The sequence below is a fragment of the Salmo salar genome, unplaced genomic scaffold (genome assembly GCF_965601325.2).
Source record: "Salmo salar unplaced genomic scaffold, fSalSal1 ptg000358l, whole genome shotgun sequence".
In the NCBI taxonomy this organism is placed as follows: domain Eukaryota; kingdom Metazoa; phylum Chordata; class Actinopteri; order Salmoniformes; family Salmonidae; genus Salmo; species Salmo salar.
In genome coordinates this window covers 116,445-175,885 of record NW_027675359.1, presented here as the reverse complement: position 1 = coordinate 175,885, position 59,441 = coordinate 116,445, and the positions used below count along the sequence as shown (strand labels likewise).

Below are 59,441 nucleotides of genomic sequence, written 5' to 3'. Positions count from 1 at the left end.
GGGGGGGCCTTCCTCTGACACCGCCTGGTAAAGAGGTCCTGTATGGCAGGAATCTTGGCCCCAGTGATGTACTGGGCTGTACGCACTACCCTCTGTAGTGCCTTGCGGTCGGAGGCAGAGCAGTTGCCATACCAGGCAGGGATGCAACCAGTCAGGATGCTCTCGATGGTGCAGCTGTAGAAGCTTTTGAGGATCTGAGGACCCATGCTAAATCTTTTCAGTCTCCTGAGGAGGAATAGGTTTTGTCGTGCCCTCTTCACGATTATCTTGGTGTGCTTGGACCATGATAGTTTGTTAGTGATGTGGACACCAAGGAACTTGAAGCTCTCAACCTGCTCCACTACAGCCCCGTCGATGAGAATGGGGGCGTGCTCAGTCTTCCTTTTCCTGTAGTCCACAATCATCTCCTTTGTCTTGATCATGTTGAGGGAGAGGTTGTTTTCCTTGCACCACACGGCCAGGTCTCTGACCTCCTCCCTATAGGCTGTCTCATCGTTGTTGGTGATCAGGCCTACCACTATTGTGGCATCGGCAAACTTAATGATGGTGTTGGAGTCGTGCCTGGCCGTGCAGTCATGAGTGAACAGGGAGTACAGGAGGAGACTGAGCAGCACCCCAGAGGGGCCCCTGTGTTGAGGATCAGCGTGGCGGGTGTGTTGTTACCTACCCTTAAAAAACCTCTCTGGGCTACGCAACAGCCAGTGTAATCCCGTGGCGCGATATTCAAATACCTTAGAAATGCTATTACTTCAATTTCTCAAACATATGACTATTTTACACCATTTTAAAGACAAGACTCTCGTTAATCTAACCACACTGTCCGATTTCAAAAAGGCTTTACAAAGAAAGCAAAACATTAGATTATGTCAGCAGAGTACCCAGCCAGAAATAATCAGACACCCATTTTTCAAGCTAGCATATAATGTCACATAAACCCTAAACCATAAATTTTGTTTGTGCGTTCAAGACACTATCCGAAGGTTAAATAAGGGTGACGCACCCGATGCGTTTCGTGACAAAACATTTCTAAATATTCCATTACCGTACTTCGAAGCATGTCAACCGCTGTTTAAAATCAATTTTGATGCCATTTTTCTCGTAAAAAAGCGATAATATTCCGACCGGGAAACCGTGTTTTAGTTCAAAGACAGAGAAAATAAAAACATGGGGTCGCCTCGTGCACGCGCCTCAGTCTCATTGTCCTCTGATAGACCACTTACCAAAGGCGCTAATGTTTTTCAGCCAGGGGCTGCAAAGACATCATTCAGCTTTTTCCCGAGTTCTGAGAGCCTATGGGAGCCGTAGGAAGTGTCACGTTACAGCAAAGATCCTAAGTTTTCAATAAAGAGAGTCAAGAAGCCCAAGGAATGGTCAGAGAGGGCACTTCCTGTACAGAATCTTCTCAGGTTTTTGCCTGCCATATGAGTTCTGTTATACTCACAGACACCATTCAAACAGTTTTAGAAACTTTAGGGTGTTTTCTATCCAAAGCCAATTATATGCATATTCTAGTTTCTGGGCAGCAGTAATAACCAGATTAAATCAGGGACGTTTTTTATCCGGCCGTGTAAATACTGCCCCCTACCCCTAACAGGTTAAAAAACATGAGCTGGCGCACACCCAGAAAAATAGTTTGTGAGGAGGTGCTGACTAACGGCGAATAAACTATAAACTATCAAAATAAAGTCGCACACTCCATGTATAAACTCCCAGCAATTGAATGGGTATTTACCAACGTTTCAGCATCATTGTGCCTTCCTCAGGGTGATGTCATGAATACTTGAACCAGGTTATATAGACAAACAGTGCAATTAGTGCAACCAATGACAATAGTGAGGGGTGTGTCATAATGATGAAGTTAATTAAAATGAATTAGTGAAATTGTTAAAAAATATATGACATATTAAATATATTACTGTATTGTTATCATATAGAAACATCATGGAATATTGTACATCATATTAAATATATTACTGTATTGTTATCATATAGAAACATCATGGAATATTGTACATCATATTAAATATATTACTCTATTGTTATCATATAGAAACATCATGGAATATTGTACATCATATTAGCATCAACATACATTATTGTTTCATTCAATTTCACATAATAAGGATATTTAATATTTTCAAGTTCAGAAGTCAGAACTCATCACCTGCTATGTAAAAGAGACAGAAGAATGCACAATGGTCAATGCTATCTGGGATCCTTGGGACATCCCTATCCTAAACCCTAACCTTATCCCCTACCTTAACCATTTTAAATGTCAACTTCAACGGGCTAGGGACGTCCCAAGGATGTATCTCTACCTGAAAATACATGATCTAAGTGATTGATAGTTGGTATTCAGCAGTCATAAAGCCTTATTTACTTTAATGAACTACTAAAATAGTGATTTAGTCAGACAGCATAGACAGCAGCTCTACACATTATTGACTGACTGATCCATTCATCCTTCCATCCCTCCTCAGCCTTCCTCTCCTCTGAAGACCCAGTGAGGGTGGAGCTCAGTCAGAGAGCTGTTGAGGGACTGGTTAGGAAGAACACTTCTACAGCCAGAGAGGTGAGAGGTCACACATGGTTTAGATGGTAAATATTTATGTCCCCTTAGTGGTTCATCACGTCAGCAAAAGGGAATATGTTCCATCTATGTTTATTTACATTAGTGCAAATTGTCCACTGATATTGGTGTAATTTCTCACCCCTTTTGGCTGTATGAAAGTTAATTTCCCCTCAGACACACACATTTGTTCTTTTATATAATGAAGGTAATTTGTGTCAAATGTACTTTTCCCCACTCATTCACCCCATCTCTTTACATTGCTTATGGATATTCAGTGGCCTGACTGCATCCAGACTATCAAAGGCCCATCCTGGTAGATCTGAACCTAATGCAGCTTGGAGTGATCAGATGACAGAAGTCACATTTAGGTGCCAGGTGTAACTGAGGCCATAGATGCTCCATATACATTACATTGAGTGTTTTATATAATATGACTAAATGTGTTTCTGTGTTGCAGGGACAGTCAATAAATGGAACAGCAAGGCCACAGAACATGACATAATCAGAGCTGTGGGAGACCACCTCAAGCCCCTGGTAGAGCCGGGGGTGGTGTTTACCACTCCACCACGCCTTCAGCAGGCTGGAAAAGTGGGATTGATACAGTTTTTCATACTAAGGTGGACCAATAGTTTGTTGATTGGTCAGTCATTGGGTTAATTTGTTTTACAATGTGTTCAAATCAAGCTTTATTTATACAGACTTGTCAGACATGGACGCAACACAATGGCTTCACAGGAAAAAACTATGAAAATAAACATCTAGTACACAAATATGAGGATAAAAAACAGAAGACTAACAACTGAAAGACTAATGAGCATTGGAAGGAAATGCCATTGATTAAAATATCAACAATATGATGCAATATCCAACCCAAAATATAACTTGTTTTTTAGGAGGGGCTCTGAAAGACACTATGGGGGTGTCCACTGGAAGTTGACTAGTAACAACAACTGGGACCTAAAAGACACCCACCATGAGACCCACTAAATCTGCCCAAGAAGAGGCAAACAAAAGAAAAACCCACACCAAACTTAAAGACAGGAAGCAAACCAAAAAGGTGGAGCAACTAAAGGTGTTGACTCTCCACATGTATCAAGACAACTGGAGCACTGGGCCAGACACTCTTAAATAGAACCTGGACCAGCTCAGGTGAAACACCTTCCCACTAACGAGATGGACAAGCCGTGTAACACATACTGACTAACGAGGTGACACCAATCAGTGCGTCCTACGTGCTAACGAGCTAGACGGGCTAACGAGCTAGACGCGCAAACGAGCTAGACGCGCAAACGAGCTATACGTGCTAACGAGCTATACGTGCTAACGAGCGAGACGTGCTAACGAGCTAGACGAGCTAACGAGCTATACGTGCTAACGAGCGAGACGTGCTAACGAGCTAGACGTGCTAACGAGCTAGACGTGCTAACGAGCTAGACGGGCTAACGAGCTAGACGTACTAAAGTCCAACCTCAAAACATAAATGGAAAAACCAAAGCCTGTAACACCTTAAGACAACAAATATATCCTATATTTTTGTTGGAAAAGTTTGAGCACCACCAACAGAAAACAACTTCCATTTCACATTATAATCAACTACAATGCTTCACCTTCACCAATATAAACATGGTGTCTACTGGATGTCAACAATTAAAAACAAGAAAAAAACACGTATTTCTAAATAATAATATACAATAGGATTATTTGTTTCTCCTTTTTCTTTCTATAGAATCCTAAATCCCACTAGCTTCTAGAACACTCGTCTTCCTAAAACTCACTAGCTTCTAGAACTCTCGTCTTCCTAAAACTCACTAGCTTCTAGAACTCTCGTCTTCCTAAAACTCACTAGCTTCTAGAACTCTCGTCTTCCTAAAACTCACTAGCTTCTAGAACTCTCGTCTTCCTAAAACTCACTAGCTTCTAGAACTCTAGTCTTCCTAAAACCCACTAGCTTCTAGAACTCTCGTCTCCTTGGAACGAGCCCAAACAAAACTCATCTCCAATACGGCTCAAATACGGAAAAACGTGCAGTCAAAATACATTGTGATCCATGGTAACGCACTAGCTAAACACAAAACTTTTTAACTGCCCACCCTTGAGACAATCAGCAACCAAGTTGTCCTCACCACAGACATGTCTGATTTCAAGAGGAAACTCCTGCAATATCCGTAGTAACATTCCACCTCATTGCAGAGCTTCTCTCTCTTTTCAGTGTTCACTAGATAGGCATGTTGTTGGATCGGGGCCCAGTCCCCAATGTAATGTTCTAGTACATTTGGGTTGGCACATCTGAGAATGAACCCTGATATTTTAAAAGCAGGGCAACAATGTCAATATAATTGTACCAAAAATTGTCAGTTGGTTGCATGAATAAATATCATCAATAAATCGATTACTAAATCTGATCATGAAATGTAAATATGAAATATTTGTTTGCATAGTCATATTTTCAACGTCTTATCAATGACATGTTGCTAGGTGAGATATCCCCAATGTCAAAACACAGTTTTAACGTGTCCTAATCAATAACCAATAAGCAGAAACAGTTGGGATATATTGAAAACCTAAACATAACATGTGCTATATACACAAACATCTGCCACAATAATCATATTACTTAAACAAGCACCTTATAAACTGCACAAGCACCAAAAACACTGTTGTTTTGACAAGTAGCAATAAATCACTGATATCGATTAGGGGGGAAATCAGGTTGTTCGTGCTGTTGAAACTAACACAACTAAAAAAACACATGGAAATGGGAGATATATTTTACCTCACTGGTTAGAGGACAACCTGCAGAAGACAGTCAGCTACATTTTGGAGTGATGCATTTAAATGTAGGGGTCGCTAAACAAAGGAACACAACACTTATTTGTCATAACTCATCGATATCATGTTAAAATCATTTGTGTGACAGGAGGGCGATGAAGTTGCACGTCCTGTTAAAACGAACAGCTCAAAAAGCACACGGAATCTGGGAATAATGTGTACATCCCTGGTTAGAGGACAACTTGTAGAAAGCAGCTAGCTACATTTTGAAGTGTTGCATTTTGATTCAAGTGCGTCACCAACGTGGTAAGTGTAACACAGCTCTTTTTTTGTTAGTCACTTTTTGTTAAATCACATAAATAGTACTCTTCCATTTCAGAGTCTGGATTTTCCCCCTGAAACTAAAATCAATAGAACAAATATAATATAATATTTAGGCAAATATTTAGGGTTCTACATTGTGACATCATTAAAATACTCCTACTGCAATGTTCAAACATTCTACATTGTGACATCATTAAAATACTCCTACTACAATGTTAAAACATTCTACATTGTGACATAATTTCATTGATATCATGAAACAACTCCTTCATGTATTTTCTGATGTTTAATCAGAGATCTGTTATCAGAGTATCTCTTCCCACATTGATCACAGCTAGGAGATTTCTCTCCTGTGTGTGTTCTCTGATGTGATACTAGGCTGGTTAGCCAAGAAAATCTTGTCCCACATTGACTACAGCTATATTGTTTCTCTCCTGTGTGTGTTCTCTGGTGTATAGTGAGATAGCTAGACGTAGAAAAACTCTTCCCACATTGAGTACAGCTATAAGGTTTCTCTCCTGTGTGTGTTCTCTGGTGTATAGTGAGATAGCTAGACGTAGAAAAACTCTTCCCACATTGAGTACAGCTATATGGTTTCTCTCCTGTATGAGTTCTCTGGTGTTTAGTGAGATAGCTAGACGTAGAAAAACTCTTCCCACATTGAGTACAGCTATATGGTTTCTCTCCTGTGTGTGTTCTCTGGTGTATAGTGAGATCGCTAGACGTAGAAAAACTCTTCCCACATTGAGTACAGCTATAAGGTTTCTCTCCTGTGTGTGTTCTCTGGTGTAATATCAGGCCGTCTGACCAAGTAAAACTATTCCCACATTGATTACAGCTATAAGGTTTCTCTCCTGTGTGTGTTTTCTGGTGCTTCTTCATATTGTGTGAAGTTGAGAATATTTTTCCACAATCTGAACAGTGGAAAGATTTCTCTCCTGTGTGTGTTCTCTGGTGTAATATCAGGCCGTCTGACCGAGTAAAACTCTTCCCACATTGATTACAGCTATAAGGTTTCTCTCCTGTGTGTACTCGCTGGTGTTTAGTCAGATGGCAAGATGAAATATAAGTCTTCCCACATTGATCACAGCTATAAGGTTTCTCTCCTGTGTGTGTTCTCTGGTGTATTATCAGGCTGTCTGGCCGAGTAAAACTCTTCCCACATTGATTACAGCTATAAGGTTTCTCTCCTGTGTGTACTCGCTGGTGTCTACTCAGATGGCAAGATGAAATATAAGTCTTCCCACATTGATCACAGCTATAAGGTTTCTCTCCTGTGTGTGTTCTCTGGTGTGATAACAGGTTGCTTGACTGAGTAAAACTCTTACCAGATTGATCACAGCTGTACGGTTTCTCTCCAGTGTGAATTCTCAGGTGTACTTTTAGTGCTTTTAAACTTGAGTAACTCTTCCCACAATCAAAACAGTGGTGAGATTTCTCTCCTGTGTGTGTTCGCTGGTGTATTTTAAGTTCTGATGAAGATTTGCAATGTTTTCCACAGTCAGAGCAGCAGATAGATTTCTTCCCTGTGGGTCTCTGCTGGTGTTTCTTGAGGTGATAGAATCTGGACAGACTTCTCTGACTCGTCAGCATCATGATGTTGAGGCTCCCCAGAGGATCCATGATAGTCACGTCTCTCTCCTGTGTGAACAAGTCAGACAGATAGTTAAAGGCTCACAACAGCAGAAATCCACTGAAAAAGGTGATGCCAACAGCGTAGCCATGATACTGTACAACAATTGACGTCTGTAATGAATGTTAAAATGACTTGACAATTGTCTTAAGACAGTCAAGTGAGCAACAATAGTCATATTTAGTCTTGTTTTCACATTAGTAGTAACTAGAAATAAGTAAAAGGTGTTGAATTCCTAAGCAGTGTGCCAGGCGACTTTTGTTCTCAAATATAGGCACCTTTCTGTGTTTGCTAAAATTGCGACAAGGGCGATGCGCACACAATTTGATTGCAGAAACACCTCCCTGCTAATGCAGAAACCGCTAGTTATGGATGTAGTATATCTGCCTGGAGCAAAAATGGTGAGCAAGTGGCCTAAGCTGTGCCATTAGAGATTCTGGGTTCGAGTCCAAGCTCTGTTGCAGCCGGCCGCGACCGGGAGGCCCATGGGGCGACGCACAATTGGCCCAGCGTCGTCCGGGTTAGGGGAGGGTTTGGCCGGCAGGGATATCCTTGTCTCATCGCGCACTAGCGACTCATGTGTCGGGCCGGGCGCAGTGCACACTGACCAGGTCGCCAGGTGTACGGTGTTTCCTCCGACACATTGGTGCTGCTGGCTTCCGGGTTGGATGGGCATTGTGTCAAGAAGTAGCGCGGCTAGGTTGGGTTGTGTTTCGGAGGACGCATGGCTCTCGACCTTCGCCTCTCCAGAGTCCGTATGGGAGTTGCAGCAATGAGACAAGACTATGTACCAATTGGGGAGAAAAAAGGGGTGAAAAAAAAAATATATTTAACAAATGGTGAGCAAAGATTAGTTTTCACAATGTATTCTGAATATTACAGCACTAGATCAGGAGTGTTACTCAAGGAAACTCACATTAAGCTCTGTGTCTATTCACTAATTCACCACCGTGGGGGAAACTCAGGGGAGTTCTCATAGGCTGACAGCAAAAATAGCCTCCATTTCCAGGTTGATTATGATTATTATTATTATCATTTGACACTACTTTGGATTATAATTGTAAGGCTCGTTTGAATGTCCTGATTTAATATAATATTTGTGTTATTGTCAAATGTACTACTTTATATTTAAAAACGACTTCAACCAGTAAAATGCTCATTGGCTAGTTTTCCATCAGCCTGACATCAGCCTGACAATGAGGTTTTGTCCACTAAGTGTATGCCAAAATGGTCTATAATCTCACCTAACAATAACATAGACCTACTGTAGGACCCATAACTTCACCTAACAACAACATAGACCTAGGACTATAAATCATTTAATATTTTAGGTGAAACAAGGAGACTAAAATGTCTTTGTCATGACAATTCATAACCTGATCACCAGATAATTTTGTGAATAATCCCACTAGGCTACTCTGTAATGTGTTGTCATTCTAAATGTCCTGAATAAAGGAAAATAGCTCTGTGTGTTGTACAATAGCCTATCCATCAAGGAACAGTTCTCTACACATTATGAGCTAAGTATCTCCGTTTCCAAACGGACTAATGAGACCCTACTGTAAATCAAGTAGACAATAACACATTATAAATATCGATTTGTTTGGGATGTTGGATCCAACGTGGAGCACGGCATAACTGTCTTTACCGGTGTAATGAATGAAGAACTACGTTTGACTGGCATGCAGAAAATGATTTCCTGGATCAGCTGATGATAGTTGAACATGTGACTGTAACTAAACAGCTACAGTATTAAGTATTATGTGTAATTATTGAAGAACCGCATTAATGACAGTATCCATTTGGGAGTTGTCAATAAAGTTAAGGTGACTCTCGGTAAGAACCATTGGATTTAGTAAACTGAAATGATTTAGGATTTCTGTGCCCATGAAAACTGTTTTCCCAGCGTAACATAAGGAGACACTAAATGTTACGTAGTTAGAGAGCATTTCGGAGATCTGAATATACAAAACAACTGTCCGACAGCAAGATCCAGTATTTAAGTTAAAGTTCATCATATGACAAGCATAACGTTATGACTATAACTACTGTTCCCTGAAGGAGGGAAACTAGGTACAACATACTATTAAATCCACACGTTATGACTATAACTACTGTTCCCTGAAGGAGGGAAACTAGGTACAACATACTATTAAATCCACACGTTATGACTATAACTACTGTTCCCTGAAGGAGGGAAACTAGGTACAACATACTATTAAATCCACTGGCTTACTGGTGTTCTTCCATGCCGTCCATGGGAGGGGTGCGTCACTTGAGTGGGTTGAGTCACTGACGTTGTCTTCCTGTCTGGGTTGGCGCCCCCCCTTGGGCTGTGCCGTGGCGGAGATCTTTGTGGGCTATACTCGGCCTTGTCCCGGGATGGTATGTTGGTGGTTGGAGATATCCCTCCAGTGGTGTGGAGGCTGCGCTTTGGCAAAGTGGGTGGGGTAATATCCTACCTGTTTGGCCCTGTCCGGGGGTTTCATCAGATGGGGCCACAGTGTCTCCTGACCCCTCCTGTCTCAGCCTCCAGTATTTATGCTGCAGTAGTTTATGTGTCGGGGGGCTAGGGTCAGTCTGTCACATCTGGAGTATTTCTCTTGTCTTTTCCGGTGTCCTGTGTGAATTTAAATATGCTCTCTCTAATTCTCAGAGGACCTGAGCCCTAGGACCATGCCTCAGGACTACCTGGCTTGATGACTCCTTGCTGTCCCCAGTTCACCTGGCCGTGCTGCTGCTCCAGTTCAAACTATTCTGCCTGCAGCTATGGAACCCTGACCTGTTCACCGGAGGTGCTACCTGTCAAAGACCTGTTGTTTTCAACACTCTAGAGAGCAGGAGCGGTAGAGATACTCTCAAAGATCGGCTATGAAAAAGCCAACTGACACTTACTCTTGTGTTACTGACTTGTTGCACCCTCAACAACTACTATGATTATTATTATTTGACCATGCTGGTCATTTATGAACATTTGAACATCTTGGCCATGTGCTGTTATAATCTCCACCCGGCACAGCCAGAAGAGGACTGGCCACCCCTCATAGCCTGGTTCCTCTCTAGGTTTCTTCCTAGGTTTTGGCCTTTCTCTGGAGTTTTTGCTAGCCACCGTGCTTCTACACCTGCATTGCTTGCTGTTTGAGGTTTTAGGCTGGGTTTCTGTAGAGCACTTTGTGATATCAGCTGATGTAAGAAATACATTTGATTTGATTTGTGACTATAATTACTGTTCCCTGAAGGAGGGAAACTAGGTACAACATACTATTAAATCCACACCTCGCTGGAAGCCCCGCATTCCACAGGTGATGAGCGTGAGACTCGGATATATTCCTTAACCTGTTAGGGCTAGGGGGCAGTATTGACACGGCTGGATAAAAAACATACCCGATTTAATCTGGTTACCACTCCTACCCAGTAACTAGAATATGCATATACTTATTACATATGGATAGAAAACACCCTAAATTTTCTAAAACTGTTTGAATGGTGTCTGTGAGTATAACAGAACTCAAATGGCAGGTCAAAACCTGAGAGATTCCTTTACAGGAAGTGGCCTGTCTGACCATTTCTTGAACTTCTTTTCCATCTCTATCATTTACTAAGGATCTCTGCTCTAACGTGACACTTCCCACGTCGTCCATAGGCGCTCAGAGCCCGGGAAAAAACAGAATGTCGTCATTCCAGCCCCAGGCTGAAACACATTATCGCCTTTCTCAAGTGGCCGATCAAGGGACACTGGGCTTATGCGCCTGACCCGACCGCCCCCGCCTTTGGGATTTTTTCCTCTGTTTGCCGAAAAGGAGATTCCCTGTCGGAATATTATCGCTTTTCTACGAGAAAAATGTCGTAAAAATTGATTTTAAACAGCGGTTGACATGCTTCGAAGTACGGTAATGGAATATTTAGAATTTTATTGTCACGAATTGCGCCATGCGCGCGACACTTCTTTACTATTTCGGATAGTGTCTGGAACGCACGAACAAAACGCCGCTATTCGGATATAACGATGGATTATTTTGGACCAAGCCAACATTTGTTATTGAAGTAGCAGTCCTGGGTGTGCATTCTGACGAAGACAACAAAAGGTAATCAAACTTTTATAATAGTAAATATGATTATGGTGAGTGCTAAACTTGCCGGGTGTCTAAATAGCGAGCCCGTGATGCCTGGGCTATGTACTTAGAATATTGCAAAATGTGCTTTCACCAAAAAGCTATTTTAAAATCTGACATATCGAGTGCATAGAGGAGGTCTGTATCTATAATTATTAAAATAATTGTTATGCTTTTTGTGAACGTTTATCGTGAGTAATTTAGTAAAATGTTAGCGAATTCCCCGGAAGTTTGCGGGGGGTATGCTAGTTCTGAACGTCACATGCTAATGTAAAAAGCTGGTTTTTGATATAAATATGAACTTGATTGAACAAAACATGCATGTATTGTATAACATAATGTCCTAGGGTTGTCATCTGATGACGATCATCAAAGGTGAGTGCTGCATTTAGCTGTCTTCTGGGTTTTGGTGACATTATATGCTGGCTTGAAAAATGGGTGTCTGATTATTTCTGGCTTGGTACTCTGCTGACATAATCTAATGTTTTGCTTTCGTTGTAAAGCCTTTTTGAAATCGGACAGTGTGGTTAGATAAAGGAGAGTCTTATCTTTAAAAAGCTGTGAAATAGTCATATGTTTGAAAAATTGAAGTTTTTGTATTTTTGAGGAATTTGTAATTCGCGCCACGCCTATCATTGGATATTGGAGCAGGTGTTCCGCTAGCGGAACGTCTAGATGTAAGAGGTTAATAAAATAAAAATTATTCTCGACCAGGTTGAAATACTATCAGACATCCCCAAATGGGCACATTTATTGACCTACATTTGTGTACAGGCCAGGTAGATTAATCCTACTTCTATATGTGTAATCAGGTGCCCGTCCTTACTCAACATTGACAGGAGTTTCAAACAAAAGACAATGAATAAATTGACAAAACTGCGGGGTAAGGTCTGGGTGGTCTGCCAGGGGTCGTTTCATTTAGTATCCGATTGGGTCGGCATGGGGAATGATTGTATTTTCCCATAGTATGTTGTACCGAAGTTGACCGACTGAAAGGGAGTGTAACTTTGATTATAATTACTCTTCCATGAAGGAGGGAAACGAGGTGCAACACGTGTTTGGCGCTGCCCTTTCCTGGGTCGGTGAAGAGCGGTATTAAATTTAAGGAATAAATCCGAGCCTCACGGTCATCACCTGTGGAAGGCGGGGCTTCCAGAGAGGCACGGATTTAATAGTATGTTGTACCTAGTTTTCCTCCTTCAGGGAACAGTAGTTATAGTCATAACATGTGGATTTAATAGTATGTTGTACCTAGTTTTCCTCCTTCAGGGAACAGTAGTTATAGTCATAACATGTGGATTTAATAGTATGTTGTACCTAGTTTTCCTCCTTCAGGGAACAGTAGTTATAGTCATAACATGAGGATTTAATAGTATGTTGTACCTAGTTTTCCTCCTTCAGGGAACAGTAGTTATAGTCATAACGTGTGGATTTAATAGTATGTTGTACCTAGTTTTCCTCCTGCAGGGAACAGTAGTTATAGTCATAACATGAGGATTTAATAGTATGTTGTACCTAGTTTCCCTCCTTCAGGGAACAGTAGTTATAGTCATAACATGTGGATTTAATAGTATGTTGTACCTAGTTTCCCTCCTTCAGGGAACAGTAGTTATAGTCATAACGTGTGGATTTAATAGTATGTTGTACCTAGTTTCCCTCCTTCAGGGAACAGTAGTTATAGTCATAACGTTAAGCTTGTCATATGATGAACTTTAACTTAAATACTGGATCTTGCTGTCGGACAGTTTTTTTGTATTCAGATCGCTGAAATGCTCTCTACCTACGTAACATTTAGTGTCTCCTTATGTTACGCTGGGAAAACAGTTTTCATGGGCACAGAAATCCTAAATCATTTCAGTTTACTAAATCCAATGGTTCTAACCGAGAGTCACCTTAACTTTATTGACAACTCCCAAATGGATACTGTCATTAATGCGGTTCTTAAATAATTATGCATAATACTTAATACTGTAGCTGTTTAGTTACAGTCACATGTTCAACTATCATCAGCTGATCCAGGAAATCATTTTCTGCATGCCAGTCAAATGTAGTTCTTCATTCATTACACCGGTAAAGACAGTTATGCCGTGCTCCACGTTGGATCCAACATCCCAAACAAATCGATATTTATAATGTGTTGTCTACTTGATTTACAGTAGGGTCTCGTTAGTCCGTTTGGAAACGGAGATACTTAGCTCATAATGTGTAGAGATCTGTTCCTTGATGGATAGGCTATTGTACAACACACAGAGCTATTTTCCTTTATTCAGGACATTTAGAATGACAACACATTACAGAGTAGCCTAGTGGGATTATTCACAAAATTATCTGGTGATCAGGTTATGAATTGTCATGACAAAGACATTTTAGTCTCCTTGTTTCACCTGAAATATTAAATATATAGTCCTAGGTCTATGTTGTTGTTAGGTGAAGTTATGGGTCCTACAGTAGGTCTATGTTATTGTTAGGTGATGTTATGGGCAAATTTGGCAAATACTTAGTGTACAACCCTCTGTCAGGCTGATGCCAAAGAGCATTTTACAGGTTTAAGTGTTTATGTATAAAGCAGTTGATTTGCTACAACAACACAAACAGGACATTCAAACAAGCGTTACAATTATAATCCAAAAGTAATGTGAAATGCACTCATAAACAACCTGTAAATGGAGGCTATTTTTGCAGTCAGCCTATGAGAACTCCCCCGAGTTTTCCCCCACGGTGGTGAGTTAGTGAATAGACACAGAGCTTAATGTGAGTTTCCTTCAGTAGCACACCTGATAGTGCGCTGTAATATTCAGAATGCCTTGTGAAAAACTAAAATCGTCGCTCACCATTTTTTCTCCAGGCAGAGAGAAAAAACTACATCCATAACTAGTGGTTTCCTCATTACCAGATATACTACATCCATAACTAGTGGTTTCCTCATCACCAGATATACTACATCCATAACTAGTGGTTTCCTCATTACCAGATATACTACATCCATAACTAGTGGTTTCCTCATTACCAGATATACTACATCCATAACTATCGGTTTCCTCATCAGCAGGCAGGTGTTTCTGCAAGTGTTTTTGCAAATTGTGTGTGCATCGCCCTCGTGCCGCAATTTTAGCAAACACAGAAAGGGGCCAACATTTGACACCAAAAGTCGTCTGGCACACTGCTTAGGATTTCAACAACTTTAATAACTTATTTCTAGCCTACAAACATCATGTTACTACTAATGTGAAAACAAGACAAAAAAATATGACTATTCTTGCTCATTTTAGGACAATTGTCAAATAATTGTAACATTCATTACTGACTTAAATTGTTGTACAACATCATGGCTACGCTGTTGGCATCACCTTTTACAGTGGATTACCGCTTTTGTGGGCCTTTAACCATCTGTCTGACTTTGTTGTTCACACAGGAGAGATACTTCACTATCTTGGATCCTCTGGGGAGCCTCAACAACATCATGATGCTGAAGAGGCAGAGAAGAGTCTCTCCACATCAGAACACCTCAAGAAACACCTGCAGAGACGAAGATCTCTCACATGGAAATCTTACTGCAAATCTTCATCGGAACTTAAAATACACCAGCGAGTACACACAGGAGAGAAATCTCACCACTGTTTTGATTGTGGGAAGAGTTACTTAAGATCAAAATCGGCCAAACCCTCCCCTAACCCGGACAACGGTGGGCCAATTGTGTGTCGCCCCATGGGCCTCCCGGTTTCGGCCGGCTGCAACAGAGCTTGGACTCGAACCCAGAATCTCTAATGGCACAGCTTAGGCCACTTGCTCACCATTTTTGCTCCAGGCAGATATACTACATCCATAACTAGCGGTTTCTGCATTAGCAGGGAGGTGTTTCTGCAATCAAATTGTGTGTGCATCGCCCTTGTCGCAATTTTAGCAAACACAGAAAAAGGTGCTTATATTTGAGAACAAAAGTGGCCTGGCACACTGCTTAGGAGTTCAACACCTTTTACTTATTTCTAGTTACTACTAATGTGAGGGTTAGGGTTAGGGTTAGGGTTAGGGTTAGGGTTAGGGTTAGGGTTAGGGTTAGGGTTAGGGTTAGGGTTAGGGTTAGGGTTAGGGTTAGGGTTAGGGTTAGGGTTAGGGTTAGGGTTACATCACACAGCTAAACTATGTAGAATATTGGCCTGTTGGAAACTACAACTCCCTACTACATCACACAGTTCAGGCTGGATCTGATGCATCTCTACAGAAACTACAACGTCACACAGTTCAGTCTGGATTGGATTTATCTCTAGAGAAACTACAACTCCCTACTACATCACACAGTTCAGGCTGGGTCTGATTTATCTCTAGAGAAACTACAACTCCCTACAGCATCACACAGTTCAGGCTGGGTCTGATTTATTTCTAGAGAAACTACAACTCCCTACTCCATCACACAGTTCAGTCTGGATCTGATTTATCTCTAGAGAAACTACAACTCCCTACTACATTACACAGTTCAGGCTGGATCTGATTTATCTCTAGAGAAACTACAACTCCCTACTACGTCACACAGTTCAGGCTGGATCGGATTTATCCCTAGAGAAACTACAACTCCCTACTACATCACACAGTTCAGGCTGGATCTGATTTATCTCTAGAGAAACTACAACTCCCTACAGCATCACACAGTTCAGTCTGGATCTGATTTATCTCTAGAGAAACTACAACTCCCTACTCCATCACACAGTTCAGTCTGGATCTGATTTATCTCTAGAGAAACTACAACTCCCTACTACGTCACACAGTTCAGTCTGGATCTGATTTATTTCTAGAGAAACTACAACTCCCTACAGCATCACACAGTTCAGGCTGGATCTGATTTATCTCTAGAGAAACTACAACTCTCTACTACATCAGACAGTTCAGTCTGGATCTGATTTATCTCTCGAGAAACTACAACTCCCTACTACATCACACAGTTCAGTCTGGATCTGATTTATCTCTAGAGAAACTACAACTCCCTACTACATCACACAGTTCAGTCTGGATCTGATTTATCTCTAGAGAAACTACAACTCCCTACAGCATCACACAGTTCAGGCTGGATCTGATTTATCTCTAGAGAAACTACAACTCTCTACTACATCAGACAGTTCAATCTGGATCTGATTTATCTCTCGAGAAACTACAACTCCCTACTACATCACACAGTTCAGTCTGGCTCTGATTTATTTCTAGAGAAACTACAACTCCCTACAGCATCACACAGTTCAGTCTGGATCTGATTCATCTCTAGAGAAACTACAACTCCCTACTACATCACACAGTTCAGGCTGGGTCTGATTTATCTCTAGAGAAACTACAACTCCCTACTACATCACACAGTTCAGTCTGGATCTGATGCATCTCTAGAGAAACTACAACTCCCTACTACATCACACAGTTCAGTCTGGATCTGATTTATCTCTAGAGAAACTACAACTCTCTACTACATCACACAGTTCAGTCTGGCTCTGATTTATTTCTAGAGAAACTACAACTCCCTACAACGTCACACAGTTCAGTCTGGGTCTGATTTATCTCTACAGAAACTACAACTCCCTACAGCATCACACAGTTCAGGCTGGGTCTGATTTATCTCAAGAGCAATGTTGTGAGGGAAAAATCTATGTTAACCTCTTTAAGTTGATATGACTTCGAATGTGTTGAAGGATCTCTTTAAGGTTGAGAAGTTTATGTGTATGTTTGTGTGGGTCTGCAACCACACACCCTCTGGGAAAGACAGGCCAAAGGCGCTTGGCCCAATTCAGGGAACCGTTGATCTACTTCAGAGGAACTGTGTCTAGAGTGATTTCCTGTTGTTTTGACACCTCACTGGAAAACTAGAATAACTAGCTGTTGCTACAGAACGAGACAACCAATTCACAGTTAGTCTGTGTCTCGTTCTCCACACACGTACACATACCAAGATCACGTGTTTTCTATATGCACAAGATAGTTTGACTATATAAGGCTTCTGAACTCCTTGTGTCATCGAGCTCTCGGCCTTCCACCTCAGAGTGTAGGGCTGACCAGCTACTTTATTGCAATTCTTATCAAATAAAGGTTGATTGTTTGAAGAAATGACAAAGTCTCTCCTGATTGGTTAGAATTTTCACCAGAATGTGCAGTAACAATGATAGACCAGACTCATAGTACAGAATGAATGACTGCCCAGTTCAACATCAGTTCACCGTCTCACCTCATACTGTATTGGAGCAGCAGCAGCTGACTGCCCAGTTCAACATCAGTTCACCGTCTCACCTCATACTGTATTGGAGCAGCAGCAGCTGACTGCCCAGTTCAACATCAGTTCACCGTCTCACCTCATACTGTATTGGAGCAGCAGCAGCTGACTGCCCAGTTCAACATCAGTTCACTGTCTCACCTCATACTGTATTTGAGCAGCAGCAGCTGACTGCCCAGTTCAACATCAGTTCACCGTCTCACCTCATACTGTATTGGAGCAGCAGCAGCTGACTGCCCAGTTCAACATCAGTTCACTGTCTCACCTCATACTGTATTGGAGCAGCAGCAGCTGACTGCCCAGTTCATCATCAGTTCACCGTCTCACCTCATACTATATTGGAGCAGCAGCAGCTGACTGCCCAGTTCAACATCAGTTCACCGTCTCACCTCATATTGTATTGGAGCAGCAGCAGCTGACTGCCCAGTTCAACATCAGTTCACTGTCTCACCTCATACTGTATTGGAGCAGCAGCAGCTGACTGCCCAGTTCAACATCAGTTCACCGTCTCACCTCATACTGTATTGGAGCAGCAGCAGCTGACTTGATCGTTGATGCTAATCATCATGTTTGAATCTGAGAGTAAATAGAGCCGACTACACTCTAAAAATGAAGGGTTCAACTGGAGTTGTTCTCAGATCCCCTAAGAACCGTAGGGTTCTTGGTCAATGAAAAACAGCCCCAAAAGGTTCTTCAAAGAACTTGTTAGAAGGTGGGTTCATCGAGGAACCTCCGTTGTTGCTGGACTTCTTCCGGGAACTTCGCAATTACAACTGAAAACGATGGTGACAAGTTTGGATGCGACAACAGTTAAAAAGGTTAAGTTGTGTTGATGTTTGGCTCTGAATATGTCTCGAAATAATGTATTATAATAATATAACATACTAATAATGAATAACGAAGACAATGATGGTTTTCTGTGAATATCTTCCATAACGTTACTATAGTTAATGAACGTAAATATTAGAAAGCCGGGTTTGACCGTCGGCGTTGTATGAGCTACAGTACAGTACCGTTAGCTAGCTAGCTAACGTTATGTCCTAACTAGGCACAACTAGGTTTGGATTATTTCCTCAACTATATTCTTTCCCATATATTGTATATCGTTTCCATAAAGCCAACATGACTTTACACTCATTAACGTAAGTTTCCAATCTAGAGCAGTTTCACTTTTGTGATAACGAAGCTAACGTTAGCTAGTTCATTAACTAACTAACTAACTAACTAACTAAGGACGGAGGGAAATGAATATCTTAGATGGTAGCTGTAGATGGGATTCAAATGCATAATGGTATTAATACAGTGTCTAGACTACCTCTTTTGTATAAATGCCCTTCAGAATCCAAACACAGTATTGCCACGCAGCAAAATGTTGCGTATAATCTTTCAAGTCAGCCTGATAAAATATTGAACAATTTGTGTACAAAGATATCTTGAAATGTGATATTAGGGCTGTATGGCAGTACTGTTACTGTATGGCAGTACTGTATTGGCTAGTGCTTTCTCCAATATGTTCTTCTATTTTACATTACATTGTATGTTGATGCCATTTATCTTTAAATATTGATGTAGTACATTTACAATTACGTAATTTAGCAGACGATCTTATCCAGAGCGACTTACAAATTACAAAGTATATATATATATATATATATATATATATATATATATATATATATATATATTAATGCTTGTAAGACTATTCTTTGACACATTTTCTCTTCCTTTGAAATTCTTATAGGACAGAACATGGACACAATGCAATTGGGATTAAGAAGAAGGTACAGATATGATGTAGGACAGCTGCATTTGAAGTGTACATTTAACCTACATAGCAGTCAATACAAACTGAAATCTATTAGCGTACAAATGTGTGCAAATTATCTTTTCAGATCTTCTCAGAAATGAATCAAGTCCATGGAATGGATATAGACAAAAAGATAATTCAAGGACTATCAGAGGTAGAGAGGCGAGGCAGGGGTGAGGACATCATCCTGCTATTTTGACAGTCCCTGAAGGACAATACAGAAGAGGTATCTGCTCTTATTCCTTCACTTTCTCTAATGTATTTTGTAATAAAATTAGCAAGTGTAGTAAGATCATTGCTTTACTTTACTAGGACTGGAGACCACAGCAGTGATTCTGCTCTTGCCCTACCTCTTCAATGAGGACCCGAGTGGCCTTTATGTCCGTGACAAGGTATGTCTATGCACCAATCATCTGTTTCTTCATAAACATAGGTGTGCATGCTTATATAAAACTACAGCTGAACATTTGTTATGTTCTTTGTTAATTGTTTGTGTATTAATCTTTTCTTACTTTTGTTGACACAGATTTCACCGCTCTTCACTCCTTTACTGCACATCGGTGGAAATCCATTTCACCATGAGAGTGAAATCCCGCTGGCCTTTGACGGGGAGAACATCCAGGCCCTCGAGGACGTCCCCATGGGACTTGGAGCTCTGCTACGGCTGGATGTTTTATTTTATGTTAAATTTCCCCAAAATGTCAGAAGAACACTTATGTTGTTAAGTTACTGTGTTCTGGGGATAAGAGAAGTTGGGGTGAAGTTAACAGGGCCGGTCATAAAGATGGAAAACTTCCTAACATAACTAAGTGGATACAATATACACACTAAAGCTGAAAAATCTGTTTTTAGCATCAAGTCTACAATATTGTTAGTTTACCTATGATTCATTTTTAATGTTATTTTTATTGTACATCATTATTATTTATATATTTTAAATGTCATGAAAAGCACTATACAAAGTAAATGTATTATTTATTAGGGTCTGACATGTCTGCAGAAATGTTGCAATTTGTTTATGTGTTTTGTAAATATGAATTCACATTTGTGGTGCCACTAAATAAACAATGAATTATTTAAATCAATATTGTCAATATTGTTGTTATTAAAATATGTTTTTTATAATGCAGGGAGGGTGGACCGAGAGTTAAAAAAATGAACCCCAAAATGTTCTTTGAGGAACTTATAGGGGTTCCCCCACAGTTTAATGTTCAATTTGAAGAACCCCTAAACTCCAGGAACCTTTACGGGACGCTTCTTCAACATCAACAGCTAGTCAGACACCTTGGTTCACTCTAACTTTATGGAAAAAGGTTTATTCAATAAATCTAGCAACTCCTCTCATACTGGGAACAACCCTACGCCTTAAGGGCAGTTTATTTCAATTAAGGTACCCGGACGTTTTATAGTTTCATCCTTAGGGCAACTTACCCTAAAGTCGACACACTCCCATCAGTTTCTGAGACAATTGCCCAGACTTTGTAGACTGTTTAATAATGCTTAAACCTCATCTTTATCAAATAATCGATTAAAGATACCAACTCAAAACCTACGTTCATCTACATATGGGTTGTTTAAATTGTACCTAATTATATTCCCAGTATTACTTCATCAAATCTCTAGTAATCATTATACACACATACAATTCATCATATTTTCATAGAATCCATATAAAACGTAAGAAATTCTCAGGTAGTCACGACAACCATTCCATTTGCTTTTTCAGGGACTCTCCATAGCAACGAAGCATCTCTCCAAACATCCTCCCAGCAGAACCAAAAATAAACTTTAGTTTCCCAGACAATGACCATGGGATCCTCAACGGTTCTCTAACCTCCCAGAGACCACGGCAAAATCAAGTCTCCCAGGAACTATAGACCTTCCGCTGCTTTCTAAAATATCATCCCGCTTATTATCCACATTTCAATCATCTGATTCAGCATATTTCTATGATACTATGCAAACATCAAATTAAGACTCATTTCCACAACTCTCATATCACAGTCACACAACTCTCATATCACAGTCACACAACTCTCATATCACAGTCACACAATGCTATTCCCAAACATACCTAATCAATTAGTTGTTTTTCAACAATATTTTAACCTGCAGGAATATTTTCACATTTATCTAATGGTTAGTTCCTAGGATAATGAAACTCATACATTTACATCTTTCAATACTTCTAAAATGGGGTACAGGTTTAAAATAATTCCAGGTGCACCGTACCATCTTATACTATATCACAAATGGTCTTAACTAGTAAACACAGATTCTAGTTTTCATCCAGTTCACAGATAGCTGACTCAGCCTCAGAGCCTTCTGACTGGGCCCTGTTTACACCTCCACACAGGAATATCAAATTTATTTCAAATCAAATTTATTTTTATATAGCCCTTCGTACATCAGCTGATATTCTCAAAGTGCTGTACAGAAACCCAGCCTAAAACCCCAAACAGCAAGCAAAGCATGTGAAAGAAGCACGGTGGCTAGGAAAAACTTCCTAGGAAAAACTCCCTAGAAAGGCCAAAAACCTAGGAAGAAACCTAGAGAGGAACCAGGCTATGAGGGGTGGCCAGTCCTCTTCTGGCTGTGCAGGGTGGATATTAAAACAGAACATGGTCAAAATGTTAAAATGTTAAAATGTTCATAAATGACCAGCATGGTCAAATAATAATAATCATAGTAGTTGTCGAGGGTGCAACAAGCACGTCCGGTGAACAGGTCAGGGTTCCATAGCCGCAGGCAGAACAGTTGAAACTGGAGCAGCAGCACGGCCAGGTGGACTGGGGACAGCAAGGAGTCATCATACCAGGTAGTCCTGAGGCATGGTCCTAGGGCTCAGGTCCTCCGAGAGAAAGACAGAAAGAGAGAAAGAGAGAATTAGAGAGAGCATATTTAAATACACACAGGACACCGGATAAGACAAGAGAAATACTCCAGATGTAACAGACTGACCCTAGCCCCCCGACACATAAACTACTGCAGCATAAATACTGGAGGCTGAGACAGGAGGGATCAGAAGACACTGTGGCCCCATCCGATGATACCCCCGGACAGGGCCAAACAGGCAGGATATAACCCCACCCACTTTGCCAAAGCACAGCCCCCACACCACTAGAGGGATGTCTCCAACCACCAACTTACCATCCTAAGACAAGGCCGAGTATAGCCCACAACGATCTCCGCCATGGCACAACCCAAGGGGGGGGGGGGGGGGCGCCAACCCAGACAGGAAGACCACGTCAGTGACTCAACCCACTCAAGTGACGCACCCCTCCCATGGACGGCATGGAAGAACACCAGTAGGCCAGTGACTCAGCCTCTGTAAAAGGGTTAGAGGCAGAGAATCCCAGTGGAAAGAGGGGAACCGGCAAGGCAGAGACAGCAAGGGCGGTTCGTTGCTCCAGCCTTTCCGTTCACCTTCACACTCCTGGGCCAGACTATACTTAATCATAGGACCTACTGAAGAGATAAGTCTTCAGTAAAGACTTAAAGGTTGAGACTGAGTCTGCGTCTCTCACATTGGTAGGCAGACCATTCCATAAAAATGGAGCTCTATAGGAGAAAGCCCTACCTCCAGCCGTTTGCTTAGAAATTCTAGGGACAATTAGGAGGCCTGCGTCTTGTGACCGTAGCGTACGTGTAGGTATGTACGGCAGGACCAAATCGGAAAGATAGGTAGGAGCAAGCCCATGTAATGCTTTGTAGGTTAGCAGTAAAACCTTGAAATCAGCCCTTGCCTTAACAGGAAGCCAGTGTAGGGAGGCTAACACTGGAGTAATATGATCAAATTTTTTGGTTCTAGTCAGGATTCTAGCAGCCGTATTTAGCACTAACTGAAGTTTATTTAGTGCTTTATCCGGGTAGCCGGAAAGTAGAGCATTGCAGTAGTCCAGCCTAGAAGTAACAAAAGCATGGATTAATTTTTCTGCGTCATTTTTGGACAGAAAATTTCTGATTTTTGCAATGTTACGTAGATGGAAAAAAGCTGTCCTTGAAACAGTCTTGATATGTTCTTCAAAAGAGAGATCAGGGTCCAGAGTAACGCCGAGGTCCTTCACAGTTTTATTTGAGACGACTGTACAACCATCCAGATTAATTGTCAGATTCAACAGAAGATCTCTTTGTTTCTTGGGACCTAGAACAAGCATCTCTGTTTTGTCCGAGTTTAAAAGTAGAAAGTTTGCAGCCATCCACTTCTTTATGTCTGAAACACAGGCTTCTAGCGAGGGCAATTTTGGGGCTTCACCATGTTTCATTGAAATGTACAGCTGTGTGTCGTCTGCATAGCAGTGAAATTTAACATTATGTTTTCGAATGACATCCCCAAGAGGTAAAATATATAGTGAAAACAATAGTGGTCCTAAAACGGAACCTTGAGGAACACCGAAATTTACAATTGATTTGTCAGAGGACAGACCATTCACAGAGACAAACTGATATCTTTCCGACAGATAAGATCTAAACCAGGCCAGAACTTGTCCATGTAGACCAATTTGGGTTTCCAATCTCTCCAAAAGAATGTGGTGATCGATGGTATCAAAAGCGGCACTAAGATCTAGGAGCACGAGGACAGAATACACACTCAGAGCCTTCTGACTGGGCCCTGTTTACACCTCCACACAGGAATACACACTCAGAGCCTTCTGACTGGGCCCTGTTTACACCTCTACACAGCAATACACACTCAGAGCCTCCTGACTGGGCCCTGTTTACACCTCCAAACAGGAATACACACTCAGAGCCTCCTGACTGGGCCCTGTTTACACCTCCACACAGGAATACACACTCAGAGCCTCCTGACTGGGCCCTGTTTACACCTCCACACAGGAATACACACTCAGAGACTCCTGACTGGGCCCTGTTTACACCTCCACACAGGAATACACACTCAGAGCCTCCTGACTGGGCCCTGTTTACACCTCCACACAGGAATACACACTCAGAGCCTCCTGACTGGGCCCTGTTTACACCTCCACACAGGAATACACACTCAGAGCCTCCTGACTGGGCCCTGTTTACACATCCACACAGGAACACACACTCAGAGCCTACGAGGCTTTTCTAAAAACTACACTTTGCGTGTTTCACTCACCTCTTTTTTTAAACTACGTTGGAGATGTGGTATCCACTATATATACTATACTGATGGTATCCACTATATATACTATACTGATGGTATCCACTATATACACTATACTGATGGTATCCACTATATATACTATACTGATGGTATCCACTATATATACTATACTGATGGTATCCACTATATATACTATACTGATGGTATCCACTATATATACTATATTGATGGTATCCACTATATATACTATACTGATGGTATCCACTATATATACTATACTGATGGTATCCGCTATATATACTATACTGATGGTATCCACTATATATACTATACTGATGGTATCCACTATATATACTATACTGATGGTATCCACTATATATACTATACTGATGGTATCCACTCGGCTCGCTGCCTCTCAGATCAAAGGTTGGTCCATTTGCTCTGTTCCCGAAGTGTGGTCTCCCTGAGATCCCAAGTTAGAGGGATCCCTGGCGCACCATTTACCCAGGTCGTCAGGAGCGGTCACCAAGTGAAGATTCACATCCCCATCGCCAAATGTGGTGGTTAATATCAAATGAGAGAAACTTATCACACAAGTCAGAGTTATTCTTAAACTAAATCTTTATTCACTTATAAGGGAGCAGGTCAATACAACACACATATAAAGTCAATCAATTGGGTGCCCTATGATAATGATGGCTGGTCGAACAATCACCCCCAGATGATTCGTTGAGAGCCCCGAGACAAAAGTACAAAGGTCTTTTACAGCCAAGATACACCCCTTTTAACCTACATGACGAACAATAGATGTTTAGAACGGGTCACAAGGTTAACATTTGTATGAAAGATATTTATAATTCTCAGCAGACAGTATCTGCTGTAAAAACAGTACTCTTTGTGTAGAGACCAGGGTCTGGCCCTGAGGTCATCTCTCCCTGGTACCATATAGAACAGAAACATTAACTCATGCTCTGGAATGCAGTCTCTTTAGGTTTTATCACCCAAAAGACATTGTAAATCTCCTGTCAGTGTTTCTCCCAGAGGCCCATCCTCAGTAGAACACACAGACACAATAGTTCTAAGAACCCTCTATTCTGTTGCATAAAACAACCATTTGATGCAATAAAAGTATTATAACATAATCTTGCAGTTTTGCTCTCAGTGTCCACAAAAGAAAAACCCACACCAAACTTAAAGACAGGAAGTAAACCAAAAAGGTGGAGCAACTAAAGGTGTTGACTCTCCACATGTATCAAGACAACTGGAGCACTGGGCCAGACACTCTTAAATAGAACCTGGACCAGCTCAGGTGAAACACCTTCCCACTAACGAGATGGACAAGCCAGCACAGGTGTAACACATACTGACTAACGAGGTGACACCAATCAGTGCGTCCTACGTGCTAACGAGCTAGATGTGCTAACGAGCTAGACGTGCTAACGAGCTAGACGGGCTAACGAGCGAGACGGGCTAACGAGCTAGACGTGCTAACGAGCTAGACGTGCTACATTCCAAACCTCAAAACAAAAATGGAAAAACCAAAGACGGTAACAACTTAAGAGAATGCTTACCAACAACAGAAAAAAACTTCCAATTCACATTATAATCAACTACAATGCTTCACCAATATAAACATGGTGTCCACTGGCTGTCAACAATTCAAGACAATATATATACACTTCTAGAACTCTAGTCTTCCTAAAACTCACTAGCTTCTAGAACTCTCGTCTTCCTAAAACTCACTAGCTTCTAGAACTCTCGTCCCCTTGGAACGAGCCCAAACAAAACACATCTCCAATAAGGAAAAACATGCAGTCAAAATAAATTGTGATCCATGGCAACACACTGGCTAAACACAAAACACTCAACTTTTTAACTGCCCACCCTTGAGACAATCAGAAACCAAGTTGTCCTCACCACGGACATGTCTGATTTCAAGAGGAAACTCCTGCAATATCCATAGTAACTTTCCACCTCACTGCAGAGCTTGTCTCTCTTTTCAGGGTTCATTAGATAGGCATGTTGTTGGAACGGGGCCCAGTCCCCAATGTCATGCTCTAGTACATTTGGGTTTGCACATCTGAGAATGAACCCTGATATTCTAAAAGCAGGGTAACAATGTCAATATAATAGTCAGTTGGTTACATAAATAATTATTACTAAATGTTACATGAAATGTAAATATGAAATATTTGGTTGCATAGTCTTATTTTCAACAGCTTTTCAATTACATGTTGCTAGGTGGGATATCCCCAATGTGCGAAAGGAGGAAGATGAGTTTACACGTCCTGTTAAAACGAACAGCTCAAAAACCACACGGAATCTGGGAATAATGTGTACATCCCTGGTTAGAGGACAATTTGTAGAAAACAGCTCGCTACATTTTGAAGTGTTGCATTTTGATTCAAGTGGGTCACTAACATGGTAAGTGTAACACAACTCTTTTTTTGTTAGTCACTTTTTGTTAAATCTCATAAATAGTAACTCTTCCATTTCAGAGCCTGGATTTTCCCCCTGAGGCTAATATCCATATCATGCTGAAATCAATAGAACAGGGGACAAACGTTTAGGGTTCTACATTGTGACATCACTAAAATACTCCTACTACAATGTTAAAACATTCCGCATTGTGAGATTTCATTTCATTGATATCATGAAACAACTCATTCATGAATTTTCTGATGTTTGATCAGAGGTCTTTTATCAGAGTATCTCTTGTCACATTGACCACAGCTATAAAGCTTCTCTCCTGTGTGTCTCCGCTGGTGTATAGTCAGATATCTAGATGTAGTAAAACTCTTCCCACATTGACCACAGCTATAAAGTTTCTCTCCTGTGTGTGTTCTCTGGTGTTGAGTCAGAGTGCTAGATGTAGTAAAACTCTTCCCACATTGACCACAGCTATATGGTTTCTCTCCTGTGTGTGTTCTCTGGTGCACTGTCAGCCCTCCAGATTGACCAAAACACTTCCCACATTGATCACAGCTATAAGATTTCTCTCCTGTGTGTGTTCTCTGGTGTGCAGTCAGATTTCCAGACAAACCAAAACTCTTCCCACATTGATTACAGCTAAAAGGTTTCTCTCCTGTGTGTGTTCTCTGGTGTGCAGTCATATTTCCAGATAGACCAAAACTCTTCCCACATTGATTACAGCTACAAGGTTTCTCTCCTGTGTGTGTTCTCTGATGAATTTTAATGCCTGATGGGGAGGTGAATCTCTTCCCACAGTCAGAGCAGCAGTGAGTTTTCTTCCCTGTGGGTCTCTGCAGGTGTTTATTGAGGTGTTCTAATGTGGAGAGACTCTTCTCTGCCTCTTCAGCATCAAGAGGTTGTTGAGGCTCCCCAGAGGATCCACGATAGTCCCATATCTCTCCTGTGTGAACAACAAAGTCAGACAGATGATTAAAGGCCCACAACAGCGGTAATCCACTGTAAAAGGTGATGCCAACAGCGGAGCCATGATGTTGGACAACAATTGACGTCTGTAATGAATGTTAAAATTATTTGATATTTGCCTTAAAATGAGCAAGAATAGTCATATTTTGTCTTGTTTTCACATTCGTAGTGACATTGATGATTGTAGGCTAGAAATAAGTTATTCATGTTGTTGAACCTCTAAGCAGTGTGCCAGACGACTTTTGGTCTCCAATATAGGCCCCTTTCTGTGTTTGCTAAAATTGCGGCACTAGGGCAAGCGTCCCACCCCTGGTACACCCTATCAACAACAGGTGAAATATCAAGAGCGCCAAATTTGAAAACAATTAAATGTCATAATTCAAATTTCTCAAAAATACAACTATCTTACACCCTTTGAAAGATAAACATCTCCTTAATCTAACCACGTCGTCCGATTTACAAAAAGGCTTTACGGCGAAAGCATAAAGTTAGATTATGTTAGGAGAGTACATTGACAATAGCTGTGTGTAATGTTTTGTCAATTCAAAGACAGGGTCACCAAAACCATAAAACCAGGTAAAATGATGCACTAACCTTTTACAATCTCCATCAGATGACACTCCTAGGACATTATGTTAGACAATGCATGCATTTTTAGTTCTATCAAGTTCATATTTATATCCAAAAACAGCGTTTTACTATGGCATTGATGTTGAGGAAATCGTTTCCCTCCAATAACCGGCAGTCAAGTCAACACCACAAATTAAATAATTAAAATTAGAAAACATTGGTAAAATATTATATTGTCATTTAAAGAATTATAGATTTACATCTCTTGAACGCAATCAACTTGCCAGATTTAAAAATAACCTTACTGGGAAATCACACTTTGCAATAATCTGAGCACTGCGCCCAGAAAAATACGCGTTGCGATACAGACTGGCCGTCATGTTGGGGAGATCTAAAATCGAAAATACTATGTAAATAATCCATTACCTTTGATTCTCTTCATCAGATGTCACTTCCAGGTATCACAGGTCCATAACGAATGTAGTTTTGTTCAAAAAAGCTCATCATTTATGTCCAAAAATCTCCGTCTTGTTAGCACATGATCTAAGCCCGCCAGACTTCACTTCATGATCGAGGGGAAAAAATATATTTACGTTCGTTCAAACATGTCAAACATTGTATAGCATAAATCATTAGGGCCTTTTTTAACCAGAACATGAATAATATTCAAGGTGGACGAATGCATTCTCTTTTATAACGTATTGGAATGAGGGTACCCAACATGAACTCGCGCGCCAGGTGTCTAATGGGCCATCATCGTTCCATGGCTCTTGTTCGGTCAGATCTCCCTCCAGAAGACTCAAAACACTTTGTAAAGGCTGGTGACATCTAGTGGAAGCAATAGGAAGTGCCAAAATATTCCTCAGCCCCTGTGTTTTTCAATGGCATAGGTTTAAAGGTAATACAACACATCAGGTATCCACTTCCTGTCAGAAAATGTCTCAGGGTTTTGCCTGCCAAATGAGTTCTGTTATACTCACAGACACCATTCAAACAGTTTTAGAAACTTTAGAGTGTTTTCTATCCATATATAATAAGTATATGCATATTCTAGTTACTGGGTAGGATTAGTAACCAGATTAAATCGGGTACATTTTTTTATCCAGCCGTGTCAATACTGCCCCCTAGCCCTAACAGGTTAATGATTAGGTTGGAGTCGTGCCTGGCCATGCAGTCATGGGTGAACAAGGAGTACAGGAGGGGACTGAGCACACACCCCTGGGGAGCTCCAGTGTTGAGGACCAGCGTGGCAGATGTGTTGCTACCTACCCTCACCACCTGGCCCGTCAGGAAGTCCAGGATCCAGTTGCAGAGGGAGGTGTTTAGTCCCAGGATCCTTAGCTTAGTGATGAACTTTGAGGGTACTATGGTGTTGAACGCTGAGCTGTAGTCAATGAACAGCATTCTCACATAAGTGTTCCTTTTATCCAGGTGGGAAAGGGCAGTGTGGAGTGCAATAGAGATTGCATCATCTGTGGATCTGTTTGGGCGGTATGCAAATTGGAGTGGGTCTAGGGTTTCTGGGATAATGGTGTTGATGTGAGCCATTACCAACCTTTCAAAGCACTTCACAGCTACAGACGTGAGTGCGTGAGTCATTTAGACAGGTTGCCTTTGTGTTCTTGGGCACTGGGCACCACTATGGTGGTCTTTTTGAAACTTGTTGGTATTACAGACTCAATCAGGGACATGTTGAAAATGTCAGTGAAGACACCTGCCAGTTGGTCAGCACATGCCAGGAGCACACATCCTGGTAATCCATCTGGCCCCGCAGCCTTGTGTATGTTATTTTTTATTATTTTTTACCCCTTTTTTTCTCCCCAATTTCATGGTATCCAATTGGTAGTAGTGACAGTCTTGTCTCTTTGCTGCAACTCCCGTACGGACTCGGGAGAGGCAAAGGTCAAGAGCCATCCTCCAAAACACAACCCAACCTAGCCGCACTGCTTCTTGACACAATGCACATCCAACCGGAAGCCAGCCACACCAATGTGTCGGAGGAAACACCGTACACCTGGCGACCTGGTCAGCGTGCACTGCGCCCGGCCCGACACAGGAGTCGCTAGTGCGCGATGAGACAAGGATATCCCTGCCGGCCAAACCCTCCCTAACCCGGATGATGCTGGGCCAATTGTGCACTGCCCCATGGGCCTCCCGGTCGCTGCCGGCTGCGACAGAGCCTAGGCTCAAACCTCGAATCTCTGGTGGCACAGCTAGCACCTTAGACCACTGCGCCACCCGGGAGGCTAGCCTTGTGTATGTTGACCTGTTTAAAGGTCTTACTCACGTCGGCTACGGAGAGCATGATCACACAGTCGTCCGGAACAGCTGATGCTCTCATGCATGCCTCAGTGTTGCTTGCCTCGAAGTGAGCATAGAAGTGATTTAGCTCATCTGGTAGGCTCGTGTCACTGGGCAGCTCGCGGCTGTGCTTCCCTTTGTAGTCTGTAATAGTTTGCAAGCCCTGCCACATAAGACGAGCATCGGAGCCAGTGTAATATGATTCAATCTTAGCCCTGTATTGACACTTTGCCTGTTTGATGGTTTGTCACAGGGCATAGCAGGATTTCTTATGAGCTTCCGGGTTAGAGTCCCGCACCTTGAAAGCGGCAGCTCTACCCTTTAGCTCAGTGCGAATGTTGCCTGTAATCCATGGCTTCTGGTTGGGATATGTACATACAGTCACTGTGGGGAAGACGTCCTCGATGCACTTATTGATGAAGCCAGTGACTGATGTGGTGAACTCCTCAATGCCATCGTTAGAATCCCGGAACATATTCCAGTCTGTGCTAGAAAAACAGTCCTGTAGTTTAGCATCTGCTTCATCTGACCACTTTTTTATTGACCGAGTCACTGGTGCTTCCTGCTTTAATTTTTGCTTATAAGCAGGCATCAGGAGGACAGAGTTGTGGCCGGATTTACCAAATGGAGGGCGAGGGAGAGCTTTGTATGCGTCTCTGTCTGTGGAGTACAGGTGATCTAGAATTTTTTCCCCTCTGGTTGCACATTTAACATGTTGATATAAATTTGGTAGAACTGATTTAAGTTTCCCTGCATTAAAGTCCCCGGCCACTAGGAGCTCCACCTCTGGGTGAGTGGTTTCCTGTTTGCTTATTTCCTTATACAGCTGACTGAGTTCCAGCTTTGTGAAATCATGTGAATTCCACTTGGCTGTTGACAGAGGGAGAGAGAACAGGTAGCCTAGTAGTGTAAAGTTGAGTAAACGATTAGTCTGTCCCTTTGCCATGCTTCTTGTCTCTCAACAACATTAGGAAAAGTGCAGCCTTGCAACTAAAGAATTTGCTGGTGTTGGGGAAAGAAATTGTAGTATTTCATATACATATTCATTAATATGTATAACATATATATCATTCATTAACATTCATATATTATAGACTTTCTTCCACTGGGAGATCTGGTCATTATCTGATGTATTCAATTCTGAGTTTGCATCCCAATATTACACTTTATATACGTCATAGAATACTGAATATAACAAAACTGTTAGACATAGAAACACCGAATTTTCTGCATTAAAAAAAATCGAATAATGTTTATAAATGATTAAATTATGAAAAATAAGAATATCACTCCACCCGTGAGGCCACTAGATAATTTGACTGCAGGACAGGGCTACTACCACATCCCAGTTGAAAGCACCTTCTGACATGCATCAGTGTGCGATCTCATTCTTATGGCCACTCGTTGGAGTGGAGTAGTTTGTTCATAGCCATCCTCCTTTTTGTCCGTGCAAAATTATTTTGCTATAGTATCGATTAAATGTAAAATGAGAGGCTTTCATTGACAAACAGAAAAAAAGCTGCAGTGCTTTGTAGCAAAGAGGTGAGCGTACAACGTACAGTATGTTGTCGTGTACTTATATTGCTGTAGATCTAGGGATTGATACTGGCTGAACAGTATCATGTACCTCATCAGTGTAATTAAAGCATATACAACAGCCATTGTTAATAGGAACTGTGTCAGGGCTAACGAGTTAGCAGATTGTCTCTCAGATGGTCTCATCGGTATCATTCATTCATGTTTCTGAAACAAGTGGGCGGGCTGGCATAACGCAATGACTGATGCAAGGACAGAGGGATGGATTGCCTGGCACTGTAATGCTGTTGATGTCTCTGAACTGTCATGCTCTTAGTGCCTGATGTTACATAAGACTGGTAACGTCATTGTGGCTCTATGTCACACTGTCACAACCACTGATTGTCCTTAGTGCTTGTGATTCCAGACTGGAACCTGTGTGTTGTGTTGGGTATCACACTACAGGACAGGACATGATGTACAGGTACGTGTACAGATAAAAACACCCATCTGCCAGCAGCCATTACATTACATTTAGCATTTCACGTGTGTGTGTGTGTGTGTGTGTGTGTTTGTGTGTGTGTGTGTGTGTGTGTGTGTGTGTGTGTGTGTGTGTGTGTGTGTGTGTGTGTGTGTGTGTGTGTGTGTGTGTGTGTGTGTGTGTGTGTGTGTGTGTGTGTGTGTGTCAAATCAAATGTTATTTGTTACATACAATACAACAGTGAAATGCTTACTTACAAACTCTTTCCCAAAGATGTAGAGTTTTAGATAAAATGATAAAAAAAAGCGAGAAATAAAACACACAAGCATGAAGCTATATACAAGGAGTACCAATACCATATCAATGTGCAGGGATACGTGGTAGTTGAGGTAAATATGTACATGTACAGGAGGCTGGGGCTCCCGAGTGGCACAGCGGTCTAAGGCACTGCATCTCAGTGCAAGAGGTGTCACTACAGTCCCTGGTTTGAATCCAGGCTGTATCACATCCGGCCGTGATTGAAAGTCCCATAGAGCGGCGCACAATTGGCCCGGTGTCGTCCGGGTTTGGCCGGGTAGGCTGTCATTGTGAATAAGAATTTGTTCTTAACTGACTTGCCTAGTTAAATAAAGGTTAAATAAATATACACTGCTCAAAAATATAAAGGGAACACTTAACAATGTAACTCCAAGTCAATCACACTTCTGTGAAATCAAACTGTCCACTTAGGAAGTAACACTGATTGACAATACATTTCTTTCACATGCTGTTGTGCAAATGGAATAGACAACAGGTGGAAATTATAGGCAATTAGCAAGACACCCCCAATAAAGGAGTGGTTCTGCAGGTGGGGACCACAGACCACTTCTCAGTTCCTATGCTTCCTGGCTGATGTTTTGGTCACTTTTGAATGCTGCCGGTGCTTTCACTCTAGTGGTAGCATGAGACGGAGTCTACAACCCACACAAGTGGCTCAGGTAGTGCAGCTCATCCAGGATGGCACATCAATGCGAGCTGTGGCAAGAAGGTTTGCTGTGTCTGTCAGCGTAGTGTCCAGAGCATGGAGGCGCTACCAGGAGACAGGCCAGTACATCAGGAGATGTGGAGGAGGCCGTAGGAGGGCAACAACCCAGCAGCAGGACCGCTACCTCCGCCTTTGTGCAAGGAGGAGCAGGAGAAGCACTGCCAGAGCCCTGCAAAATGACCTCCAGCAGGCCACAAATGTGCGTGTGTCTGCTCAAACGGTCAGAAACAGACTCCATGAGGGTGGTATGAGGGCCCGACGTCCACAGGTGGGGGTTGTGCTTACAGCCCAACACCGTGCAGGACGTTTGGCATTTGCCAGAGAACACCAAGATTGGCAAATTCGCCACTGGCGCCCTGTGCTCTTTACAGATGAAAGCAGATTCACACTGAGAACGTGACAGACGTGAAAGAGTCTGGAGACGCCGTGGAGAACGTTCTGCTACCTGCAACATCCTCCAGCATGACCGGTTTGGCGGTGGGTCAGTCATGGTGTGGGGTGGCATTTCTTTGGGGGGCCGCACAGCCCTCCATGTGCTCGCCAGAGGTAGCCTGACTGCCATTAGGTACCGAGATGAGATCCTCAGACCCCTTATGAGACCATATGCTGGTGCGGTTGGCCCTGGGTTCCTCCTAATGCAAGACAATGCTAGACCTCATGTGGCTGGAGTGTGTCAGCAGTTCCTGCAAGAGGAAGGCATTGATGCTATGGACTGGCCCGCCCGTTCCCCAGACCTGAATCGAATTGGGCACATCTGGGACATCATGTCTCACTCCATCCACCAACGCCACGTTGCACCACAGACTGTCCAGGAGTTGGTGGATGCTTTAGTCCAGGTCTGGGAGGAGATCCCTCAGGAGACCATCCGCCACCTCATCAGGAGCGTGCCCAGGCGTTGTAGGGAGGTCATACAGGCACGTGGAGGCCACACACACTACTGAGCCTCATTTTGACTTGTTTTAAGGACATTACATGAAAGTTGGATCAGCCTGTAGTGTGGTTTTCCACTTTAATTTTGAGTGTGACTCCAAATCCAGACCTCCATGGGTTAATAAATTGGATTTCCATTGATTATTTTTGTGTGATTCTGTTGTCAGCACATTCAACTATGTAAAGAAAAAAGTATTTAATAAGATTATTTCTTTCATTCAGATCTAGGATGTGTTGTTTAAGTGTTCCCTTTATTTTTTTGAGCAGTATATATATAAATATAATAATAAGAGTGAAAAGTAGCAGCAGTGCATATGCTGGGTGTGAGTCTGTGGTGGCGTGTGTGTGTGTGTGTGTGTGTATGTGACATCAGTATGCGTGAGTGTGTTATGTGTGTGTGTTGTGTGTGTGGATAGAGACATGTGTATGTGTATATAGCCAGTGCAGGTAGAGTCAGTACAGATAGTCTGAGAAGCTATTCAGCAGTCGAATTGCTTTCAAGATAGAAGCTATCTTGGAGCCTGTTGGTCTGAGACCCGTTGCTCCGGTAGCACAGAGAACAGTCCATGTGCTTAGGTGGCTGAAGTCTTTGGCAATTTCCTGGGCCTTCCTTAGACACCGCCTGGTATAAACGTCCAGGATGGCATGGAGTTCGGCCCCAGAGAAGTACTAGGCTGTCCGCACCACCCTCTGTAGAGCCTTGTGGTCAAGGGCGGTGCAGTTGCCATACCAGACGGCGAAGCAGCCAGTCAAGATGCTCTCATTGGTGCAGCTTTAGAACTTCTTGAGTATCTGAGGACCAAATCTGTGTGCGTGTGCGTGTGCGTGTGCGTGTGCGTGTGCGTGTGTGTGTGTGTGTGTGTGTGTGTGTGTGTGTGTGTGTGTGTGTGTGTGTGTGTGTGTCTTTTTTGTTATTGTTTTTGTTTTGTTGTTGAAACAGAGGAGAGGAGACTCCGGCAGCGACGTCAGAAAATTGCAGTACATATTGTGCTGTTCTATCACGCATGCAATAATGTCAGAGGGAAAAACAGTGTTGGTTTGTATGCAGTAACTTCTTTGTTGTTGTAATCCCAAACGGATGTGGCAGTTTCACCAATTAAGGATTCCAGCTGTAGCCCTTTCCTGCAGTCAAATGACCTAGTGGCCTCAAAAAGGAGGATGGTTATGAACAAACCACTCCTACGAGTGGAGTACTTTTGTTTCAAAGTAGATTTGTTTGACTACCAAGAAACACTCTGTGTGACACTGATGTAGTCCTCTGCAGTAAAAGGTTTTTAAAGCAGGAGAAAGAGACGAGTTGGTGCACTGTTACCAGCCTTTACTCTTCAGCTGTATGGTTGCACTTTCACGTTGCTGTACTATGCATTACTGTACTATGCATCCTCTCTATTTTCGCTGCAGCACAAATCAGGATAGCTATGTCTGTCTATACAAAGGTCTTAGTCATGAATGTTTCAAGCTATTCACGTTGATTCAATCACTGCTATTCAATACGGAATCAACAAAGGTTTACACCACACACTGATTGCCAATCAGAGGATGGTGAACTGTCCCTTTGAACCAGGTGACTCAAATGCCTGAGTCATATGTGATCATATAACATTCAAAACCTCCTGAGATCAACAAGTTATCACATAGTCTTGAATGACAACTACAGGAATTTTGTAACTCTGGACGTCATTCATTTCTTTGATATTTTATTTTGAAAGAATATTTCAAATCCATTGCTCTGAGTCATAAGAGTTCATTGTATTTCACTTGAATTCATTGTATTCACAAGTGCTGCTCCCATTGAGGAGCCTCTCTATCTATGTAAATAGTGTTGTGTATTTTTCCAGACCCTTAATAAAAAATTGTACTCTTCTGAATAGCAGGAGTCAGGCAAGTGGGCTGTGGACTTTCTTGACTTTTCTTGACGTCTTTTAGTTTGATTGACTCCACCAAGGGGCAAAGATATAATCCTGTCAACAGTTTAATTTATAGATTTGTTGCTTCAGAGTGCAATCATTTATGATGCTTACGCATTTGACCTTCACTGTCCTCAAACCTCTGTCAGACCACATACAAACAGACATCTGTTGTTAGATGTTCGTTACAAATATGAAATATTAAATCAGTGACTTTCTATATATTTCTGTGTTGGTATCAAAGCAGAGCACAGCTTGTGTGAGCAGACAAAGGTGCTCAGGCAGCAGTCTGGAGGACTGGCTGCTGGCTGCTTGTCAACAACTTTTCAATACATCTATTTATGACCTTAGTTTAACTGTTGTACCCCATCAGAATGCAAAATATAATCTAGTTTAACTCCATTGTTTGTAAACAATGTGAATGTAAACAAACACTGTATAGCCTCAAAACATGGTTAAAACTATAACTTTGATACCGTGGAAGGTCAGTCCTTGCATTCATAACTCTGTCTATAATTTTGAAAGTGGTTTCATTTCTCCAGTGCCATCCCTCATCCCTTTACTAAAACGTTGTTATGGTTCAAACTGCACATTACCATTGGCTACATCAGAGTGCTTCTGAGACAGGATGGAATAATTCACAAATGACAAGAGGAGAATCTACATAGTAAAGCACTCGTAGCAAAAATATCAATAACACCACTCTCAGTACAGATGCTATGACTCTACCTGACAGCCATGTGGTTGAAAATACAGTACATTCTTACCAGAGTGCCGTACCTTTAAAGAGATAGGGTGTGCTGTGGGGGACCATATGTTGTGTTGTCTCTCTTGTTTTGATGTGTGTTTTGTCCTATATTTATATTGTTTTTATTTTTTATTTTTAATCCCAGGCCCACGTCTCTGCAGGAGGCCTTTTGCCTTTTGGTAGGCCGTCATTGTAAATAAGAATTTGCTCTCAACTGACTTACCTAGTTAAATAAAGGTTCAATTAAAAATAAATATGGTGAGAGGACACCAAGGGACTTTGCAGATCATAATGAGGTATGGGGTCATTAAGTGGGAGGGGGTGGGGAAAAGGGTGGGTGGGGTGCTGTGACTGACCGAGAAAATGGGCGGAGGGCATGGGAAGGCAATGGGAGCAGTGCTTCCCAGGTCTGACATTGTGATGTCAGCGTAGTAATCTACCGATCAGCTGCATTCCCCAGTTGTCTCTCATTGTGGGTCATATGACCATAGAATTATGAATTAGAATATTAGAATAGTTATTTAATAGGATCTCTATACATATTATTCAGCTGGAGTGGACCGACAAACTCATTAGCTAGCTACATCGCCTCATGAGAAACAAAAGTCATTTCAGAAAATTAGTCAAATTAACCGCATGGGTGAGCTTACTTTCATTCAGAGCATAATTTAGTTACATGGAGAGTTTTTCTCCTGGAATTTCTATTTTGCATCAGGCTATGTCACTACATGCTGATTAGCTTTTAAAAGAGGATAATAAACTGTCTTTTCTCTGGGTATTGTTTTGCTATCTTGTCTGTGTAATTCAAGGACAAGTTGACTGAGTGTGATCGTGGAGGGAAGACACTGTGCTGAAAATATACATATAAATAGCAACTGTCAGGCCCATTGACTGCACTGATACAGGTGGAGACTGTTGTATTATTCATTACATGAGCTTGAAGCCACAACAGACAGTGAAGTCATATGTTTGTCCCACTCCATTAACAGTCAGCACGCCATTTTAATTTAGCCTTCTGGATTTGTAGGTATGTGGACTCCATACCACACAAATGCATTATAAGACAAGACAAACATGGACATGCTAGGGGGAATGCTTTGACGTTGCCAGATTATCCAAATCGGAAAGAAGAATGACCTTGTTATATTGCTATGAGATTGAGTGTGTGCATTTATATGACGTTCATTTATATATTGTTAACAATTATGTGGTAAGTCATTAATAGTTCACCACCCCAGTATTACAATCTAGTGATTAAAGAAGTGTTTACCTGGCTAGGTGGATCTACCGTTGACTGCAAGCTGTTGTTATTTTATTGTGATAAGTTATTATGATTGGGTGAAGCAGCCATGAATGCTCAGTGCTTACACATGAAGTGCAGTGATAGTGGAGGGGGGAGTTGACTAGGATGGTGCCTCCCTGAAGGCTGCGGCAGGGCCGTGGCAGGATGTGACCCATGCCAGGGCCCCTAAGCGATATGCTGCTACCTCATCAACTGGAGCTGGGCTGACGGTCGCCAGCGTATGCTCTCTGCTCTACAAGGGCATGGACTCTGGCGGGGGGATTAAGAGTGCACTGCCAGGGGTGGAAGAATGAGAGAGGAACAGAGTAGAGAGGGGGAGAAAGGAGAGAAAGGGGGAAGAGGAGAGAGCGAGTAGGGGAGGGAGAGAGTGCCCAAACAAGGAAGCCAGGGGAAAGAATACAAGCCACAGAGAGAGAGAGAGAGCTAGGTAAGGGTTAGTCACGTGTCAAACTCATTCCACAGAGGGCCAAGAGTCTGCAGGTTATCCCTCCACCCTTGTACTTGATAGATTAATTAAGGTCACTAATTAGTTAGGAACTCCCCTCACCTGGTTGTCTAGGTCTTTATTGAAAGGAAAAACCAAAAACCCGCAGACACTTGTGAATCGAATTTGACACCCCTAGGCTAGACGTTGTTGACTGTGGAGTTGTTGACTGTGGAGTTACTGGAAAAAGACTGACTGAGGGAGAAAAAAAGAGCTAGACAGTGCCTAATTTGTAAATCAGGAGTTGCCGGAACAAGTGAGCACGAGAGGGGGGTGACCTGCATTGCATGCATATCATCACATTTGCGTAGTGGCATAGAGCAGTAAGTAGAGGCATTTACAGAAGTTGCCCACATGGGGAAAAAAGGTTTGTGGCCTAGGGTCCAGAAAATGTTTGGCCTTTTTATAAACGCATTTAATGCAATTCTACGTCATTTTACGATTGGAGATTTTGGCACGATCTTTTTTAATGCTGCGTTCAAAACAACTGGGAACTCGGAGCTGGGCAATCTACGACTTCAGACTTCAGTGCGTTCAAGACAACTGCGAAATTGGGGAAATAACGAGCTCAGACTGGAATTTTTTTTTTTGATGGTCATCCAATTTGAAATTCCACATGGGGAACTCTGGCCTCTTCTAGAGCTCCGACTTTCTATTATCTCTCTACTCCGATAATTTGTTATGAATTACATGAGCCTGGGGAACTCTGGCCTCTTCTAGAGCTCCGACTTTCCGACCTGACGATCACTGACATCATGATTCGGCTTATTTTTTTTCGAGTTCCAAGTTGTCTTGAAAGCACAAAATGATCGAAATGACAGGCAATTTAGACACTGACAAACTGAGAATCTGAGATCAATGAAAACGACATTGAATCCATCAATAGCCTAGGCCTATTTAATTTATTTCTCAACAGACAGCAGTAACCATAACTTTGTCAAATGTATTTCAACCCTTTGCGCGGCTCTATAAGGACATTATGAATTGCAATGCTGGAGAGATGAGAGTTGCAGGCTCATGTCTATCGGAGTAGAGAGCGGGGGAGAGAGATAATAGAAAGTGAATCTCATTGTAGTGAGAGATGGGGGGGGGGATTAAAGAAGAGGCAACTCCAAAGAACTTTGATCACGTTTATTAGAATCTTTACATTGCAAAAAGTGACAATTATTTTTCATGCCAGAAGAGGTACCGGATCCGGACAAAACAAAACTGTTCCAAGACGGAGAGGTGCCAGATCCTGTTCCAGTAGGATCCGGCTAAAATTAAGCACTGGAGAGAGGGCAAGTGCTGAGCGATTAACCGAAATTTCGTATTTTTTTTCTCCGGTTATTCAACAACTAATTGACCGATGTGGGTTCAATGACTTGAATTCCATTTAGTTCGTTATTTCTGTGATCCCAACGCGCCGTTTCTCCAGAGAGAAATCAAATCATTCACGAGAGAAATCAAGTCAAGAACTATGTGGGACACTGGGCTGAAGGGAGTTGTAGTTTTCATTAACCAAATATTCAACCTAGTTCAGCGCAGAAATGTCGTAATTAACTACATTAATCACGTTTTTATCAACAGTTTTTAATTTGTTCGTTCGACATGGTGGGATATTTTTGTCTGTAAAATTAATTATGCGAGAAATGGCAGTGGAAACGCCTTTATGCTCAAATATTTATGTCATTTCCATCATATCGAAGTAAACTTGTCACGCGATGATATTGAGTGTGGCCCTCCCACTACTACTCAGGAAACCATGCAGTTTCTTAGGCAACAGATTAAGTATATTATGATGAATTTCACAGTGTTGAAAGTGCACGGTGATGAGCTTGGTGCTCCTTTCCAATAAATATCGAGGGTCTTATTCTGGTGACACGATGCTCAACTGCCCTTTTGACAAATACAAATATCATAAAGCCTTAGGAAGTGCAAAATGAACCCTAAGTCACTATGTTTGATAGGCAATGAGTTGAAAAACTACAGATCTCAGAATTCCACACTTCCTGGTTGGATTCTTCTCTGGTTTTTGCCTGCGATATGAGTTCTGTTATACTCACAGACATCATTCAAAACGTTTTAGAAACTTCAGTGTTTTCTATCCAAATCTACTAATAATATGCATATCCTATCTTCTGAGCCTGAGTAGCAGGCATTTTACTACTGGCACGCCTTTCATCCGGACGTCAAAATACTGTCCCCTACCCTAGAGAAGTTAAGACAATTGTCAAATAATCATTACATTCATTACACACGACAATTGTTGTACAACATCATGGCTACGCTGTTGGCATCACCTTTTACAGTGGATTTCCGCTGTTGTGGGCCTTTAATCATCTGTCTGACTTTGTTGTTCACACAGGAGAGAGACAGGACTATCGTGGATCCTCTGGGGAGCCTCAACAACATCATGATGCTGAAGAGGCAGAGAAGAGTCTCTCCAGATCACAACACCTCAATAAACACCTGCAAAGACCCACAGGGAAGAGAACTCTCTGCTGCTCTGACTGTGGGAAGAGATTCACCTCCTCAGCAGGCATTAAAATTCATCAGAGAATCCACACAGGAGAGAAATCTTATAGCTGTGATCAATGTGGGAAGAGTTTTACTCAGCTAAGCAACCTGATATCACACCAGAGAATACACACAGGAGAGAAATCTTATAGCTGTGATGAATGTGGGAAGAGTTTTACTTGGTCACAGAGCCTGAAATCACACCAGAGAACACACACAGGAGAGAAACCTTATAGCTGTGGTCAATGTGGGAAGAGTTTTACTCAGCAATGCAACCTGATATCACACCAGAGAACACACACAGGAGAGAAATCGTGTAGCTGTGATGAATGTGGGAAGAGTTTTACTCATTCACACAGCCTTATATCACACCAGAGAACACACACAAACTCAAATTGGGCTGTGTATAACTATTTAAATGTCTCTCGGACCAGGTGACTTTTATCAATATACACTCTAAAAAGTAAAGGTTCCTGGAGTATCCTGTAGGGGTTCTTCAAACTGGAACTGTGGGGGAACCCCTAAAAGTTATTTGAAGAACCTTTTGTGGGAACTCCTCTAAGTTCTTTGAAGAACCCCTTATCATGGTTCCTCAAAGAACCTTTTGGGGTTCATTTTTTTAACTCCCAGCAAACCAGACAGCACCATTTTTTTATTGCCTTTTTTTTTTTACAGATAGCCAGGGGCACACTCCAACACTCGAACATCATTTAAAAACAACGCATTTGTGATTAGTGAGTCTGCCAGAGTTAGAAGGGATGACCAGGGATGTTCTCTTGATAAGTGTGTGAATTTGACCTTTTTCCTGTCTTGCTAAGCATTCGAAACATAACAAGTACTTCTGGGTGTCAGGGAAAATGTATGGAGTAAAAAGTACATTATTTTCTTTAGGAAGGTAGCAAAGTAAAAGTAAAAGTTGTCAAATATAAATAGTAAAGTACAGATACCCCCCAGAAAATGACTTAAGTAGTACTTTAAAGTATTTTTACTTGAGTACTTTACACCACTGGTTATGTGTCATTATATAAGAGCATTAAATATTGCAAGTTGAGCTTCCACCTCCCATTATGGCCTGTAGAGTAAATTGCTGCTCTTAATTGAGCTAATTAGTCATGGTGATTGGTCTATAGGCATGGTTCATGATGAACAAAACAATGCAGCCTCTCTGTCCATGTTGGATTCATTAGCTTCATTCAGCCTGTTGCACACACACATACGTCTGCGTGCGAGGATTGCATGGAGAGAAAAAAAAAACGTTGAATGTGCCGTGAAGGTTAAGGGCTCTATTATTTTGTGTGCATTATATTAAACATGTGAGGCCTGTCACTTAGGCTGGTCCTGCTGGGCCATACCGATAGTTCCCATGGCACTCATCCTCGATGTTAATAAAAATAAAAAAATGGACTCTGGTTTGTGAGGTGAACTAACCTTCCTACTTGGCTTGCAGAGACAAGGTGCTGTCAATTTAACCTTTTATTTTGACTAGGCAAGTCAGTTAAGAACAAATTCTTATTTACAATGACAGCCTACCAGGGAACAGTGGGTTAACTGCCTTATTTAGGGCAGAATGACAGATTTTTTTACCTTGTCAGCTCAGGGATTCGATCCAACAACCTTTCGGTTACTGGCCCAATGCGCTAACCACTAGGCACTAGGCTACCTGACACCCCAAATAAACTGGATGTAATTAGCTTGAAGAATACTGTCAGTCCCTGGAGAACCCTTGATCTGTGTCCCTAACGTAAGATGAAGTGGGAGTGCTGCTGCCTGAGGAGCTGCAGCTGCAGTCAATATTAACTGGGCTGGGCTATTTTTACCCCATTTTGTTTTTCCACTGAATTGGTCTTTTAACCCAAATATATATGAATTCTAGTCAATGGACACAATAAGCAAAAATGTGTGAGATGTTTGAAATGATTCCCTTTGTTTTGGGCAATGATAACTAGGACTGTAAATGTAGGAGAATTGTGAATTGTTTTCACTCAGTCGCATTCACAATGTTATTTTACGCATTTCCACATTCACATTTTTTTATTGAGTTTTCTTGCTTTCTGCTCACTGCAGCCAGTGTAAAAATCCATGGTCTTGTTGCGCTGATCTGTCAGTGTTCCCTCCAATTGACTTTTTCTTGCTAGATGTCTGTCTCTCTTGATATCTTCATGCACACCAGTCAAGGGGATATTGTGTAGGAGATTGAAAGGCAAAGGTATGTAGTTGTCAGCTGAAACCAAAATCTGGTTCTGAACATTGGGTACTCTTGGACTATTCGTTTCAAAGACAAGCATAAAAATGTTACGCAATAACAAGATTTAGAAGGAACATCTTACCTCATACAAAAGGTACCTCTGAAATATGGACTATTTGATTACATACAGTCAAGTCCCAAATTATTGGCACCCTTGAGAAAGATGAGCAAAAAATACTATATAAAATATATAATACAAATACTACTAATTCTACAGTATTTGAATGCAAAAAAAGGGAAAATTATATTATTTTATACTAATGCAAGTGCTCAGAGCAAGAGATTTTGTTAAACAAGTAATACAAAATTATCAAAATGATTGGCACCCCTGTTTTTAATACTCTAGCATCCTCCCCTTGCGAGGATAACAACACAGCCTTAAACACTTTTTTAATGATGATTGGAGAACACATTGGGATGGATCTTAGACCACTCCTCCATACAGAATATTTCCAGATCCTTGATATCCTTCGTCTGCGTTTATGGACTGCCCTCTTCAATTCAAACCACAGGTTTTCAATGGGGATCAAATCCTGAGACGGCCATTCAAAATGTTGATTTTGTGGTCAATGAACCATTTCTTTGTGGATTTTGATGTGTGCTTGGGGTTATTGTCTTGCTAAAAGATCCACTTGCGGCAAAGTTTCAAGATCCCTCCCAAATGTGTTCTCCAACCTCATAAAACATTTTCGAAAAAAAAGCTCAGTGTCGTTATACCTGTATTGAAAACAGGGGATTCAGGAAAAAGATATGATCCCTTATTGATGTCACCTGTTAAATCCACTTCTATCCGTGTAGATGAAAGAGAGGAGACAGGTTAAAGAAGGTTTTTTAAGCCTTGAGACAATTGAGACATGTACTGTGTATGTGTGCCATTCAGAAGGTAAATGGGCAAGACAAAAGGACATCCAGCCAACTTGACACAACTGTGGGAAGCATTTGAGTCAACATGGGCCAGCATCCCTGTGGAATGCTTTCGACACCTTGTAGAGTCCATGCTCCAACGCATTGAGGTTGTTCTGAGGGCAAAAGGGTGCGGGGGGATCCAACAACTGAAAAAACACATTTTGCCCCAGGGATCCGTGGAAGTTTAGAGGGTGTAATACAATACAATGTAATATTATTAATCTACAATGTTTGTTATTAAACCTTGGGCAACATGAGCCTATTGGTATCCACAGTACTCCACCTATTATACATTTTCCATCTCAATACTTCAATACTATATTTTTTTTACATAAATGCACTGTAATTTAAAGTAATTGTCCAGTGAAAATCAAACTTTTAAAAGTTAATGTTCTGTTAACTCATACCCAAATAATTTTGACTATACTCGTATTTGTGGCCGAAGCATTAATTGGAGAAAAAATACTTTAAAAAAGCCACCTCAAACTTGTATCTCAAACAGACCGTTTCAAAAATGCTTTTTAAATGAGATTTAAACATAATCGGTTCAAGGACATACATCTGGTGTATTAGAAGCATTTATTGGTACCATGATTGACTTTCTATTTATTTATTTCACTATTATGGGGGATCCTGTTTTCTGCTAACAATGCCTGCAGTGGTGCGGTCGGCCGTGAACTTCCATGGCTTCAATGAGAGGTGGCAGTCTGTCACGTCTGCTCTCGCTCCTCCCCTCCGGTGTTTGACGTCGCCGGTATACTAACCGCCGGTCCTGGGATCCATCATTACGAGCACCTGCACGTTGTCATGAGGCAAACCTGGACTCCATTACCTTACTTATTACCACCCCTATATCTGGCCCTCCCTTAGGTTCCTTCCCCAGTCAGTATTGATCCTGTGTACATGCAAAGACGCTACTGTTATGTTGTCTCGTTTGTTGTTTTATTAAACGTTTCACCTGCTTCTCAACTTACAGTGTCTTCGTTACACAGTCGTTTTCTCTCTGCCTCATGACAACATGTGTAGAACTGCAGGATATTAGCGTTATAGTTGCAACAAGAAACATTTCTCTGCCCCATGACATGTGTAGAACTGCAGGATATTAGCGTTATAGTTGCAACAAGAAACATTTCTCTGCCCCATGACAACATGTGTAGAACTGCAGGATATTAGCATTATAGTTGCAACAAGAAACATTTCTCTGCCCCATGACAAAATGTGTAGAATGCAGGAAATTAGCAAGTTTTTTTCCCTCCAAGAGGCAGACCTTTAAAATGTTCATTCCCAGGGCCCGAGACTTGGTTTGTCCGGCCTTGCACACGAAATCATGGTAAAACTCCTTGTATGATATTTTTTTATCTCACTCGAGTTGTGTTCTGATTATGAGGGGGTCACTGATGAATTTGCTATCACAAAAAAGTTTGAGAACCCCTGGGCTAGTGGTTAGGGAAGGGTTAGCTAACATGCTAAGTATCCTAACCATCCTTTTTAATTTTCACATGTAGCGAGCGAAGTGTTCGTGTTGTCCAACCAACATGCATAGTAGCTGAGTCAGACAATATAGTTTTCATGTTTCATAATTATCCTATTTCTCAGTGACACTTTTTTTGCACTATGTTTGAAGGCTGTCAGCTTCTTCTCAGGAGGAGAATCACTTAGCCTTTCAACTAATTTTCAAAAGACAGGATGCCTATTTAAAAACACTTTTTCAACATTTCAAGATAGCAGTTAGTTCAGTTTGATCTTATTAAAGACAGCTGTATCATTTTTTTATTCATTTTGACATATTGTTTGGGACCACTTTTTTTGCTCTGTTTGAAGGATGTCAGCTTCTTCTCAGGAAGAGAATCCCTTAGCCTTTCAACTAATTTTGGGTTAGTTCGACTAATTTTGGGTTAGTTCTCTCAAGAAGAACTAACCCACCCGGTGTATCCAGTATAAACTAACGGTGTACCCCCGGTGTATTCAGTATAAACTAAAGTTGTACACCCGGTGTATCCAGTATAAACTAAATGGTGTCCACCCTGTGTTTCCAGTATAACTAACGTTGTACACCCGGTGTAGCCAGTATAAACTAACGGTGTACACCCGGTGTATCCAGTATAAACTAAAGTTGTACACCCGGTGTATCCAGTATAAACTAACGGTGTACACCAGGTGTATCCAGTATAAACTAACGGTGTACACCAGGTGTATCCAGTATAACCTAACGGTGTACACCCGAAGCTTCCAGTCTGTTATTCGAACTCAATCAGCATGACAGAGTGATCTCCAGCCTTGTCCTCGTCAACACTCACACCTGTTAACGAGAGAATCACTGACATGCTGGTCCTTTTGTGGCAGGGCTGAAATGCAGTGGAAATGTTTTTTTGGGGGGGATTCAGTTAATTTGCATAACCCCCTCCTACTGCAGTACATCCAGGAGGAGGTAGGATTACACTACCCATAACCCCCTCCTACTGCAGTACAAACAGGAGGAGGTAGGACTACACTACCCACAACCCCCTCCTACTGCAGTACGTACAGGAGGAGGTAGGACTACACTACCCACAACCCCCTCCTACTGCAGTACATACAGGAGGTAGGACTACACTACCCACAACCCCCTCCTACTGCAGTATCTACAGGAGGAGGTAGGACTACACTACCCACAACCCCTCCTACTGCAGTACATACAGGAGGAGGTAGGACTACACTACCCACAACCCCCTCCTACTGCAGTACATCCAGGAGGAGGTAGGATTACACTACCCACAACCCCCTCCTACTGCAGTATGTACAGGAGGAGGTAGGACTACACTACCCACAACCCCCTCCTACTGCAGTACATACAGGAGGAGGTAGGACTACACTACCCACAACCACAGTTCCCTAAAGGCAGGGTTGGGTAGGTTAGTACCCTGTTAGAGGGTTGGGTAGGTTAGTACCCCGTTAGAGGGTTGGGTAGGTTAGTACCCTGTTAGAGGGTTGGGTAGGTTAGTACCCTGTTAGAGGGTTGGGTAGGTTAGTACCCTGTTAGAGGGTTGGGTAGGTTAGTACCCTGTTAGAGGGTTGGGTAGGTTAGTACCCTGTTAGAGGGTTGGGTAGGTTAGTACCCTGTTAGGGGGTTGGGTAGGTTAGTACCCTGTTAGTTAGAGGGTTGGGTAGGTTAGTACCCCGTTAGAGGGTTGGGTAGGTTAGTACCCTGTTAGAGGGTTGGGTAGGTTAGTACCCTGTTAGAGGGTTGGGTGGGTTAGTACCCTGTTAGAGGGTTGGGTAGGTTAGTACCCCGTTAGAGGGTTGGGTAGGTTAGTACCCCGTTAGAGGGTTGGGTAGGTTAGTACCCCGTTAGAGGGTTGGGTGGGTTAGTACCCCGTTAGAGGGTTGGGTAGGTTAGTACCCCGTTAGAGGGTTGGGTAGGTTAGTACCCCGTTAGAGGGTTGGGTAGGTTAGTACCCCGTTAGAGGGTTGGGTAGGTTAGTACCCCGTTAGAGGGTTGGGTAGGTTAGTACCCCGTTAGAGGGTTGGGTAGGTTAGTACCCCGTTAGAGGGTTGGGTAGGTTAGTACCCCGTTAGAGGGTTGGGTAGGTTAGTACCCCGTTAGAGGGTTGGGTAGGTTAGTACCCCGTTAGAGGGTTGGGTAGGTTAGTACCCCGTTAGAGGGTTGGGTGGGTTAGTACCCCGTTAGAGGGTTGGGTGGGTTAGTACCCCGTTAGAGGGTTGGGTGGGTTAGTACCCCGTTAGAGGGTTGGGTAGGTTAGTACCCTGTTAGAGGGTTGGGTAGGTTAGTACCCTGTTAGGGGGTTGGGTAGGTTAGTACCCTGTTAGGGGGTTGGGTAGGTTAGTACCCTGTTAGAGGGTTGGGTAGGTTAGTACCCTGTTAGATGGTTGGGTAGGTTAGTACCCTGTTAGGGGGTTGGGTAGGTTAGTACCCCGTTAGAGGGTTGGGTAGGTTAGTACCCCGTTAGAGGGTTGGGTAGGTTAGTACCCCGTTAGAGGGTTGGGTAGGTTAGTACCCCGTTAGAGGGTTGGGTAGGTTAGTACCCCGTTAGAGGTTTGGGTAGGTTAGTACCCTGTTAGAGGGTTGGGTAGGTTAGTACCCTGTTAGGGGGTTGGGTAGGTTAGTACCCTGTTAGGGGGTTGGGTAGGTTAGTACCCTGTTAGAGGGTTGGGTAGGTTAGTACCCCGTTAGAGGGTTGGGTAGGTTAGTACCCCGTTAGAGGGTTGGGTAGGTTAGTACCCTGTTAGGGGGTTGGGTAGGTTAGTACCCCGTTAGAGGGTTGGGTAGGTTAGTACCCTGTTAGAGGGTTGGTGGGTTAGTACCCTGTTAGAGGGTTGGGTAGGTTAGTACCCCGTTAGAGGGTTGGGTAGGTTAGTACCCTGTTAGAGGGTTGGGTAGGTTAGTACCCTGTTAGAGGGTTGGGTAGGTTAGTACCCCGTTAGAGGGTTGGGTAGGTTAGTACCCTGTTAGAGGGTTGGTGGGTTAGTACCCTGTTAGAGGGTTGGGTAGGTTAGTACCCTGTTAGTTAGAGGGTTGGGTAGGTTAGTACCCTGTTAGAGGGTTGGGTAGGTTAGTACCCTGTTAGAGGGTTGGGTAGGTTAGTACCCCGTTAGAGGGTTGGGTAGGTTAGTACCCTGTTAGAGGGTTGGGTAGGTTAGTACCCTGTTAGAGGGTTGGGTAGGTTAGTACCCCGTTAGAGGGTTGGGTAGGTTAGTACCCTGTTAGAGGGTTGGGTAGGTTAGTACCCTGTTAGAGGGTTGGGTAGGTTAGTACCCCGTTAGAGGGTTGGGTAGGTTAGTACCCTGTTAGAGGGTTGGTGGGTTAGTACCCTGTTAGTTAGAGGGTTGGGTAGGTTAGTACCCTGTTAGTTAGAGGGTTGGGTAGGTTAGTACCCTGTTAGAGGGTTGGGTAGGTTAGTACCCTGTTAGAGGGTTGGGTAGGTTAGTACCCCGTTAGAGGGTTGGGTAGGTTAGTACCCTGTTAGAGGGTTGGGTAGGTTAGTACCCTGTTAGAGGGTTGGGTAGGTTAGTACCCCGTTAGAGGGTTGGGTAGGTTAGTACCCCGTTAGAGGGTTGGGTAGGTTAGTACCCTGTTAGAGGGTTGGGTAGGTTAGTACCCCGTTAGAGGGTTGGGTAGGTTAGTACCCCGTTAGAGGGTTGGGTAGGTTAGTACCCTGTTAGAGGGTTGGGTAGGTTAGTACCCTGTTAGAGGGTTGGGTGGGTTAGTACCCCGTTAGAGGGTTGGGTGGGTTAGTACCCCGTTAGAGGGTTGGGTAGGTTAGTACCCTGTTAGAGGGTTGGGTAGGTTAGTACCCCGTTAGAGGGTTGGGTAGGTTAGTACCCCGTTAGAGGGTTGGGTAGGTTAGTACCCCGTTAGAGGGTTGGGTAGGTTAGTACCCCGTTAGAGGGTTGGGTAGGTTAGTACCCTGTTAGAGGGTTGGGTAGGTTAGTACCCTGTTAGAGGGTTGGGTAGGTTAGTACCCCGTTAGAGGGTTGGGTAGGTTAGTACCCTGTTAGAGGGTTGGGTAGGTTAGTACCCTGTTAGAGGGTTGGGTAGGTTAGTACCCTGTTAGAGGGTTGGGTAGGTTAGTACCCCGTTAGAGGGTTGGGTAGGTTAGTACCCTGTTAGAGGGTTGGGTAGGTTAGTACCCTGTTAGAGGGTTGGGTAGGTTAGTACCCCGTTAGAGGGTTGGTTAGGTTAGTACCCCGTTAGAGGGTTGGGTAGGTTAGTACCCCGTTAGAGGGTTGGGTAGGTTAGTACCCTGTCCTCAGGACCTTTACCATAATCTATCAGTCTCTGTGTGTGTGTGTGTGTGTGTGTGTGTGTGTGTGTGTGTGTGTGTGTGTGTGTGTGTGTGTGTGTGTGTGTGTCAGGATGACATCATCGATGATGCGGTGGGTTTCGTGGCGGCAGCGGAGATGCTGAGGGAGATGGGGCGGGGACGATCATCGCCGTGGCAATGCACGCCATCCTGTCCGCGGACGCTCCCAGGATCCTCCAGGAGTCAGTCATTAGTCAGAGAGGAGAGGAGGTACCCCCTGTATATAACCTCATTACTACCTGGTACCCCCTGTATATAGCCTCATTACTACCTGGTACCCCCTGTATATAACCTCATTACTACCCGGTACCCCCTGTATATAGCCTCATTACTACCCGGTACCCCCTGTATATAACCTCATTACTACCTGGTACCCCCTGTATATAGCCTCATTACTACCCGGTACCCCCTGTATATAGCCTCATTACTACCTGGTACCCCCTGTATATAACCTCATTACTACCCGGTACCCCCTGTATATAGCCTCATTACTACCTGGTACCCCCTGTATATAGCCTCATTACTACCTGGTACCCCCTGTATATAGCCTCATTACTACCTGGTACCCCCTGTATATAGCCTCATTACTACCTGGTACCCCCTGTATATAGCCTCATTACTACCTGGTACCCCCTGTATATAGCCTCATTACTACCTGGTACCCCCTGTATATAGCCTCATTACTACCTGGTACCCCCTGTATATAGCCTCATTACTACCTGGTACCCCCTGTATATAGCCTCATTACTACCTGGTACCCCCTGTATATAGCCTCATTACTACCTGGTACCCCCTGTATATAGCCTCATTACTACCTGGTACCCCCTGTATATAGCCTCATTACTACCCGGTACCCCCTGTATTTAGCCTCATTACTACCTGGTACCCCCTGTATATAGCCTCATTACTACCCGGTACCCCCTGTATATAGCCTCATTACTACCTGGTACCCCCTGTATATAGCCTCATTACTACCTGGTACCCCCTGTATTTAGCCTCATTACTACCTGGTACCCCCTGTATATAGCCTCATTACTACCTGGTACCCCCTGTATATAGCCTCATTACTACCTGGTACCCCCTGTATATAGCCTCATTACTACCTGGTACCCCCTGTATATAGCCTCATTACTACCTGGTACCCCCTGTATATGTGACAGGTTACAGGAAATACTCATAGCCTGTTATACATTAAAAATTATTAGTAAGTTCATAGTATGTGAGGATCTTAAAACATCTAAGGTTAAAAATATCATGCATTCTGTATTAGTTGATAGAGATGGATAACATTCATATAATTGTGTTAAAAAGTTAAAAATCCATCAAGCGTACAAAAGGTAAGAATTGTAAAAGGAATGTGTAAACCGTTATATTGATTACTTTATTTTGTGGTGCCAAATTGAAGTGGAAAAGTGTTAATCTGTGATCTACTAAATGCTCTTTAATCTATGAGCCTGAGATCGATTGCTCTGGTCTCCAGCCAAGTTCGCGGGGAAATCGCGGTCTTTTCCTCATTACAGTAAAAGTTCTCAGTGAGGAAACAATACCGTATCACACTCGGGATTATTTCTCCCCTTTTCCAAGTACGTTATTGATGATAAAACAGAGTCATTTAAATGTAATAACTCGCTAACATGTCAAGAGTGTTTAAGCTGTGTCTTAGTAACATCTTGAGGAAGTTAGAGTTCAGTTTGCAGAGAGTAATATGAGCCCTGTTCGGTTGCAGCGAAGGCTTCGTACTGAGAGTAGCTGCCATTTTATTTCGATCGTCAATGAACATGTGCGTTGTTATTAATAAGATATTTTGCGGTGTTTTTTGTATAATGGTTTTTCAAACACTTTATTGACTGTTGATAAATTGAGTTATGGTTTACTGAGTTAAAGCTTTGTGCTTGACAGTTATATTGAAATGAGTGTATGTTTCAGTGAATTACAGCGTATACTGTTGTGACTTGAATAAGCCTTGTACCCTACAACACTAGCTCTTTCCTGTAGATCTGTTGTTTTGTAAAATGTGTTACTTTGGTAAAATGATTTGCAGTAAAAGTTCTCAGTGAGGAAACAATACCGTATCACTCTCGTGATTATTTCTCCCCTTTTTCAGGGGCCAAAGCCTCATTAGATATCGGTCGTCCAGAACAACTAGCCAAAGCCTCATTAGATATCGGTCGTCCAGGACAACTAGCCAAAGCCTCATTAGATATCGGTCGTCCAGAACAACTAGCCAAAGCCTCATTAGATATCGGTCGTCCAGGACAACTAGCCAAAGCCTCATTAGATATCGGTCGTCCAGAACAACTAGCCAAAGCCTCATTAGATATCGGTCGTCCAGAACAACTAGCCAAAGCCTCATTAGATATCGGTCGTCCAGAACAACTAGCCAAAGCCTCATTAGATATCGGTCGTCCAGAACAACTAGCCAAAGCCTCATTAGATATCGGTCGTCCAGAACAACTAGCCAAAGCCTCATTAGATATCGGTCGTCCAGAACAACTAGCCAAAGCCTCATTAGATATCGGTCGTCCAGGACAACTAGCCAAAGCCTCATTAGATATCGGTCGTCCAGGACAACTAGCCAAAGCCTCATTAGATATCGGTCGTCCAGGACAACTAGCCAAAGCCTCATTAGATATCGGTCGTCCAGGACAACTAGCCAAAGCCTCATTAGATATCGGTCGTCCAGGACAACTAGCCAAAGCCTCATTAGATATCGGTCGTCCAGGACAACTAGCCAAAGCCTCATTAGATATCGGTCGTCCAGGACAACTAGCCAAAGCCTCATTAGATATCGGTCGTCCAGGACAACTAGCCAAAGCCTCATTAGATATCGGTCGTCCAGGACAACTAGCCAAAGCCTCATTAGATATCGGTCGTCCAGGACAACTAGCCAAAGCCTCATTAGATATCGGTCGTCCAGGACAACTAGCCAAAGCCTCATTAGATATCGGTCGTCCAGGACAACTAGCCAAAGCCTCATTAGATATCGGTCGTCCAGGACAACTAGCCAAAGCCTCATTAGATATCGGTCGTCCAGGACAACTAGCCAAAGCCTCATTAGATATCGGTCGTCCAGGACAACTAGCCAAAGCCTCATTAGATATCGGTCGTCCAGGACAACTAGCCAAAGCCTCATTAGATATCGGTCGTCCAGGACAACTAGCCAAAGCCTCATTAGATATCGGTCGTCCAGGACAACTAGCCAAAGCCTCATTAGATATCGGTCGTCCAGGACAACTAGCCAAAGCCTCATTAGATATCGGTCGTCCAGGACAACTAGCCAAAGCCTCATTAGATATCGGTCGTCCAGGACAACTAGCCAAAGCCTCATTAGATATCGGTCGTCCAGGACAACTAGCCAAAGCCTCATTAGATATCGGTCGTCCAGGACAACTAGCCAAAGCCTCATTAGATATCGGTCGTCCAGGACAACTAGCCAAAGCCTCATTAGATATCGGTCGTCCAGGACAACTAGCCAAAGCCTCATTAGATATCGGTCGTCCAGGACAACTAGCCAAAGCCTCATTAGATATCGGTCGTCCAGGACAACTAGCCAAAGCCTCATTAGATATCGGTCGTCCAGGACAACTAGCCAAAGCCTCATTAGATATCGGTCGTCCAGGACAACTAGCCAAAGCCTCATTAGATATCGGTCGTCCAGGACAACTAGCCAAAGCCTCATTAGATATCGGTCGTCCAGAACAACTAGCCAAAGCCTCATTAGATATCGGTCGTCCAGGACAACTAGCCAAAGCCTCATTAGATATCGGTCGTCCAGGACAACTAGCCAAAGCCTCATTAGATATCGGTCGTCCAGGACAACTAGCCAAAGCCTCATTAGATATCGGTCGTCCAGGACAACTAGCCAAAGCCTCATTAGATATCGGTCGTCCAGGACAACTAGCCAAAGCCTCATTAGATATCGGTCGTCCAGGACAACTAGCCAAAGCCTCATTAGATATCGGTCGTCCAGGACAACTAGCCAAAGCCTCATTAGATATCGGTCGTCCAGGACAACTAGCCAAAGCCTCATTAGATATCGGTCGTCCAGGACAACTAGCCAAAGCCTCATTAGATATCGGTCGTCCAGGACAACTAGCCAAAGCCTCATTAGATATCGGTCGTCCAGGACAACTAGCCAAAGCCTCATTAGATATCGGTCGTCCAGGACAACTAGCCAAAGCCTCATTAGATATCGGTCGTCCAGGACAACTAGCCAAAGCCTCATTAGATATCGGTCGTCCAGGACAACTAGCCAAAGCCTCATTAGATATCGGTCGTCCAGGACAACTAGCCAAAGCCTCATTAGATATCGGTCGTCCAGGACAACTAGCCAAAGCCTCATTAGATATCGGTCGTCCAGGACAACTAGCCAAAGCCTCATTAGATATCGGTCGTCCAGGACAACTAGCCAAAGCCTCATTAGATATCGGTCGTCCAGGACAACTAGCCAAAGCCTCATTAGATATCGGTCGTCCAGGACAACTAGCCAAAGCCTCATTAGATATCGGTCGTCCAGAACAACTAGCCAAAGCCTCATTAGATATCGGTCGTCCAGAACAACTAGCCAAAGCCTCATTAGATATCGGTCGTCCAGAACAACTAGCCAAAGCCTCATTAGATATCGGTCGTCCAGAACAACTAGCCAAAGCCTCATTAGATATCGGTCGTCCAGGACAACTAGCCAAAGCCTCATTAGATATCGGTCGTCCAGGACAACTAGCCAAAGCCTCATTAGATATCGGTCGTCCAGGACAACTAGCCAAAGCCTCATTAGATATCGGTCGTCCAGGACAACTAGCCAAAGCCTCATTAGATATCGGTCGTCCAGGACAACTAGCCAAAGCCTCATTAGATATCGGTCGTCCAGGACAACTAGCCAAAGCCTCATTAGATATCGGTCGTCCAGGACAACTAGCCAAAGCCTCATTAGATATCGGTCGTCCAGGACAACTAGCCAAAGCCTCATTAGATATCGGTCGTCCAGGACAACTAGCCAAAGCCTCATTAGATATCGGTCGTCCAGGACAACTAGCCAAAGCCTCATTAGATATCGGTCGTCCAGGACAACTAGCCAAAGCCTCATTAGATATCGGTCGTCCAGAACAACTAGCCAAAGCCTCATTAGATATCGGTCGTCCAGGACAACTAGCCAAAGCCTCATTAGATATCGGTCGTCCAGAACAACTAGCCAAAGCCTCATTAGATATCGGTCGTCCAGAACAACTAGCCAAAGCCTCATTAGATATCGGTCGTCCAGAACAACTAGCCAAAGCCTCATTAGATATCGGTCGTCCAGAACAACTAGCCAAAGCCTCATTAGATATCGGTCGTCCAGGACAACTAGCCAAAGCCTCATTAGATATCGGTCGTCCAGAACAACTAGCCAAAGCCTCATTTAGATATCGGTCGTCCAAAGGAAGTCTGTAGACGGGAGTGTTTATGCGTCTATACAGAACAACTGGCGTAATTTCCCGGACTATTAAGCGCACCTCAATATAAGCCGCACCCACTGAATTTTAAAAAAAAAAGTATTATTTTGAACATAAATAAGTCACACATGTCTATAAGCCGCAGGTGCCTACCGGTACATTGAAACAAATTAACTTTACACAGGCTTTAACGAAACACGGCTTGTAACAAAAATAAATAGGCTTTAAACGAAACACAACTACAAAATGAGGATGTGATTTGCTCGGGTTTCCCAAAAACATGATTTGCTGGTTGGGGTAAGTTTCTCAAAAGCATGTGAAATCACAAAAAAAAAGTGTCTTGGACCCTTACTATGAAATTCAACTTACATAAATAAAATAGATTTAGTTGTAAAAAAAAAATAACTTCTCCTGTAAGGTAGTGTTATTAAAATGGAGGTGAAATGTCTTTAAAAAGTGGGTGTTAACGAAATGTCTGTGTGGCACTCTTCCCCCTCCCACTACACTTTCTCCCTCCCCTCCCAGGATGTGAAGTTAAAGAACATGGGTTCTTGGCCCAGCGTTCTCAGTCCACCCCCGCCTCCGCTGTCCGCTCCTCTAGCGACAGCTTCGAACAGGTCCGTCGCGTCGCCCGAGAGAAGGAGAGAGAGAAACAGCTAAAAGCACAGGCCAGGAGAGAGCAGGAGAAACTACGGTAAGAGGGAAGGATGGATGGAGGGAGGGAAAGGGAGGAGGAGGAGGAGAGGGAGAAGACCTCTCAGCCGAGGTAGAAACTATGGTGAGAAAAAAGGGAAGGATGGATAAAGGGAGAAGCTCATTCTAGCACCCCATCTAAGCTCATCCCCCTCTGACACTCCACTTTCTCTTCTCCAGTAGCCGTGACGACGAGGACTCTGTGGAGCAGCAGGGGAGGGGGCGTGTCCAGGAGGACACTCGCCGTCGCCAGGAGCAACTTTCGCCTCAACCCCTCCCGCCGACTCCCCACAGGCCCCTCCCACTCAACAGGCCACACCCTCGGCCGCAGCAGAACGCCATGGACCAGCAGAGGGAGCTGGCGAGACGCCGCGAGCAGGAAAGGAGGAGGAGAGAGGTGGTAATACTTTATAGCAGTAATACTACTATAATACTAACATGTTATACTAGTATAGCAGGAGAGAGGTGGTAATACTTTATAGCAGTAATACTACTATAATACTAACATGTTATACTAGTATAGCAGGAGAGAGGTGGTAATACTTTATAGCAGTAATACTACTATAATACTAACATGTTATACTAGTATAGCAGGAGAGAGGCGGTAATACTTTATAGCAGTAATACTACTATAATACTAACATGTTATACTAGTATAGCAGGAGAGAGGTGGTAATACTTTATAGCAGTAATACTACTATAATACTAACATGTTATACTAGTATAGCAGGAGAGAGGTGGTAATACTTTATAGCAGTAATACTACTATAATACTAACATGTTATACTAGTATAGTAGGAGAGAGGCGGTAATACTACTATAATACTAACATGTTATACTAGTATAGCAGGAGAGAGGTGGTAATACTTTATAGCAGTAATACTACTATAATACTAACATGATATACTGGTATAGCAGGAGAGAGGTGGCAATACTTTATAGCAGTAATACTACTATAATACTAACATGTTATACTAGTATAGCAGGAGAGAGGCGGTAATACTTTATAGCAGTTATACTACTATAATACTAACATGTTATACTAGTATAGCAGGAGAGAGGCGGTAATACTTTATAGCAGTAATACTACTATAATACTAACATAAAATACTAGTTTAGCAGAAGAGAGGTGGTAATACTTTATAGCAGTTATACTACTATAATACTAACATGTTATACTAGTATAGTAGGAGAGAGGCGGTAATACTTTATAGCAGTAATACTACTATAATACTAACATAAAATACTAGTTTACCAGAAGAGAGGTGGTAATACTTTATAGCAGTTATACTACTATAATACTATCATAAAATACTGGTTTAGCAGAAGAGAGGTGGTAATACTTTATTGCAGTAATACTACTATAATACTAACATAAAATACTAGTTTAGCAGAAGAGAGGTGGTAATACTTTATAGCAGTTATACTACTATAATACTATCATAAAATACTGGTATAGTAGGAGAGAGGTGGTAATACTTAATACCATTTGTACTACTGTAATACAAAATTCAAAAGGCACTCGCACATCTGAGCAATCTTATTGGAGGTGCATGATAACAGTTGAAACAGGATGAATGAAAAAAGGAAACCGCACACTGCTCTTCATAGTATCACTGATATTTAATAAGCTTACGTATCGGCCTCACGGCCTTCGTCAGAGATGCTATCAAGAGCAGTGTGTGGTTTGTTTTTACTACTGTAATACTAACATAATATACTTTTCTAGCAGAAGAGAGGTGGTAATACTTTATAGCAGTTATACTACTATAATACTATCATAAAATACTGGTTTAGCAGAAGAGAGGTGGTAATACTTTATTGCAGTAATACTACTATAATACTAACATAAAATACTAGTTTAGCAGAAGAGGTGGTAATACTTTATAGCAGTTATACTACTATAATACTAACATAATATACTTTTCTAGCAGAAGAGAGGTGGTAATACTTTATAGCAGTTATACTACTATAATACTAACATAATATACTTTTCTAGCAGAAGAGAGGTGGTAATACTTTATAGCAGTTATACTACTATAATACTAACATGTTATACTAGTATAGTAGGAGAGAGGCGGTAATACTTTATAGCAGTTATACTACTATAATACTAACATGTTATACTAGTATAGCAGGAGAGAGGTGGTAATACTTTATAGCAGTAATACTACTATAATACTAACATGTTATACTAGTATAGCAGTAATACTACTATAATACTAACATGATATACTGGTATAGCAGGAGAGAGGAGGAGAGAATCATCATAAAGATACGTATTAATATATGTATATTCTTGTTATATTATGTATATTCAGTTATATTACAATAATACAGAGGAGAGGTAGTTTAGCTGAGAAGAGATGGGAAAGATTAACACTGCATCTAATTCCTCTCTCTCTCGCTCTGTCTCTCATCCCCCTCTCTCTACAGATGGCGGACACCATTGACATCAACTTCCAGAGCGACTTGATGGTCATCTTTGAAGAGAACCTTTTCTGAGAGAGAGATTGAGAAAGGAGGAGAGGGAGAGAAAGAGATATGAACTCTACCTTATCCCACCATGGCTGGGATTTCACACACAACACCCTCCCTCCCTCTGATTAGAGACCCCAGACCAGGATGTGAGCTCCAGAGACTTGAAGGAGACTGAGGTGAG

At 42.5% G+C, this 59,441-nt stretch overlaps 2 protein-coding genes and 1 long non-coding RNA gene across 3 annotated transcripts; 1 reads left to right on the top strand and 2 right to left on the bottom strand.

The window, feature by feature from the left end:
• Window positions 1–5,462: 5,462 nt before the first annotated feature.
• Window positions 5,463–7,288, bottom strand: LOC145875814 (uncharacterized). The gene has a single exon (XM_082971620.1). The coding sequence runs from the start codon at window positions 7,286–7,288 to the stop codon at window positions 5,918–5,920; it is 1,371 nt and encodes a 456-aa protein (XP_082827746.1). The 3' UTR covers window positions 5,463–5,917.
• Window positions 7,289–25,331: 18,043 nt separating this feature from the next.
• LOC145875813 (uncharacterized) lies at window positions 25,332–43,079 on the bottom strand. The gene is made up of 3 exons (XM_082971619.1): window positions 43,058–43,079; window positions 27,270–27,920; window positions 25,332–25,336 (listed from the first exon to the last, which is right to left on the bottom strand). The coding sequence occupies exons 1-3, from the start codon at window positions 43,077–43,079 to the stop codon at window positions 25,332–25,334; spliced, it is 678 nt and encodes a 225-aa protein (XP_082827745.1).
• A 9,056-nt stretch (window positions 43,080–52,135) lies between these two features.
• Window positions 52,136–57,219, top strand: LOC145875804 (uncharacterized). The gene is made up of 3 exons (XR_014391341.1): window positions 52,136–52,240; window positions 56,612–56,780; window positions 56,960–57,219. It is a non-coding gene; the product is annotated as an uncharacterized LOC145875804 (long non-coding RNA).
• The last annotated feature ends 2,222 nt before the right edge of the window (window positions 57,220–59,441 follow it).

Excerpts from the sequence above, each read along its gene's own strand:
- LOC145875814 (XM_082971620.1), bottom strand. The coding sequence starts at position 7,288 with ATGGATCCTCTGGGGAGCCTCAACATCATGATGCTGACGAGTCAGAGA.
- LOC145875813 (XM_082971619.1), bottom strand. The coding sequence starts at position 43,079 with ATGAGTGCCATGGGAACTATCG. Across the intron at positions 27,921-43,057 it reads GAGTGCCATGGGAACTATCG|GAGAGATATGGGACTATCGT; the intron begins GTATGGCCCAGC and ends TTGTTCACACAG.